Source organism: Glycine soja, chromosome 20 (genome assembly GCF_004193775.1).
Source record: "Glycine soja cultivar W05 chromosome 20, ASM419377v2, whole genome shotgun sequence".
NCBI classification, from domain to species: domain Eukaryota; kingdom Viridiplantae; phylum Streptophyta; class Magnoliopsida; order Fabales; family Fabaceae; genus Glycine; species Glycine soja.
In genome coordinates this window covers 44730860-44802948 of record NC_041021.1, presented here as the reverse complement: position 1 = coordinate 44802948, position 72089 = coordinate 44730860, and the positions used below count along the sequence as shown (strand labels likewise).

Genomic DNA, 72089 nt, shown 5'->3' with positions numbered 1-72089 from the left:
TGTGAAAACAAGTGGTTCCTTGAAACAGAAAATAAATGACGATCTTTAACATGGAGAGAAAATCAAACCAGTCATTGATTGTTGAAGAGATGCCCTGCCATGGCAGACACGCATGCAAAGAGTTGCTAGATGACAAGAACAAATACAAATAAAGAAGGACTCTACTCTAACTCTATTATGATTTATGATATGAATGTCCAAATGACATTGTAAGAGTAAAAGGAGTGATTTATTACTTTATAATGTGAGTATGAACTACCTAGGAGAAGAAAGAGCAAAGTTAAATTTCTTCTTTTTGATTAATGACAAAACTTGGATTAGTGGAGTGTGTTCGCCACTGTTGACTTTGGGATAGTAATGGACTTTGCAGTCACATTTGGGCAACTATATTATTCATATTTAAGTAATGACACACCGAGCCCATGGAGACACAACGGCAAAAATAATAAATATGACTTCTTTAGGTAAATTTATCCAGAATTACGTTTAAACCAAGACAAAATGAAATAAGATTTTCTATAAACTAATTTGTAAATGTTATTTCATTTAATTTTTACAAATTAATTTATACATAACCTAATTTAAGTTTATTTATTTATTTATTTTAAAAATAATAAAAAATAAAATAAATTTCTCCATTAATTTATTTATTTTATTTCATATAATTTTTTCTTGTCTTGGATCAAAGGTCATAAATGTTCTCTAACTAATTGAATAGATGGTACATGAATATATAAATACAACATAATTTTATATCATTATGATAATCCTATAAGTTTTATGAATACTTTTAAATAAGCTTATATTAATTTTGCAATCGAACAAATGTGTTTCAAAAGTAAAATCACAAATGACCATTTAACATCTATTCGGATGTACGAATTTCAAGTGAAAAAAAAAGAAAAAAAAAGGAAGGAAATACTATAAATAAAAGGTAGTTTATAAACAAAATAAACATAGAAATGCAATCTAAAAATTATAAATGTATGATTAAGACGAAAACTATGAAGTACAATAGACACAAAGTTGTTTGGGCTTTAACGAGTGATTTGAATTTATAACATTAAATATTTAAAAGAAAAAATTTGTCATACATAATAGTTTTAATCAATTAAAACATATTTGTCTTTGATTAATAATACTTGTAATCTATATAAATTTTTTTAAGGCCTTGAAAAACAGAAACTAATGGACACACTAAGTAAACTACTAATGGTATGGAATTATGGATGACAAGATGCCATTATTGAAACTAGTGCAAAAAAGATATTTTATATTTGAATTTGAAAGTTGTTTATATATGTAATTGAGTGTAACTTATTTGAAAAGATGTAATTATTATTAGAAATTAAAATAAAAAACGATAATAATTTATAACAGTTGATGGTAAAAATATAAAAAAAAATAATACATCAAATGAAATAATCATCATTGTTAATAGTTACATGATCATTTGAAAGTGAAAAAGGAAGAGAGAAAACATTTTTTTTCATAAGTGTATAAAAGTTTTAACAATCCAAGAGAAGTGAGAGAAGAGATATAAAATATAAAATTAAAAACAGTCAATCATACTAGAAAAACAAAAAAAAGTATTGTAAAAAAATATTATATGAATAGTATAATTTAAAGAAAAGAAAGAGAGAAAAAGAATGGTTTATATAAAATGAGCCGCTTGCAAAATTCTTCCCTGATTCCTTCTTTTTTTTTACAGCATGTGTGGGTCACAGTGAAATTCACATACTTCCAATGATTGGTATCATGAAAGAATATGTCTTCTAACAAGTGTCATCTGAATAAAAGAAAAGAAGCATATCTTGAGTCATGTCGCATTTAAGATCATCTCAGTTATCAGGGACGGGGCTAACAAATTCTGGGAGGCAGAACTGCCAGTAGAATAATTTATTCTTTGCTTGTATCGTTTCATAAAATAAATAGAATTATTTTCTTATCATACTTCATCCAATTAATCAAAGTTTTAATTAAATAAAATAAAAAAAACTCTATAAGTCTACATATATTAGTATAAATTTATCATATACAAAGGCACGTCAAAGATAGCTATCTTAAAATGTGTTGTTTATTTTATACATATACAAAATGTTGTCTTATTTTCATTCATAGACAATTTGTATTAATTCATTCATTTTAGTACAACTCAACTTAATTTATTCTCAAATCATTAGGGATGGGCTTAGTGGTTGAGAGTTTAAAAAATAATATATATATATATATATAAAAAAGATCATAAATTCAAATTTCAGTGCAACATTTATATAAAAAAATTGAATTTAATTCTCTCTAATCTCTACACGACAATGATAAATATCTTTGATCTCCCTCCTCCGACTCATCCCACTCACAAAAAAAGTTATAATCTTAAATATCTTACTGATACATTTGTATTTTTTAAATTTCAGTGTGCAACATTTATACAAAAAAAATTGAATTTATATTCTCTACAAGCAATCATAAATATCTTTGATCTCCCGCCTCCAACTAACCCCACTAGTAAAAAAATTTATAATCCTAAATATGCTATGGATACATCCATATTTAAAAAAAAATAATCTTTTTTCATTTTTCATTTTCTATGATATTATTCATCATATTATTGTTTCTCTCGTCATTTCCTTTTTTCAGATGATTCTCGTCATTTCTTATGATCTCTCTCTTAATAGGTTGTATACGTAGATATGAACAAATATTTTATCATATCCAAGGTGAGAACATCATAGTTACATAGGACAGATTGCTCAAGTAGCAACTTTATATTGCATTTGACGACAGCTTAATTGATTATGAGTCATAACCATTGGAGGCATCGTCCGCCCAAATTTATAATGAATGTTGCTTTTGTTTGTGACCATATATGCAGTATGTCATGTATTATGTGTCAGTATATCTATCCCTATTTCTTATAAATTACTTGTAGTGATCCACACGTAAGTCACCTTTAGGCCAAAAACTAAATAACTGATATGATAGGTGATGAGAAGGCGTTAATTAAAAACCTTTAATTTATTAATGACTTCAAAGTTATAAAAACAACTTATATCAATTCAAATAAAACCAAGTAAAATCACAGGCTATAGGCAAAATAAGAAATGTGTTACAAGGTATATATTCACAGCATTTATCCTCTTAATATGCACTTAACTAAAAAAAAGACCTCATATATTTTAGAAGGAGGTTTTGAGACGGTCAAACACACTCTTTTATTATAAGCTGGCATTTATTAAAAATTTAAAAGTTTTGAATGACGCGATGAAGTACTTGCCAAATTTATAAAGCATAGTATTAGTTTAATTCACTTTAATGATTATTGAATATAAAATGAAATGAATAATCTTACCTAAATTGTAAAATGGACCTAAATCAATGAACTGGAAAAAAAAACATTGATGGTGCAAGATAAAAAAAAAATTTGATTAAACTATGAAATTAAATTGAAAACTATTTATTGCATAGAAAACGCACAATGAAATAATGAAATTAGAAACAAATAGTATTGATTTAATTTTTGGTATTGCAATTTTTGCACCTGATGACCAGAAATTGTCTTTCTTCCTCTCCAAAACAGGCTTTCCCTTGGCCATGCCCAAATACTGCAACCATTTGGTAACAGCAGCAATACTGATACAGTAGTGAAGTGCAGTGCAGCAGCAGCAGCAGTAGTTGTAGTAGTGCTTTCCTTCTTCTCCTCTCTTCTTGCGGACTCAACCTAAATAACAAAAAACCATGGTCCCACACGTAATCACCACCAGAATTCTTCCCCTTACATATCAAAGTTTCTATACAATTTTTATTTTAAATTGTACTCCTATGGTCCTCTTAATTCTACTTTCTCGGATCATCCACTTGCTCTTAATTTTTTTGGGCTTGTATACTTGAAAGTGAGAAACTATATATCATTTGGTTTTTATTGAATCAATTTGTTCAAGATTCTTTGATTCGGATGCTGAATGAATCGATCCAAATAAATTTTTATTATATAATCTATATAAGACCTAAAAGATAAGAAATTATATTTTCATAGCTAAATGTTTTTGGACTATTTTTTTTTTTCTTGAGGCAAATAGTTAGCAACAAAAACAAAAATAACAATATGTTATTTAATTGTCCGTTTAATGTAAAAAATATACTACTATACTAGCAAATTTTATATCAGAATCAAAAGTAACCGTAAAGTGACATAATGTATGTTTGAATTGGTAATAAATTCAATTCATAATTATTATTTGATAAAAAAATATTTGATTTGTTTATTATATGCAAATTTGGTGAATTTAACTCATAAAAATTCAAATATAATTCATTGATTAATTTGAAGTTTGACTAGAAGTCAAGTAAAGTTTGATCAATAATTATTTTTATCAACAATCGAATTTGATATTATTTGAGTGATTTAACTTTAACTTGAACATATTAATTATTAATGTTCGATCACTTGGTTAATATAATTGTTATTTTAACTTTTCAATGCTATATTAATTATTTTTTTTACTTATATTTCTTACATATTAATATTTTCTTTTATTTATTTATTACTTTTTCTTGTTTTATGTAAAACAACCTAAATTGATTATTATTTTGAGATGAAGAAAGTATCTATCTTGAAAATGAAGTCATGATTGTAGATATCATTTTATTTAAAATCCTCATGATCAAAATTATTTTTTTACCAATAAATGGTTAGTTTAGATGTTTGTGGATTTGGTTCCTTAAGCATTCCACATCACACCAGATGTCACGAGTTAAAAAAAAAATTAATAATTTTGTTGTGTTAGATATTCCTTTTGTTCCATAATATATGATGTTTTAGGAAAAAATTATTCTAAAATATGTCATTTTATAAAATCAATACTATATTAAGTACTTTTTTTTAAGATACCCTTAATAAATACTTAGTGAAAGTAATATACAGGAAAAATAAATGAATCATTAATAAAAAAAATAATAAATTAAGAAGTTATCTAATATTTTTAAATTCAATAAATTAATTATATTTTTAATACTTAAAACATTCATATATTATAGAGGAGAGGGAGTACAATTTTAGTATTGTAAAATTGACTTTTGATTTGAATTAATAAGATAGGCGTTACATGGTTGCATTGGGATGAATATGAAGTGGAGACGTTAGAAATTGGGAAATTGAAACGTTGATCACGGAGGAATAGTGGTGGTGCAATCTGAGCCATGGATGGCAAGCACCAAGATTGACGGTGTACAAGTGGCGGTTGCTCATTGGTGAGGATGCTCAAAACACAATTCCTGCTGTGGGACCCACATTTTTGTAATTCTCCGTAGTTGAGTTGAGGACGCCTATTTCATCACCACCTCTCTCTTTCTTGTTTCTTATGAGAACTAGAGAGCCCTGCCCAACAGTAAATTATTATAATATGCATATGGTGCTGCAGCTGTGCTGATTTGGCATTTTCTGGTCTTGTTGCTTGCTTCCATTTCATGTTTACATAGAGGAGCAAGCTTAGCTACTTTCGGCAAATGAACTCAGAGACCCAAAGAAAGCGAGTGTTGTATGTTTTAGAACTGAGACAAATAGTATATATTTGTCATCTTGGTTGGTTGAGCATTCTTGTCAAATGAGGTATGTGTTTTCGAATGTTCTAATTCCTTTCAATCTTCTTCTAAACCAAAACCCCTTCTCCTCAAATTAAATTCATTTTCCTCTCACTTTTTTATTATAGGTAGGTGATTTATTTTGACACGCAGATTCAAACTGCATGCAATACACGCGCAAGATGTTTTAAAGACCACGCCAGAAAGAGAACAAAAGAAAAAGAAAAAGCCTTGTTTCAAAAAAAATTCCCAATTTTCAAGGAAAAGAGAAAGAGAGAAAAAATGGATTGTAGTAACGAGTTGGAAATGCAAGAACCGAGCATTGAGACGGATAAGCTTAGTTACGAAATCTTCTCCATTCTCGAAAGCAAGTTCCTCTTCGGCTACGACGATCCAAAGCTCTGGTTCCCCAAACAAATACCTACGAAGCCGGAATCTCAAACTCCGGCGGCTACCGCCGCCGTGAACGGCGTCTCCTCCGTCAAGAACCAGCGCGGCAAGATATGCATTCTTGCCATCGACGGCGGCGGCATGCGCGGGATTCTCGCCGGAAAAGCCCTCGCCTACCTGGAAGCCGCGCTTAAGAAGAAATCCGGCGACCAGAGCGCCACCATCGCCGACTACTTCGACGTGGCCGCCGGCGCCGGGGTCGGCGGCATCTTCACCGCGATGCTCTTCGCGACCAAGGACCACCACCGCCCGCTTTTCTCCGCCGACGATACGTGGCGGTTTCTCGCCGAGAAAGGAAACAAATTCTACCGCGCCGGCGGCGGCGCCAGCAACCGCGGGTTCCTGAAGAAAATATTGTCCGGCGGAGACTCCGGCTCGGTGTCGTCGGCGACGGCAGGTTTGGAGAAAGCGGTGAAGGAAGCGTTCACGGCGGAGAAGGGTGGGAGTTTGACTCTAAAGGACACTATAAAACCGGTTTTGATTCCGTGCTACGACTTATCGAGTACCGCGCCGTTTTTGTTCTCACGTGCGGACGCGTTGGAAACGGATAGCTTCGACTTCCGGTTGTGGGAGGTGTGTCGTGCGACCTCGGCCGGACCGGGTTTGTTCGAACCGGTCCAGATGCGGTCCGTGGACGGTCAGACGAAGTGCGTGGCCGTGGACGGAGGGTTAGCGATGAGTAACCCAACGGGCGCGGCAATCACGCACGTGCTGCATAACAAGCAAGAGTTTCCGTTCGTTCGAGGCGTGGAGGACCTTCTTGTTCTGTCCCTCGGAACGGGTCAACTATTGGAGGTGAGTTACGACTTTGACCGAGTCAAACGCTGGAAGGCCAAGGATTGGGCCCGGCCCATGGCCCTCATTTCCGGCGACGGCTCCTCCGACCTCGTCGACCAGGCCGTCGCCATGGCCTTTGGTCAGTGCCGCAGCACCAATTATGTCCGCATTCAGGTATTTTATTATTATTATTATTGTGGGTCTTGTTGTCATTAGTTATCAAATTAAAAGAAAATATTTATTGTGAACAGAAGAGTGAAATTTTTTTTAATTTCTTAACCTAGAACATTAGTTGACATTTAGTTATTAATATTATTTATTTTGGATGGGTCAATTTTGTGGTTAGTCAAATTGTCAGTTGTCACAATTATGGTTTGAATAAATGGTAAAAAGGAAACTGATAATGGCTTTCAATTTTATTCTTTCTCATTTGTGGTAACTGGTTGAGTTTGTGAAATTCATAAACGTTAAGGGGGTATTAAATGGAGTCAATTTCACACCAGCCGGAGGGTAAGGGGTGTGGGGTTTCTGTTGTGTGTTGTCTGGATGTAGCTAGCAAGTTGGATGAGTATGTATGGGGGTAGCAATAGCATAGCTGGATTTGGACTTGTTAGGGGGATATCCATTGATGGATGGGTGTTAATTAATGAAATGCTTTTTGTCGATTTTGTTTTGTGTATCAATGTTAAGGAAACCTTGCCATTCTTGATCAACTTAGTTTTCGTTATAGTTATACCATGGAAAATGGATACAAATGCTATTTGGCATTCTCAGTTGGATTGAATGAATGCCCATTTGTGACTCTTTCTTAATTAGAGCTGTGTCGTGTGTAGTATAGAAATACACCTCTTTTAATTTTTTAGGTATAACTAATAATAAAAGCCCATTCCATATCGGTTGGGATTGTGATCACCAAACGGGTTGGATTTAAATCGCGATTAATGCGTGTATCTCGTCTTTTAATTTCTTTCATTTTGTCCTTTTCATTTGAATTTATGATGCTGGCAGCTGGCTGGCATTGAAATCTTACTGACACCATTATAGAGCTGAGTGTAAGCAATATTTACTAGGGTATATTTTAGTTTTTACATTATTGTGACAGGCAAATGGGTCAAGTATGGGGCGATGTGGACCCAATGTGGATACAGATTCAAGTCCCGGCAATGTGAAGATGCTGATAGGAATAGCAGAGGAGATGTTGAAGCAGGAGAATGTAGAGTCTGTTCTGTTTGGAGGAAAGAGAATTGGGGAGCAGAGTAACTTCGAGAAACTTGACTGGTTTGCTGGAGAACTTGTTCAGGAGCATCAGAGGAGGAGCTGCAGAATAGCTCCCACTGTTGCTTTCAAGCAAGCTAACCCAAAAGCGACTTAGGCCATCCATGGCCAACAACAGTTCAAAGAATCAACCTAAAGAAAAAGGTAACCACTCTTTCAAAGAAAGCGTTTTCGGGGACCCCGCTGAATAAATTACCAAAGGGAAGGCATCTTAATTAAAATAATGATGGCAATAAAGTACTACTACTCAGGTGTTTTTGTTTTTACTGTTTAATTAATCATGCATGCCCTACATTACATTGCTCACAACTAATCCCATTTTCTAATAGCTTCATTTAATCAAATCACAAGCATTTATGTCGTCGATGTATGACAGTATAACATTCTTAAATTCTTTTTCCTGGTCAGGTATTTCGTTAGTTACTTGAAAGTATGTTTACCTACTGAACCCCTTCCTTTTTTTTGGGTTTATATTTATCTTTTTCTGTTCTCTGGGGAAACTTTGGTGATGGGGTGAAATGTTGAACATAGTATCGGTAAATTTAATTGGTGGGGGATGATCACTACTTGTGGATGTCTTGTAGTGAAATATCATACAGGTTCATCCTAACTACCCCAATTGAATTTCATTGACTAGCAAAGAATTGTTATCAAGAACAGGTGCTGAATTTGTCAGCTTCTGTGTATGCGTGGACGTGAATTTGTCAAAGTTGTCTCCTTATTAGCTCAGTATAGATTATCAAATCTTTTTGACAAGCAATTGTTGTTATATGTCGTATTGAAGGAAGATGAAAGAACATAGGTGATGTCGGGCCACCGACACTTATGTTAGTATTGGGAAAAGGGCATTGTGGTCAATTTATTTCAAAAGGGGAAAAGCAGGGTGGGAACTTGGAAGATGTTAAGAGGGTATTTGGATCATAAAGAATGAGATCATGGCGGGACACCCTTAAAAGTATTTCCGTAGTCCTGAAAAGGTGCCTCTTCATGTCATGATGCCAAGGGTGGCTGGTTGGTTTCATTTATAAAAAATTGGGGTAGTTGACTATTAAATTTGCTCTTCAGAGTAAATCAAATTATGTATTGAGATTCTTAACTACTAGTTAACTTGTAACTGCATGTGCAGAGGTCATTGAGGTAACTTGCTTGAAATTCTAGTATTCAGTAGTTGTAGGTCATACCCCTAATTAAGTAGGCTCCTTTTTCTGCGGTTTGTCGTATCTTGTTTCCTCATTCGATCCGTATATCTGGTTGCACATCTCTCTTATCTTTTTCCGACCTAAGATGGTAGTTTTCTAGGCCCTTGAATTAATTACTAGGCCCAATCAACTTTTTTGAATTTGTAGATTATTATTCGAACCACTTAATTTTCTGTGAGATTTCACAGAAACCAAATTTCCATACTTTAATTGAGTAAAATGCGGCTCTTTTTATAAGTATGTTTCTGGGGTATCATATGGGAAATTAACTTTATTACATACTATTGACTAAATAAAGAACATTTGGGCAGTCAGAGAGAAAGAAATTGGTTTGCTGGATTCGGGGAACTCTGACTATGAAGGGAACAAGAAATGGAGATTCCAAAGCATGAGTACTTGAGCGGGACTTTTTTTCTTAAAAAAAGAAAATAACTGAACAAAAGGTATTCACTATTAGATCACTGCTCACATGTCCCCTAGAAGAGAGAATGTTCAACACAGGCTCAAAAATCCAAACATATTCCTTTTTTCCTTTGAAACTCTCAAATGATTATGTTTGCCAACCCCAACAGCCAATGGGGTTCTAAGAAATTAAAATCTAAAGCATCTAATTATTTTCATTTTGACTAATTCTTGAAGTTTAAAGAATTTCATCTTGTCAATGGCAAAATTCTTGTTGTATCTCATGGGAATTGTATGTGAAAGATTTTGACGTCAGGTTTTATTTCTTGCAGTGAAAAACCGATATAGGAGGAAGCAGGAGCAAGGGAAAAAAAAACAAGAAAAGAAAAAGGCAGATAGTAGTAGTATAGCAGCTTTTCTTTTCAGGATAGACAAAGAAGGTTAGGGAGTCGAGTGAAAAGGACAAGTGGTGTAAAAAGGCTGGAAAATCTTTGTGGGATACTTTGCCCTCTAGTGGACAGACATTGTGGTGTCCACTCTACCTTTCTATTAGGGTAAGAAACGAAGAAAGAAAAGGCCAGTGTCTGAGTTGAAGCTTTTTAGGGTCAAACATGAATCAAGTGTGAATTTTTTATTTTTAAAATGAGAATTCAGGGTGGTAAATTGGATTACATTCTTCCATTCCATTCTACTTTCTTCTTCTTAAGGATATTTTGTAAATCTCTTTTTCATATTAAAAATGTTTTTATCGATGCTTCAAAGAAACTATGGAGGTGGTGGGCTACGTTGTTATTATAAATTATAAATATGTGGCCACACTTGTCTCTGACCAAAGATTGTTTTTTATTGTTCTTACTGTTTTTTGATTTCTTAGCATGGTTATGTTGAGTGTGTATCTTTTTTTAATGATCATCACTGTCGCCCGTGACGATGGATAGCCAATCATATTCTTAGCTTTGAACTATCGGATAAGAAATCAAAAGTAACAAAATTTTTATTAACATTAACATATTAAATGTTGTATTACTGACCCACTAGGGTCGATCTGTTGAAAGATTGAGATAAATACATGAGGTTATATGTTTAAATTTCAATAATCATCGTATACAAAATAAAAATAAAAATTATATCACTAAACGGTGGATTGATTGGCACATGATTCTATCTTAATAATAATCTCAAATTTTTAAATTTTGAGTATACAATTGTATTAAATATTTAATTTTTTTATTATTCATAATAATAATGTTATTCAACTTCGCAACAACTATTTCTCATATAGTAGTCTATTAAAAACATATGAAATGTTGTGACCAAGATCATATTAAATGTTGTGATCCTTTATAGAAGTTTTTATTTATTTTATCTTTTAAGATCTGGTTACAGAGTCTAAATATATTGATTAAAAGATTAATAGAAAAAAATTATCAAAATTATAATGTGGTGTATTGAAAACATTATTTCATAAAATTTATTTATTTTTTTATCTATATTTTATCTTGTAAGAATATAAATTAATTCCAAGGTCAATATGACCTTTTTTTATACTTTTTATGACATGTAAGGTTTTGATAAATGTATTTAGAAATGTAATTAATGTGTTGAATTTAAAAAAAAAAAAAAGAGATAATTTTCTAATATAATAGTATTATTTATCTCTTTAATTTATAACTCATTTACTCTTTTTATATATTACTTGAATAAAGTATTGATTCAAGTAAATTTTCTTCTCTAAAACGTCATATATAATTTGATAGGGAGGGAGTAATTTGTAATGAGTTCTGATTTGAAATTTGGAAAAGTGAAATGGCTATGTTGTTTTGTTTATATTGTTATTTTTATCAAGTGTCCTCGGGGCTCTTCTCTATGCATTGTGTGGCTTATGGAAGAGTGTTATTTTTATGGTCCTTGTGCATGCTCAACTCATGAGATCTTCGTCTTCATGCGCTACGGCTGGTTCTATTTACAAAACAGAGGGAAAATAAGAATAATTGTTATAATGAGCTCAAATCGACATTATAGCTTTAAGCACTAAGGTTTTGTTTGAACAATTTTTTTTATATCAAAAACTACTTACCGGAGGAGAGAAGAAAATCAGATATTCAACTTTTTTATAAACTAATGTCAATTCATGTAATATATGTTTCCTAATTATTTTGGAGAAGTTAAATGAGAAGAGTTTTGAAAATTTAATATTATAAAAGAATTGAAACTAAATATCTAAAATTATAAAATTATGAAATAGTTATTTTTTTATTAAAAAATAAACTTAATTAAGACTCACAATAAAATCAAATAAATTCCTACTAATTAAGTGCCTGATTGAGTAGTCAATGAAACAATTTGATTTGTATTAAAACGAGTTTTATAAAGCTAAGGCTGTGTTTCGTTTATTATTTGATGGCTTTTAGTGTGTTTGTCTTCCTGTGTCAATCCCCTCAAACGAACGTTCAGATAAAAGCAAAAAATTGTTATTTTTCAGAAAATGGTTTTTTATATATGCAACAATAGTCATCTCAAAATTTATATTTAATGATGTTTGAAAAGTAATTAGACATTTTTTAGTTCTTATAATTTAATGTTTTTTTATTTTTAGTTTTCACAAATTATATTTGTTTTATTTTTTATCTGTATAATATTTTAGATAATGTTTTTTTTTCATAATCTAAACGTTAATCTAAAATATTTTAAAGACTAAAAATAAAATAAATATAATTTACTGAAACTAAAATAAAAAATAATTTTACAAAAAGACAGACACAAAATACTAAACTATAAAAATTAAAAAAATATTTAACCCTTCTCATAATTGATAGTGTAGATTCCATTTACACTTACTAGATACAAATTAAACTCTCAATTTTGTTGTGTCTTTGAATCGACAGTGGGTTTCTAACAATCAAAACATTGTGAGGCAATAGGATTCAAAGCTGACAGATAAAAAAAAGGAAGTGAAAGCATAATAAGAAGATGATCTGGTGGCCATTACTTTTCTTTGCAATCCCTGTAATTGAGGGTAACGTACGTTTTAACTTTTAGGACTTGTTGTTGGACCCTTTGATTTGTTGACATTTCGGCTTTTGGATAGAAATTTTACTTTGTAGTGGACACATTCTGGAGGGTACAAATTTAGCAACGAGAGAAGTTCATTAACCTCAACGACGATTTGATAATGATCTATCAACGAGAGATTACAAAATATAATTGAACCCAATGCCATTTATAGATGTTGGATGATCCTATTTATTTAGTTAAACGATCAATCCTATATCCTTATTAAGTAAACGTAATTCAAAAGTCTAACAAAGAAATTGACAATAACGAGCACATCTATTTATTACTTAACCCATGCATGTCATTAATCACCCTTAGTCCTCTTCTCCAAGAGAATTATAGAAAAAATGAATATTCCAAAGACGAAACTATGTGTGAGTTAAATAAATAATATTCTACAAGTATCCTTTTTCTTAATTATGTAATCATGTATTTGTTATTTCATTATGTGACGATTCAAATTAATAATCTTTTTAATTAGTTATACAATAAAATAAATTTTATTTTCTTAATTACTTAATTAATATTTTGTTTTTTCAATCAATATTAAACATAACGAGATGTTTGTAAATAAATAATAAGAGAATCTTTTATATATCAACTAAACTAATTTTAAAAAAACTTCAAAATTTTAAGATTCTTCAAAATTTTAAATGCATGTATTTTTATATTTTAATTTATATATATATATATATATATATATATATATATATATATATATATATATATATATATATATTAAAAAGCATACATTACAAACGTATGACTTAATCCTATATTTATTCAAAAGTATTTTATTTAATGAAACGTCTCAATTAGTACAGATGTTATTTTTCAGGATAATAAATTAAACCTCTAAGATTTAATTTGGACGAATATATCAATCTGCCTAAGCTGCCGTAAAAGACTAAACCATGACCCATTGTTTCACATGCATGAGCAGACAAGAAATATGTTCTACTATTCCAGTGAAAAAAGTTAGGTTAATATATATAGTGTTTATACCAACTATTCAATTAATTGTTTTTGCAATTTCTGAGTAATCATGTATCAAAAATCTTACACCACTGTTTGATCCTTTCAGTCCTATCTTACAGAAAGATACTTTTCCCTTGATCATTTTCCCACCCATAATTAAATAGCCCTCTACTAATCAAACAAACATAAAGATAAATTGATTGATTCTTGTCAATTGTTGCTTTGTTGACATTTTTGTCTTGCTTTGATCACATTTAGCATCTCATAATAGGATGCTTTGCCCATCTTTTCCACTATTCAATATGTGAAAGATACCATATAATATATTCAGATAAAGCGGCTTATATGGTCTTTACTAATTTCAGATTAAGCCTACTAGGTTTAACGAAAAAGAGCCTCAAGAATATTGTTCATACATGATTAAAAAAATGTTACCATCTAATTAACCAATCGGTGGAACACTGTGAGTCACGAGGTTAGAAAAGAAAGTAGCTATATTGGAGGAAGTCCTAACTTAATTTCCTGTTTGGAAAGTGGAAAATTTCTTTTCTTTTGGGGGAGAAAGTGAGGGAAGGATATCCTATAAATTAAAGAGATAATGAAGTTAATATGGACCTAGAATTATAGGTGATAGCTATTAGCTAGTGGGAGGGCAATCTGTTCACGAATAAGTCATTTTTAAAGTCATTGTAGCTGGTGCTAAGTCATTGTTTTAAGAAAAATAATAGTGGGTAGTTCCCTTTTTGTCATGTTCTTTAGGGCTATTCATCTTTTCCGTGTATATGCCTATTGTCTAGATAACCTACTTATATCTTCATATATATTAATTTTGATGCTCTTTTGTTTGGTACTGCCTACAACCACAGGGCTAATTATCTTTAATTTGTCATTTGGGGTCACCCTTTCCCCTTACTTTGCATATATAAATTAAAGGAACTATAAGTAATATACTAATGATATTGATTAAAAAATTAAAAATTATAAGAGAACACAAAAAAATTATTAACAATACAATTTCAAGCATTTTAATAAAAATCATAAAGACACTGGTAAACATATATTTAAATTAAATATCATTATGGTCTTTATGGATGACAACTTCATAATGGGATCTTTCTTTTGTTATTCAAAATTATTGGCTTATCCTTCTTCCATTTGGGCATTTTTGCTATCTTCACACCCGTTATCATTATTAATGGGATTAGCACGCTCATAGGGCCACCATACACGACCTCCTACTAAACTCAATTAAATTAGATTATAATAACAGTGAAAATGATCACGATGATAATGACAAAAGGTGCCTCATTAGAGCTCTATCCTCCGCACAAAATAATTCCATTTAGTGTTCAAATAACAAACAATTTACATTACTAATTGCTCGGTCTCGCTTTTTTCTCTCTTCAGTCATCATATGTGAGCTGAAATATAATTAATGAAAAGGCAATCAATCATATATATGGCTGGCTCTAGCTTGTTGATATTGGATTTGAAGGGTTGCTAACTGAAAGTGATGACACAAAAAATAATTAAGAATAATGTGAGAGATTAAGTCCCTATTTAAGTGCCGTGCTTGCAAAAAACTTCTTATTGGGTTGATTAGAGAGTTCAACTTCAACATGAAGTGAAGTTCTGCACGCTGAATCTTTTAAGAATATATGATAAAGTGATGTTTCGCTTTCACAACACAATATAAAAGAATGAATTGGAATGATACGTGGACTTGGTACGGTGGTTTAATTTACCAGTAATAAAGTCACTGAAATTTGCAACAGACAAGGACCGAATTAACTAGGTATAAATATTGAAGGATGTGCACGATTCAATTGTGAATTTATTTGTTGGGAGGAAAAGCGTGTAGAATTAATCCATACCATGATTAATTATGCATTCAAACATTTGTTAAGTATTTCTCAATTGTCTTGCATACTTATGTGCTAATTAATTAAGATATGCATTTAATTTGAGTTTAAATCTAGACATCTGGTTGTCGTCTTAATATGCTTGGTAATTTGATAAGGAAAATTCCGATTTGTTATTAAACACACAATAAACTTAACACAAATACAGGTTTGTTTAATACTACAATAATATTAACATTTTTATCCGTAGTACGATAATATTCATATATACTAGTTATTTTACAAAATATAAAATCCAGAATTCTAAGATTTATTAGCAGAATAACAGATGTTAAATTCAAGTCGAGATCTAGATAACAACCCTTTATTTTGATTAATTACTCTTCTCGTGTATATTTTATGTTTACTATGTATGGCCTACAACCTTCATAAAACAACTAAACCTGAATTACGAAAGTACCTCAATATATATATATAAAAGAGATTCATTAGATGTTTAAATTTCTGAACTGTAAACCAAGAGTCAATATATTGGTCAAATAGAATATCCCTCCCTCTTTCTTTAGCCTTATACAATTTTGTTGGTAAAAATATAATGTACTACATTTTATGACAGAAAAAAAAATGCAGTGCAATATTATATTGCACTGCATAAAACATGCTACATAATTATTTTTTTTCTTAGACCGGTACGTAACCATATTAGATTATGACTAAATATGAATATCTTTTTTAGCGAAGAGTTAAATTGTTATTCATCACACTATAATCTCATTGGTTAAACTAAAAATCTTGTTGATGATGAATAGACCCATTTAATACCACTGATTTGCCATAAAAATTATCTGTCAATTTAACCATAACTAATTGTGTTTTTATCATAAACTCGATATAAAGATATGTCGCTCGATTGAAAAATATGAATGACCTAAAAATTCACTGCTCTCCGCACATGATAATATTCTAAGGTGATTTATTAACATATCCTTTTTATTGAATAATTTATTTTGGTCTTATATAATGGAAGAAACTAGAAAGGTTCCGTTAACCAAAATATTAAGAAAGGAATAGTTTAGTTGTATATAATTTCAATAAATAAATAAAAGCTGTCATTAGGCATATCTTATCAGATATTCCGATGCAGATCCTTCAGTTGTAACGACCGGATTAGTTAGAAAATAAACATTAATTGTAATGTGACATGTGATTAATTGTAATGAGAAATTTGATAAACTTCTAATATAAAACACACCATATGGTGAATATAACTATCTAAAACCGACCAGACATGGTTCTAACAAAAGTCAGTAACAATTAATATTAATATTATTAAAGATAAAACAATATTATCATAAAGAAAATATTATTTAAGGTAGGTTCCTATGTACTAGTGCTAGATGTTATAAAGTCAATTCGTGCAAATACGACATTTCACAAAAATATAAGCTGTCGTCTCAACGAGTCATCATTATGGATAGTAACAAAAACTACAATTTGAGAGCCATTATCTGACTGAAAGCAATTCGATGACATTTAATTTCTTCATTATGTATATTTCTTCTACTAAACATTATTGGTCGTTATCTTGAAGAGTTGAATGTGATAGAAAGAAAGTGACTGAAGTGTGTTGGATAGATTTTGAAATTTTTATTTTTTTTAGGATTGATTATGTTTTTAGTATTTATAATATATCCATTTTATATGGTTTTAGTTCTCATAAAAAAATATCGACTTTTATTTCTATAAAAGTTTGTTTTACAGTTAGTTTTTATTACTACAATTTACTGATAACAATCATATATTGGATTACAGACATAATGCTTATTAAATATCAATATAAATTAAAATGAATATTTTTTAATATAAGAAATATTTATATAAATTTTTTTATAATCTTATAAAGACTAAAAAATAATTCTATGAATTAAAATCGTAAAGAAAATTACAAGCATCAAAATATAAAGACTAAAAATAAAATAAAAAAAGTATATTATAGATCTAACAGACATATTTAAGATTTTTATAGGGTTTTTAGAAGTTATTCTTTCTAGTTTCTGATAAAAACATTACAAAACTATTTTTTTTTGTTTTTAATTATCAAATATAAACATATTTTAAGTTAAAATTGCCGTTTTATTGGGAAAAAAAAGGCACAAACAAACAAACTTGGTGATGAATTTCATATATCACTTAGCGAGAAAAGGATTCAATTATCATCTAATCTAATTAAAGGCAAACTAAGATACTTTAACAACCTGGACTATATTAGGTTGGCTGACTTTTTAGGATTGACAAAGTTTGAATAGTTAGTCATAGTCTTAATCAAGTTTTAACCCAAATGATTGTATTAATTATTTAATATTTGACTAAGACACTTGTATTAGATCAGAGATTCACACATAGCACATGGAGAGCAGGGGTCAGGACTAGGGAGTATCTCTCCTTTCCCCGTTGCTGCAATTCGGATGTTCTCCCATTTGTCTCCATTTCTAGCCTATTTGTTTTTCCTATTCCTATTCTTTATTTCCCACAATCTTTGTAACTAGGATCACAACATTGAAATAAGGATAAATTGATAGTGCTATTTTTTTCACTATTAAGTAATAAAATATGTTATATAGTAGTTGATCTTTAACTTTTTGTAGTTATTATTTTTAAAATCCTACTAAGAATACAATTATTTAATAATATAAAAACTTTTATTATGACAACGTATAAGTCTGTTAAACTCTTAAAATAATAACAACAACAACATTATCAATGATAAAGAAAATAACTGTATACATTTAATAAATTGAAGTCTCTTTTAATAAATTTAAATTTATATAAAGAATAATAATGAAAATAAGAAAATATTAAAAATACATTTATATGTGTAACAATATTGTTCTAATAGTGGTTCTTCATTTCTCATTTATTATTATTTAATTTAGACACTCCACAAAAGAAATGTTTATTTATATATAGTTAAAAATTAGAATAAATAAACATTTTCAATGTACAATTATATTATAATTAAAATTCATAATAAATAAATGTCTTTGAATATAAAAAATATATTTTAGATTTACAATGCATAACTCAAGTTGTGATCTTTTAAAAAATACCATTGAAATTTAATTTAGAGATAAAGGTAAAAAAGAGTAGATTGAAAACAATAGACAACTAAACAGAGCAAATACAAAGATAATGATAAAAGAAAAGAAGTTCACGATGATTGAGAGAAATTTTTTGATTAGTTACAGTATTAGTGTTAGAAGTGCACATCTAAATAAAAGAGAGAGAAAATATTAAGAATGTTTAATAGAGAAAGTGATGAGAATAAGAGACTTAAGAGTTTTATTCTTCAAGTTGTATATCCCAATTTATAATATACTAGATACTAGATTACAAATTACCTATAGAGAAAAAAAAAAGAAGACAATATACTACAAAATGAGGCTAGGAACTCTTTCCCAAAGGGCTAAAAAGTGAATAGAAGACATGCTAAATCGCATACTACTCCTGCAACAATCCAAAAGAATTCTCACAATCTTTTCAAATTACTCCTTTTATCTTTATCTTTATATTTGATAAAAGAAATCATTTCTTAATCGTCCATCTCTTTCAATCTACTTTTATCTTTGTCTCTAAATTGAATTCTAATAATTTTTTTAAAAAAACTTCAATAATTAAAAATAATTTTCTCTCAATTTATTTTTATTATGAATTCAAAATATAACTTATACATTCAAAGACATTTATTTATTATAAATTTTAATTATATAAAATTAAAAAGTATCACAATAGATATGCTGATATACTAATTTAAAAATAAATGACAAAAATTTGTACAATTTATTTTTTTAATTGATAAATTACAAAATGTTAAATAGAATCATGAATAAACTTTCTCATATAACATACAAAACAATTGATAAATAAGTGACTTTCTTAAATATATTGACAGATTTGATTCTTTAGTTGTACATATAAAAAAAAACTTCATTGAAGAGAAAATTCATTTTAGTGATTTCTAGGTGTCAAAAGATATCAGCGGTTCAAGTTTGGCTTGTTCGCTTATCTCCAACTCTTGACTTAGTCGATACAAAGTTATATATTTTAAAACCCACTTCCGTTAGTTACCAATTACCACTATTCATGTCCACATTTCAGACAACGTGAAAGAGTACGATTTTGTAAAATATTGTGTTGTGTGGTGCGCAGTTACAGTGGATTTCTTTTTGTTACATGCTAAATAAGTCTAAATATTGTATCCGAAGTGTATTTAACAATTTGAAGAACCTGTCACCGCTACTAACTTCGCTAGAAATTTATGTTGATTTATGCACATACAAACAAGAAAGGCATAATGCATAATGTGAACAGCCAGTTAAAGTTGCCAAAGCTTTCATTTATTGCAAAGCAGAGCAACACTTATTAAGACCAAAAACTGATACGTTTCTTACAATTTTTAATATCAGTTCACTTTAAGAATACATCTATCTCTGCTTTTGCAACAAGGTTTACTAGAAACAATGTTCACCCTCAGAATGAAAATAGAAGAAGAGAGGAAAAGAAAACATAGTTTAACTTAAATTAATACAAAACGATAGATTGCACCCGCAAAAATATCTGCCACAATGTTCACTTGGACTTGTCATCAAAGTGAATTAACCGTGTCAATTAAACACTAGCCATAAGGAATATTTTATCAAAGGCCAATTACTGATTTATGGACCCCCTTCCTCTTCAGAGGAGCGCTTCTTCTGGCCGTAGTATGGGCACCAAGGGTTCTTGCAAATCTGAGTTTACGGGAAACAGATTACACTGCGCATATTGTGCCATCAATTGGTCCACAAGAACCAAAGCTACCATTGCTTCTACCATAGGTACAGCTGCAAACATCAAATTTTGTCATGATAGAAAACCCTGCATAGACACATAATAAACAAATTCTCCTTTGTTTCTGACATTAGTTTTAGATGTCCTCAAGAAAAAGTTGTGTTACTCAGGTAACAAATTATCTTGCCATTCAAGTCATTGTTAACACTTAACAGTTCTAAAGGCTTGTCTTCTGAGAAACTTAGATGAATTATTAGATCAAACAATTTTGAAAAAAAAAATTGAACTGAGGGATAATTCAAACAGCACTCTAAAACAAGGCAGGGTTATTAACCTCTTGGGACAACACAAGGATCATGGCGACCACGGGCTATAAACTCTGTTTCTTTTTTATCTCGAGTCACAGTCTTTTGCTTCTTCTGCACAAGTGTAATACCATCTTCATATCAAATACATATGGTAGTGCAAAGTAATCGTAATGTGTAATTAAATATGCCATAAACCACCTGATCAGCTAAAAATGGGTGAACATATACATGCCTAAGAATGGGTGGAGGACAAACACCCAAGGTTCCCTCAATTGCCACCCCAAAACAAAAATCCTTTGTTTTTTGAAAAATAATGAATAACCATATATCCTCATATATACCTCTCAAATAGGGAAAAAGGAAATCAAAGAAGCAGCTTCAGCATGGTAGCAGTAATACTATTTCCTAAAGAGTCATACTAAGGTTTGATAAATGCATGGGACATTTATTTACCGTATTCTATGTATAGAGTTAAAGATTAAAGCATAAGTATAAGTCTAACCATCATCCGCTTCAAAAATATGGTGAGCAACCGCTATCTTTTTATGGATAGGGGCGAATTAGGAAGAAAGGTCAACAAAATGAACCAAATAATGCATTATAAGCATTTCCTACTGAAAACAGGCATATTCTGTTCTCAAGGTCTCCCACTTGTGAGGTTTGCAAAGTTTTATACTTAGTCTACCAAATGAAAAATTACACAGGGAAATAAGGAGATATATCATTCCATACGGGTCAATTTACATACATGGAAATATGTAATCATTGTTACACTGGTTGTTTCATTCTTTCATTTTTTATAACCTTAAAATTGAGGAAGTTATGGTTGATTTTTTATTTTTATTTTTTGGGGGATTTTTTTATGTTTAACTCCTTAGGTATAAATATTTTTCATAGCATAAATAATGTTTCTCCCATACAGGGAAAAATGTTAATACAATACTTCAAAGTTCAAACACATTACACTTAAAGGAGAAAAGATGTGAGTGTGTGTAAGAAGATTTTAAGATAGATAGAAGATGATTACAAATAGTTAGGAGGGATCCTTTTTAACATATAAAGAAAACAAACAGAAAAGAATGAAGAAAAACAACACTGCATGAATGTATATGCATGAGTAAATCAACATATATTGGCAACATTATCGGTTCTGGCATGAACATAAAAAGTCATATCGTAAATAAGTAGATAAAGAATCAAGATCACATTTGATGTTGCAATTCCCCAAAGCTAGTCAAATTATATGGTGTTATCATTGAGTAATTTTTTATTTTTTATTTTAATCAGCAAAAGTATAATAGTATTATATATGTAACAGTACAAGTTGTACTGGATGATTACAGAGAGACCAATTTAGGTAAGACTATGGTGACCTAATACATAGTTTACAACATGAATTAAGAAACCATAGTACCAGCCTTCTGCTAGTGTCACCATTACCCCCACTATAATTATTATCCCCCCCTCATCCCGTAAAAGCCTCCTTCATGTTGCTGGACCAGTGATTAAAAGGCATGTCAAAACCTTTAACCAGATTTTTAAACCAGGTCCAGCAGGGGAATATGGCATCCTTCAAGATCTTACTAGCATTAAACCTTTCTTCTTCAAAAACAATCTTATTCCTATGCTGCCAGATACTCCATGTCAAGGAAGTCCACCAGCATTGCCATTTTTGATAGCTAGTGTCTTTTCCATTTCGAAGCACTTGCTGGAGGAAGTGCATATGGGGGTTCTCTGGAAATGGGGCTGTGGTATTTGTCCACGATAATGATGCCCACCAAAGTGGCATGATCTTGCTGCAAGTAAAAAAGAGGTGTGCTGCATCCTCTTCCTTATTTTTGCAAAATGGGCATGTAAGATCATGAATTTCCACATGCCTCCTGCGCAAATTGGTTTTAGTGGGTAATCAGTCCCTGATAAGTCTCCACACAAAGAAGGCAGCTTTACTAGGGACCTTGACCTTCCACAGCTCCGTGAAAGCGCTATCCTGATTTTCATTAATTTGATCTGCCATGAGCAACCTGTACCCGTTCCTAGCCGTGTACATGCCCGAGACGTCCTCTTTCCAAATCCACTTATCTTGTCTTTCTGGATGAATGCTGGTACCTTGTAAATCTTCCAGAAACCTCACCGCCATATCCAGCTCACAGTCAAAAAGTTCGCGTCTCCATTTGAGATCCCACTCCCAACCTACATTTGATAAAGTACCCATATACTGAATAGATTGATTTTGCTGTTTCGAAATAGTGAAAAGTAGGGTTAAAGTAGGATTGATTTCGCGTCTCCATTTTGCTGTTTCGTTATCATTGAGTAATAAAACTGTTGAAATTAAGGGAGTAGGGTTGAGGTAGAAAAGTAGGAAAAGAATGACAAAACGTGCAGCTCAGTAGATGAACATTCGGCATGTGACAATGTTGCAGCTCCAGTGGAGGGAAACATCAGGGGAAAGGGTTCAAGGCAGATCCATTGGCCCAAAAACTAGCCAAGGCACCCATTTGGAAGGTGTACACTAGGCAGCATGGGAAACAACTGGAGTAACTGCCTGGTTTAGATAGAGGAGGAAAAGAGGGATAGAAGAGATCAGATAACACTCTTACGTATATAGATGTGATGTAACATGTTATTATTCACAATCTCTTCCCATTCGTCTACCTAAATCCTAAAATTTCAGCAGAAGTAATGAAATATAAGATAATGAAATACAAAAACCCCTCTTGACATATCTGAGTGGCTAGTATCTGTGTGTGCTGAGTGAATGAGATAGTGATGAAGACAGAAAGAGAAGAGATTAAGACTTACTCCAATTGTTGATGTTGGCTTGAAAGCTATTCTCATATTAATGATTTCCCCATTGGAAATTCCACCCTGATTGTCAATACAGATAATATAAGTAAAACAAATATAGAAATGTGACTGTCAGTGCATATCTAGAAAAAACTAATTAGTAATTATAGAACAGCACAAATACCTGTATCCCACCAGAGCGATTTGTTCTTGTTCTTGTGTTTCCATGTTCATCTATATAGAACTCATCATTGTGTTCACTCCCAGTCAAAAAGGTGCCTATAATGATTTCACTAAGCCATCAGAACACACCTCAGATATAATTGATCAAGAAAATAACATTGTTCAATTGATCCCTGTTTAGTCAGTCAAAAACATAGACAAAGGCACTCAGATGTATAAATAAGCAAGTTTTAGTACCTGCAAACCCACTACCAAACTGAAAGCCCTTGGTTGCAGGCAATGACATTGCAGCTTTAGCCAGCTCAGCTTCAAGTTTGTCAAATACTGGTGAACCGAGACCCTGAGAAATAACAATGTCAACTTTTCTATGTGGAAAAGTACATGAAAAATCTGAATAATACAAATAAAAATTATATGGTGTTAGAATGAGAACTGAGAAGTGCCTTACAAGATATCAGAAATGCAAGTAGATATATTAATGGAGATTCAAAATTGCAGAACAACAAGCATGGTTTCAAAGCAGAGTGTTCTTTTCTTCCCTTTTTCTTTCTCATGTTAATTATTTAAATATCAAATAACATGGTTAAAAGACCTCAAAGAGCAATCTAATATTGGACCAGCTTGTTTAAGTTTAAAAAAAATGCTTTTTTAAATAAAATAAACAGTTTTTTGCTTTTTTGATGTATTTGTCTCAATTGTTTTTCTAAGAAAAAACAGTTTTCTGCTTTTTTTAAGAAGCACAATTTTTATTTTTATCTTTAAATCACTTTTTTAAGTTTAAACCAACTGGCCCATTAATTGGCAGAGCCATAACTTAATTGTTCTAAAAGTAAATGTATGCTATACATGGAAGGGAAGCTATAAAACTCAAATGACTAAAGAGTACAGCTTGTCCAAGTCTAGTAATGGCCAAATTTCCACAGCTTTCTAGAGTTTCAACAAAATTTAGTGTCATGTGTATTTATTATATTAATTTGAGTATCATTACGCGCTATTACAGGTACGGGCATAGCTAAAAGTTATTGTTAGAAGAGAAAAAAAATGAGGCTCAAATATGTTTTTCTTGCCTGAAAATTAACTAATTTTGTTTTTGGCCCCAAAATTATTTTTTTCCCATTTGATCCCCCGATTTGTTTAAATATGTGTTTTTAATCTCTATGATTAGATTTACTCCATTTACTGATGATGATATGACAAACAGATCATTGACATGTGGCACAACCTGATTATGTCCCATCGTCACTTAAAAAAGCAAATTTAATGACATGGACTAAAATTAAAAACATGTATTTTAATAAAATTAAGTATCAAATAGGGAGAAAAAAAGGAACAAAATCCAAATTGACTAATTTTTTTAGGGACAAAAAACATATTAAGCCAAAAAAAAAATAAACAATAATGTTTAGGGGGACCAAACCAATACATTAAAATACATGTAAAAAGTATATTTTTTGGAAATTGGAGAGGGGATACACTTACCTTTCCCCTGATTACAGGAGATTTAATTTATTTTTTAAAATTTTGGTTTTTGAACTGTTTCCACTATAGTTGTATTTCTATTTAAAGCCATGTGATAGTTGAGTTTCCTAATAAAAGCCCTTGCAGTTGTTATCACTTTTATAATTTAATTTGAAACCTAAACTCTACTTGCTATCTTGCCCAATTATTTGTGCTTAATAGAGGCATATGGAAAGACTTACTCGTGGACAGTTCCTCACAATGCATGTCACAACACCACCAACAGAATCACCTCTCACTCGCACAGCATCAATTGCAGATATCATCTTCTCTGCATACTCCGGGTCTGGACATCGAACAATGTTACTCTCAATCTGGATAAATTCCAAAAAAAATGGTAAGAACATCAATAGAAAGTATTATCAATATAAGTTATAACAATAATTAGTCAATTTGAAACATTGCATTGTAAATGTCTGAACAGAACAGCATGATGACACCGGTTCAATAAAAGAAATAATAGGGTATTCACACATTATTAATAATTTAAATCAACATTAATTTACTTAGTTTCCTTTCAAGCATGAAACAAATTGGATATGGCACTGAATGAATTCCAGGCAAAGTTAGCAGCAAATAGACAATTATTTGGTAAATATACAAAAGTCTAGTGCAGATTAAATTCATTAAATATTCTAGTTAAATGCATTAGCCATGTTTCATGACAATGAACATTTGTCCATTTTATATGAATGTTGCACCCCTTTACTATCAATAACTCATCATCAGTTAAAAATAAATAGATTTTGGCATGTTTATTCATGCACTCATGTATTCTGTAATCTGTACAAATTGTAAGATCAAATTTAAGAGAACAATAAAGATGCATATGCACATTGGCCTGAAATTCAGCTTTGTGCCTGAATGCCCAGGGGAGAACGTTGGGCATGGGATGATAAAAGTATTCATTACTCATTTCCTTAGTAATGGTAAAAGTCATTTTTTTAGTAATATTCATTGGTAATGTTGAAGTTTCAATTATGGATTGCTATGAGATTTCTTTGGCAAAAATCACAAGGGTGAGAGTTGCATTTAGACAAATGTATTTGGAGAAATCAGTTTTAGTTTTAGAAATGAGGGTTAAAGGTATGTGAACTAAAACTTTTTTTTCTCAATTCAGTCAAACTTACTGGTGGTGGAGGGAGAGAAATTATGTGTCTGGTTTAAATCAAACAAGAAGTCAAGAACAAATGTAATTTAGTCATATTATTATTTAGGAATGCCAATCTCTTTTTCTAACAAGAAGAAAGTTGCAAGCGTAATTTGCAAAATGCATTCCATTGTCAATAAATGGGCTAGATCAAAAAATTTGTTAGTTAGTGATATCCAAAATCCATTAAAGGAAATATTAAAAAAATAAAACAGATAGTCATCTCCATGTTTAGAATACATGAAATTCACTTCAAACAGCTTTACAAAGGAACCCCTGTGCTGCCTGTACATACATAAATATGAATATTAACTTTAATACCTGATCAAGAGTCAGAGTGTCATGATCAATAAGGTCCTCTGGAAGAACAATCTTATGAACTTGAGAGACATAGGCCAGAATCTGAAAAATAAGAGGGAATGTTTCTTTCTTAGAGGCTTTGGACACCTTTATCATCTGTATTCCATACATAAATCAACCATTAAGAACTTTTATTTTATTCAGGGTCCAAATTTACTTGGAACTTTCATTTTAGCAGAAACTTCAGTGATAATTTAACTCGTGAAATCAAATCCCTTAAACTTTTACCTGAATCTACTCATCTCTCTAATAATCCAGATGGAAGGGATAGGGACTTTGGGTTCTTCTAGTGTTATTTTAAATCTTTTTAGTTTCTAGCTCAAAATCATGAAAGTTTCCTTCTTGAAAAATTCATTTGCATGACAAGATGTCCCTTTAAAGTCAAGTCTTTCACTTCAACAGCAGTATTAAATAGGATCAGCACACATGGCATATGCAGCTAATAGGCCTCACAAAGACATGTTATGTGCAATCTAATTTATAAATAGAATGCTGTTTATTTTTGAATTGGACGCGGAAATTCATATGAAAGGTTCTTGCTGATCATTGGGTGCATCCTCTAACTTTGGAGCAATTATATCATGATAGATATTAAAGGCTAAAACTTGTAGCAATCTGTGGTTTATACTTTATGCAGGTTTCCAATAGAACAATGTATTTAGTTAAGGAAGAAAGGTCACATCTCTTTGGTGCTCTGCTTTAGGCTATTTCAAGGAGCTCGCCAATTTGGATATACAGAGATAATGGATAGGTTTGATCATGTTTTCCTTTTTAAAGGTCCTTGCTGCTTGTCTATTCTGTTTAGGAGGATTCCTTATCCTCACCCTGGTTGTACTTTTCCTCTTTTCTCTTTCATAAAATTTCTCTTTATATCAAGAACAAGAAAATATGCACCCTTTACATATATTTTCAAAAGGTGAGAATTAATAAAAGAACAATAGAAGAGGGGCAAACATGTAGCATAAAAGAAAAAGAAAAAGGAGGGCAGAATGGGACTTTAGGAATTTTTTGTCTTTTTGTATCATTAGTTTAATACATTTTTTTCTAAAAGCAAACAAATGAACCAAAAACCAAGAAGCAAAAATATGAATATGTAAACAATTACAGTATATATGTGGATTTAGAAAAGCTAACACATTCCCAAAATAATACATCATTCTTGGCCAGTTATAACAACAACAAAAAAACACAAAGAAACTACTACAAAAAAGAATAATAACCTAAACTCATGAGACAAGTAACCCACCTCAGTTCCAGAAAATTCTTTAAGGATTTTCTTAGCAACAGCACCAGAAGCAACCCTTCCAATTGTTTCTCTTGCAGAAGATCTACCACCACCCTTAAACATAAGAAAATGAAGATGTATGAGCATAATACATATACGTATCACATTGAATAAAAATGTTAGACTCATTACACTAAAAACACTTAGTACCTGAACTGATCTGACACCATACTTCATGTCATAGGTAGCATCTGCATGGGAGGGCCTATAAGCTACTGCCATCTCGCTATAGTCCTGAAAAAGTTTCCCAGAGTACAATATTTTATCAGCATCCCTAAATTAAGATAATGGTTGCTTGTCATAAACAAGCTCTAGTATCAGATACTCACATGTCCTCTTTGATCAGTATTGGGTACAGATACATGAATTGGAGTTCCAGTAGTGATTCCTGCAATTAACAGATTATACTTCAAACCTTTTTTCTCAAGAAAGATATAATTTAACAGCTAATAATAGTCGGAAGAAATATTGACCTTCGGAAACTCCTGAAAATATTTTACATGTATCAGTCTCCTTTCTAGGAGTTGTAATTCGGCTCTGACCTGGCCTCCTATACATAAGAACTTATGCAGTTATTCTTTGAAGACAAGTTGCATCAGAAGCAAACATTACCGATCATTCATAAATGTCATATTCCCTTACTGGCAGTTTAGCACACATTTCAATAATTAAATCAAAACTATCCTATAAAGTATTTCTCTTCAACGTCCAAAGTGTTTTTCTCCCACAATACAAGTAGTTCAATGAAGATAAAGAGATGATTTCAGAGGCAAACACCTTCTGTCAAGATCCACTTGCATATCAGCTTCAGAGAGAGGAAGGCGAGGAGGACATCCATCAATAACACAACCAACACCTCCTCCATGTGATTCCCCATATGTTGTAACACGAAAGTGATTTCCATAGGTACTCCCAGCCGCCTGTATGCCTGTAATATGTCAACAGTGTCATTAAGTTAAAAACCGAGCTATCTCAATTCCATTAATTTAGAATTCTTGACATGTAATGTAACTGGCACAAGAACCAAGTATTTCCTTTAATTCACCGACATTGTGTTCATCATAGACTCCAATCCTACTTATTGAATTTGAAGTTATATAGAAAGTCGAAAAAAAGCTATTAACCGTGGTTTCTGAAAATTTTCAAAAGAAGATGCGGCAAACATGTTTTTCAGATTAAGCCTACATCAACCAGTGAGGTGGTTTCAGGAATATTAGCAATAGCAGCCGTGAGTCCGTACCTAAAGGAATGCAATGCAAACGACGGTGATGTAGGGAACGTGAAATCCAATTTCCACTTAATATGATATACGAAGTTTTTCTCAGAAATTCTTACACGAATTACATAATAACAATACAATGCATTCATTTACAACAAGTAACAATCGATAGAGAAAACCTAGATGTACCAGAACTAAGAAGAACAGCAAATTCAGCGAACGATTTGAGATATTTAGGGGACAAATTCGATTCAGCGAAGCAAAGAAATAAATAGATGAGATAAGCATGGAAAGACAACAAGGAGCAGAATCTAGTAGCTGATATTTCTCAAATTAATTACAAGTAATAGCATAAAAACAAACAATAATTCACACATATGCGATGAAGAAGAAACAGATAAAAATAAGGATTGATTGAAAATGAAAGAAGTAACAGAGAGAGGGAGAGGACTAACGAAGTCTCTTGGGAAGACGAGGACGGAGTGAGAGTCGGAGGTAGGCGGGGGAGAGGGATCGGAGATCGGAATTGAGAGAAGCGAAGGCGGAGAGAGCGTCGGCTGAGAATGGTTTGGTGGAAAGAGAAGACGCCATTGGAAGAGAAATGGGAGAATTAGATTGATTGAGGAACAAAAACACTCACAGTATCTATCAAGTTCGGTTGTTGAGTTGAGACTTGAGAGAGAAAAAGGAAAAAGGTTGGTTGGTGGCAATGAGTGTAAATTATGTACAATTTGGCTACCACCTACCACCTACCACCATTCTCTCTAGTCTTCCATATAATCAAAGATATTATCAAGTGACCTTCACCGGTACATATGGTATATTTCTACTTACTTCACCATTTCTAACTATTAATTTATTGCTTATTCTGGTTACTATAATGTAAAAAACTAGTTCATGTTTGATAAAGAATTTTTTCAGTAAAACAACTAATATTTAAAACATTAAAAACAGAATATAAATGATTAGTTTTTTAAAATCTCGGGTTGATACTTTTAATAATACATTTAAGAGATATGTTTGATTATTGCTTAATATTTTTATAAAATAGTTTGGTTTAAAAAAGTTAAAATAAATAAACATGATAAGAAAAAAGTGGATGTGAAATTAATATTCTGTGAGTTTCAAAATAACTTCCATATTAAAAAAAATGATATATAAACATCAAAAAATAATTTTATGTTTTGTTTAAACGTACTAAATTTACTGTAGTTATTTTATTACTAAAATGCAATTATGATCAAATGTCGGTAAATTCATTGTATCTATCTCTTCTATTTTCTTTTCTTTCAATTGTCATGCAAATTTCTTATTTCTCTTTATTTTTTTAGGTAATTGTCAATTTTCTTTTTAATTCTAATGCTTTTTATTTGACTTCTCTCTAATGGATAAGCATAATTTTGAAACCCAAATCCACTTGACCAATCTGACCCTAAATCCAATGTTTGATCCAATCATGTTACTCATTAAATTAGTCATGTAATTGATTAATTCATCTTGGTCTAGTATATTTTATGATTGAATTAGTGAGCGATTTAATTGAATTAGTGAATCAGTTTGATTTATAGTCATAAAGAATGATCTAATTTTTCTGGTTGGATCGGTTTGATCGAGACTCAATGCCCAGGACGATTCGGTTAAATTGAAAGATCGAAAATGCATTTGATCCGGTTGGACTCGGATTGACCCAAACATTTTTGGTCAAACCTATTGACTCGGTCAAGTTTTTTTTTCTTCAATTCTTATACCATGTTAACAATATATAACATGCTCTTATAATATTTGTATATCTCAATAACAATATATAATAAATAATTATTTCATATTGATCATGATATAATTTAATATTTATATGTTTTATACATCTTCAACAAACTGGTTTACGATTATTTAATAAATTCTGTATTTAGTTTTGAAAAATAAAAGTTTTCTTAGTAATTTAATGGTAATACCCAACAAAATAGTAATAACATAAGGTAATAAACGACTATATAATATTGTATAGTTTGATCGTGACAATAAATTTAATTTTGAAGCATAAAAATATGAATTGATCACATTATATTATGTATATTATAAATATTTTTAAAAAATTTAATATATATACCGAATCAATAAGTGACACATCGATTAGACTTCTAACTCACTGACTCAATGTCTCATCTAAGTCGATGACTGAACCAATCATGATAACACTGCTTTGGTTGACCAATTGAACCAAATTTAATTATTTTAGAAATGCAATCTATAATGAAAATACAAAAAATATGTTATACTTAAAAACCAAACCAATGACCTAAAATTTATTTTGTGAGCCAATTTATAACCAAACTATCATGATTAATCATTAAAGTTATCACATGATTAATACATATATTTATATTTTATGTTACTTATACAAAATTCATGTGATTCAACTAATAATCCATTAATCTAATGTCTTGATCGAGTCAACTATCGATCTAATTTTTAAAACTATTGGTAGCAATTTGTTATTGTATTCTTTTGTGTAAAATATAACTTTAGTCTTTATTTTTTTGGCGATCCACATTTTTTTAATTTAGAATAAAAATACATTAGGCTTTTATTTTTTTTTAAATCATAATTTTAGTTTTACTCTCTAAATTAAGACATTGACAATTAATTTTTTAATATTGACTTTCACATCACATTATAAGGGAACATTTGGTAGAAAAAAAGTTTGTCCATGTTTTTTAAAAGTCATGAGTTCTAAGAATCACAAATCTTGATAATCAAACAAAATGTATGATTATTGTTAGCTAAAGAGAATTGTACACACAATGGAGATTGAGCAGAGGTTCTCCCGTTAAATTGATTGTTCCCACTCACGTGAACATAATAAAATCTTACACCATTACACTACTAACCATTTGGGTTACCATTAATAAATTTTAGATAAATTTTATAGAAATTAAAGAATTACTATATTATATAATTTAATAAAGAATATCATGATATTATTACTTTCCAAAAAAACATGATATCATTATTGTAATATAAGAAAAAGTAAACTTGAAAAAATAAAATTCTTATCTCCCTATGATTTTTTTTGAAAAATTAATTAAAAAACATTTTCAGAAAACATCCTTTAATAAGAATGTTATTTTTTAAATAAACATATCAAACATGAAAAGTAAGTTTCCAAACTTATATTTCTCGAGAAACCAATTTTTTCTTACCAAACGTTTCCTAATGGACATTACATTATATTATTTTATTAAGTATTTTTTTAAATTTTATTTTTTTACTTTTTTACTAAATAAAACATTTTTAATCATTTTAAAATGAACAAATAATATAATGTCACATAACCGATGAAATTGTATCACATAACGTTAAAAGAATAACAATCAATATCTTAAATTGAATAGTCGGATTAAAATTACTAAATTTTTAAAACAAACGAAGCTATAAATATTTTTATTTTAAAATTATGGGACAAGAAATAAGCATATTGCCTTTTTCTTCCTTAACAAAAGGTAACATTTTTTTCTTTAGACTCAATGAAAATAAGTAAAAAAACCTTCAATCAATATTGTCTTTTAATTATGAATATTTGCGGTGTGGTTTAGTTCCATTTCAATATAACATTAAATCTAAATGAAAATAATCTTTTGGAGTTTGGTTTAATTTGGGTTTATTTTTTTTTAATAAATTTATTATTATAATAAAAATTAATATAATTATAGTATTTAATTTTTTATAACAATATCTGAAAATCAAACTAAACCGCAATATATATATATATATATATATATATATATATATATATATTTTTTAGATTTTTTGTTTTTACTGTTTTTTAGTTTTTGTTGGATATGTTTAGTAGATTAGAAAGGATTTGGTTCAATTTTAAGTACCCTACTTTTAGTTGTGATACGAGACAACAACGGACATTGTTTTTTTTTCTTATTAATTTCTTGTCATATTACATTTCAAAAGAAAAATCCCTGCCATGTTTTTTTAAGAACTCTGCCATATTTTATTGTTCTCTTTGTTTTGTTTTTCCATTTCATTTTCTTTCCATCTTTTCTTCCTCTTAATTCTCCGTCATTTTTCTAGTTTAATTTTGGTTTATTATACTTCTTAACATTCAACTTATTTTCTCATATTTGTCTACTCCGTTTTTTTTCTTTATATTTTTTGTCAACTCTCCTCATATTTTGGTGTTTAATCTGTTTTTTTTATACATTTTTTGTTTTCCTTAATTTCCTATCATTTTTAATGTAACTCATTTTGCTAAATGCATACTGCAAATTACTGACTTTCCAATGTAAGAAAACTATTTTCTTTATCCTTTTTTTTTACTATAATAATATTTGTAAAAAAAATCAATTTTCAACTTTCCATTCTCATTGACTCCTTACCTTGTTGGTATAATTCCTTTTGGCTATACTTTTTGCATAAGACTATCTCTCATAAGTAAGAAATAAGATTTTTTTATTTTTTTTTGGTTTGATTGGAGTGGAAACAGAGACCAGATGAAACAAATTATGTTGGACCCGGAAGAAAATGTTTTCCCCCTAATATTCATGAAACGGAATGGAATTTGCTTGTCCATGGTAAACAAACAGTGTATGTGTTAAAGTATCTATTAATTACACTTTTTAAAATTGAATACATTTTTTGGAACATAAAAAAATAAATATTATTTTATACTTGAAAAAGTAACATGTTAAAAAAATGACAGATAAGATGGTAAAAAATTAATAATTTTTCAAATATAAAAAAATTATGTTAAGAACAAAATAATGAAATAAAAAAATATTTTTTATTTAATAGATTTATTTCTTTCCGCTCTCTTCTCCACTTCTTTCCTTTTTATTTCTATTAATCCAAACAATATACCTATTTTTCATCCCACTTTTCTTTTATTTCCACCCTTCCTTTTCCTCTCCTCCCTATTTATTTTCTCTCAATTTCACTCTAAGTTATTCTACTTTGTACTATGCATTCATTAGAATAATATCCATTGTGCACATTGAGGGCATCTCCAATACTAGTTTTTTTTAAGTTATATTTTATGATTTCTACTATTTTTGGTGATCCTCCAAGTGTAATGTCATTCTTAAAAAATCCACACTCAATTTTACTCAAATGGTAAAGAATTCACACTTTCATATTTTTTATTTTCACTTAATCACGGTTCAAATAAAATTAATAATTCAAATTTTGAATTATTACATTTAATAATGCTAAATATTTAAAATTGATGAAAATTTATTCTATTAATTTTTTTATAATAATTTAATTTTAAAAAAATCAAAATACATAATAATATTAATATATAATTATAGGAAGTGCTAAAATTGAACCCATATTTATAAAAATTCTCAAGAGACGGTAAATTTTTGAAGTAGTTCTCCAAAGACATTTAGATTTGACAATTGATGAAAAATTTACTTTTGTTTTTTTATTGCAAACAGTAAATTTAGTCATTTGATCGGCAACGGTAACAAAAAATTTATGTCATTAAAATTGAATGAAAATTTGTATAAAATTAAAATACAATTTTTTTTTCAATCTCTCTCTATATATATAGTGAACCCCTTTCGCTCTGCTTTTTTATAAAATTAAAATACAATTTTTTTTTAATCTCCCTCCTAGAGTCTTTCATTTCGATTTGTATTTCTAATTGTTTTTTTTAGCATTTGATTTCAGTTGGTGTTTTTCTGATTGTTTTGATCTTGTACATTCTTCTTCTTCATTTTGCTTCTGATTATTTTCCCTCTCATTCGTACGTTGGTTCTGGTAGATAGGTTTGGAAATTATTTTTTAATTTGGAGATACTGTTTCTTATATAAGAAATTGGAATTTACAGTGAAAGAACAAGTTTGCCTCATAGATTCTCTTCAATGGGGGGTTTCTTGTAAGAAACGATTTCTTAGAGTTAAACACTTGGGAAGAAACTCCCATTGAAGATGGCCTGAATAATTAGTGATGAGATGTCCAACAATAATGGAGCAAACATGCTAAATTGTACAAATAATTTTATTGTACAAAAATTAAATCTAAAAATAGAAATTCATCACACTGAATAAAACACAATTTTTTTACAAAAAATAATCTAAATGAAATGTGGAGAAGGTAAAAGAATGGGTGGACATGGATGAGATCACAACCTTAACATAAGAGTGTACAAAGTGTAAGTGAGAGGAAAATTTAGAAATTCAAATCAAACATTTTTTAATTTCATTCATAAGAATCGTTGTCATGGAAGATTGGTACCAATTGTACAAGAGAAAAATAATAAGAATAGAGATGAATGAGCCGCTACGGGAGGAGAAGAACTTTATCTATAACTATTAATAATAAAAATTATTCTATTTGATGTACACATTTTTTTTAGATAGTTTTATTTTCTATCAATTTATTTTTAACAACTGTCCTACTACTTTTAGTTTGTTAATTTTTCTCCTCACTTTTTTTTTAACTTTTAAATCTTTTTTCTTTATTTTAAAAAAAAAATATATAGTAGTAAGAATGAGAAAGATAGATAAAAATGAGGATTTTTTTTTTCGCATTACAAAATTCATTATTATCTTCATTATCATCACCCTTATTGTTATTGTCGCCTTGATCATCATGAATGTTGCCCTCGATTAATTTCTTTAAGCTCACTGCAACATCATTAATAAACGAGACAAAAAGTGAATAAAAGATAGTTTGTACAAAGGCTAAAGGTTGGAGGTGTATTCCTCACTCTCTTATTTAGTTCTTTTGGCTATTAACAATATGCTTCGTGTGACAGGTGTGTTATTTTAAAAGAAAAATATATTTTTTTGCCAATAAATTATATTGGACAACTTATGAAAACAAGCTCAAAACATCTTATAAATTACTATAAGATATTTCTTAAGTTCCCACAAACACTGTCATAAACATCTATGATAAACTTAAGTATAAGGAATTCATTTGAATGGTCCATGTGTAGGCCATCGTTCTTAATCGTTAGATATATTAATAAAAAGTATAAAAAATAAGATTAAAGATAAAAAATTTCCTAATATTTTGGTTAGGAATTTGTAGTTCAGTCCCTTATAAAACTTTTTTTTTGTTAGTTTTATAAAGGAATATTAAAAAAAAAAAAGTTTTATAAAGGACTGAATTGCTAATTCCTAACCAAAATATTAGTAAGTATTCTATCTTTAATCCATATATATATATATGCCCTGGTAGAGAGATGCGAGCCAAGGTAGAAGACAAAGACCAACTTCTCCTCCCCTTACATTTCAAAATGTAATAATCAAAGAAAAGCAAAAGAAAGATTTCTTTTATATGAATTCAGAAAGTAGGAGAAAGGAGGAAAATGCATAGATTTGGATGATTGAGCTTTGGAAACTATTTTACAATTTTAAAAATTTCTCTTGAACACTGCACTGAACCGATTGTGTCCTCTTTTTCTTCCTTTTTAGCCAGTAAATATATTTTCTTTTATAACATCTTATAAATTTTGGTGATCCACTGGTGGACCATATATAGTGTTAGTCCACTGTATAATCTACCAAAAAACTCATAATACAAAGTTGTTCATAAACTCTTTTAAATTCTTTCAAGGGCCACCATTTCTCATCCTTTAACCTTTAATCTCAATTATTATTAAATAAATTCAACGATCCCAAAACAACTGGAAAAGAGGTTATCCAAAGACTTATCGGCAAAAATCTAGACGCATCGAGGTAAATATTTGTTAAATGTTTTTTTAATAGATATTTGTCAATGATTTTGAAAAACAGAACACTGCAATACATGCATTACATTTAGTATTTCTAAATTAATCCTCCTAATTTATCTTTGTAAAAATCTTTTTACTATCTTTTACAGTAAGTTTTAATTTTTTTTTATATTTTCAAGACAATAAATATATTTAATTTTCATCCAATACTTATCATAAAAAAATAGTAAAAGGATTTGTAACAGAATCAACATGCAACCTCTAAAGTCTAAAGAGGAAAGTTGATTAGATATTCAAGTCCAAGGTATATGAATGACAAGAGTAGTATTTGTTTTTTGGGGTACATATATAATAAAAGTACTGGAGTTTTTATTTTAAAAATACTAAAAAAAATTGTCAATATAAGACTAGAATGTCAGTAAATTATTTTTTGTTCAAATCTAAAGAATTATTATTGATTTTTAGAAACATTACAAATCAATATCACCTACATTTGATGAGATTTTTTTCTTCTCCTTTTGACTCTTGTGTACGTACATAAGATGGTATGAAGTGAGGAAGAGGTATCACTGTTGATGAAATAAAGTGAAAATGAAGGTCGATTGGAGTTGGTGGAGGGAGGCGATACTCATGAGAGACCAGTGATGACCAATTAGATGGAAGGAAGTTCTCCCTGACTACACGCATGCTTTATTATTACTATTTTTATTTTTATTTTTTGAAAATCTGTTTTAACAAAAACTTTTTAGTAGTAAAATTTGTATTATAAACAGGAATTCAAATAAAATAAAAACTTATTATACAAATAGGAGAAGTTCAAAGATAAACATATAATTATTTTACATTAGATAGTCATATTCGTATTGTTTTTTACATGAAAATTATTTGTTGATAAATAATTCAAGTTACTCAAAGATAAACAAAATTGTGGCAAATATATATGTATTTTTCTGAAAGATAGTGGAGATACCTTTGCATCCAAAAAAGTCTGAATTGGAATTGGAATCTAATCCATGCATGAAGCAGGATGTGGCAACTAATCAATGCATGAAGGGAAGATGTGAGTAACTCTCCCTCAATCTGCAACTAAAAGGAATCAAATGAAATACTTGTAAGCGTACAAGTGCCTCTGTTTAATTTCTTTGCTCATCTCCTTTTTTCCTTCCCCCCTGGAATTTGCTTTTCCATGCATGGTTTGTTCTTTGGTGTATTATAGCCACACGTCTCACAATGGCCACAATCACCATGCCCCACACAGCCTCAATCAACTCTCGAGTACACACAATCATACCCCACAAGACTGATGAGTGCAGTAACTCCATGTCTCAGATCTATCTAAGCGTCTGATTAGAGATTACCAAGCTGCCAACACTGCTGTGGTGATGGTGAAACTTTACATTTTTTCTATTTGCGTTTCAAATGCGGTTTTTTTTTTTAATTTGCATCTGATTAATTACAAGCTAGAAACCTGCTAACCAACAATTATCAATTAATTAATTATATGCGTAATTTATGTGCAGAACACTTTTCCTTGCGAAAATGAATACGTCTTTGCGTTTGTTTTCTTCCGAGCTCACATGTCCTGCGAGTGAATCCATGCAATACACGAATTCGTCATTAAGGGTTTCTTGTTTCATTAAGAAAGGTGGTGGTGTTCGAGTAAGTAATCGCAATGGAAGGAACGCGAAGGCGGTGGTTTGTTGCCAATTGATGCATAGCCACAAGGAGGAGGAGTCGAATGAAAGAAAGAGAAAGCTGCAGGAGCCTGTGCTTGTGCCTGTGAAGAAGGCAGATTTTGTGAGGACATTGTTGATTGACAACTATGACAGTTACACATACAATGTATACCAGGAACTATCTATTATTAATGGTGGTAAGTTCTCTCTCTTTCTTTCTCGTTTGAATGTGGTCCAGGATGTGTACAACTGGAAAAGGGAAAGCAAAAAATGTTGATTCTTTTTAAAGAATTTTTTTGGTTTGGTTTACCATTTTGCCAGTCCCTCCTGTGGTGATCCAAAATGATGATTGGACATGGGAAGAACTTTGCCATTACTTATACGAAGAAAATGCTTTTGATAACATTGTAATATCACCTGGACCCGGCTCTCCAGCATGCCCGGAAGATATAGGTGAGGATCTCAGAATGCCCTTGTGGATTGATAATTTCACTACATTTGCTTCATGCTTCAAATGATGCTACAGAAAAATAAGTGGCTGCTATTATAGGTTTAAATAAATATTTGTGTTAAAATGTCCCATATTAGTTAGGAATATGGCTAAAATACTCCTTTTAAGGACTGGACAATCCTTCTCCGGTGAGCCTGGATTTTGGGATTGAGTTAAGCTCACTCCATTGTAACATGGTATCAGAACCTATCCAATCTTGATGTGGGGCTACCCATAGATGTCCAATCATGCAAATTTTGCGCTCCAAATGTCTATTATTGGGCGTGAGGTGAGGGTGTTAATATGTCCTAGCCAACTAGGAATGTGATTAAAATACTAAGGTTTGGACAATCCTCATTCCTCGAGTTAGCTTTGTGGTTGAGTTTGATGTAAGTGGATATCTAGTCCTTGTTTTTGTTATATTCGAAGACCTCTTTCATTGTATGATTTATTCATGGTAAAACTACACGTGCAGCCACTGTGGGTTATGTGGCCCTATGGATATTTCACTTACAATTGTAAAATATTTTGGAACGCTGATATCCCTGGTAGCAATGTGGCTCGAGAAGTTGGTTAAAGAGTTACTCTGCTAACAGAGCATTCATGTAAGAGTCACACACGACAACCTCTGTTATTTCTTATGATCAAATTTGACCCCCATTCATAGTTACCCAGATGCAAAATATAAGAGATTTTAAGGGAAGATATGCTGATTTGGAAAAGTAAAAATATTGAAACATGGGATTGGGTAAATTGATCAATCAACATCATTAGGTTCTATCAAAACCTAAATTTTCATTAGATCCAATTAGAGAGAGTAAGGTTGTTTTTAATTGTTTATCCTAAAGTCCTGTTTGTTTAATCTTCCTCCTTTTAATTGCATCATCTACCATTTGATTCCATTTTCTCACCAGCACCTTGATTGGTCTTCTCTACTTGACCAAACCATCTTTCGCTAGTTTTTGTCATCTCTTCAAAAGGTGCTACTCCAACTTTCTTCTTTACACACATTTGTTCCAAATTTTATATTTCCATATATGTCCTCACATACTCCTTAACATTTTCATCTCTATTGCAATTGAAGGGGGGTATAACTGTATTAGTGAAACACCCCTCAAACCACAGTTTGTAAGTCTACCTATGCCTGTATTTGTTTTAAAAGGACACCTAATTTAATTTTCAGAATTTAATATTATTATTTAATTTGATATGTTATCCTGATCTTTATTTCATGAAGTGTGGAAGATTCTTTGCTTTAATTTTTTTGGAAACGATTCTGTATGGTCCAGGCATTTGTCTTCAGCTGTTGCTTAAGTGCTGGGATATTCCTATTCTGGGTGTTTGCCTAGGACACCAGGTATTTTCTTTTCTTTTCTGCAAGATTGTTGCCTCCCCCCTGTCTAATTTAACCGCTTTCTTTCTGCGCAAACGTTCAATGGACCATGCTTCCTTCATTTCTAGAACATTATGTAAACCTTTTAAGGTTTTCAACTTGTACTGTTAATACCATGCCCAAGTTTCAATATAGTGTGCGCCTCATTTCTTGAATTCCAGTTGCACCTCAGTGTTTGCCCTTTCTCTTGTTTCTTCCTTTCTTCTGGAGAAGATAAATTGGTTGTACTAATGTTACATTTAATACTATTCAATGTTTTTTGATGGAATGAGGATTGGACAGTTTGGAATGGAATAAGCATCTTGTTAATGTGATTTGTGTGTGGAAATGAGATGAAAATCTTATTCCATCCACAGATTTGTTATGCTAGAACTAGAATCAAGAAGGAAATGGAGAAAACAACACTTTGATGATCATACAATTGGGTTAAAATATATTAAGATGACACTCTTTTTATTTTGAAATAAATTGTAGTTTTACCCCATATATATTGATATATGGTACTCTAGGCAGTAAAGCAGTAAACAATGTACTAACTGTATTATGCTTGATGTTGGTCAATGATTTGATAATCTTATGTTTTCATGTCTTGGCTGCTATCAAGTATTATACCAAACTTAATCCTTTTGTAATTCACCCTTTTGGTTCATAATATCAGATATTATACTTCTGCCTTTCACAACTGTTGTTTACATTATGTTCTTGTTTAATTGGTTAATCTTTGATTTGATAGGCATTAGGTTATGTGCATGGAGCTCAAATTGTCCATGCATCTGAACCAATCCATGGTCGTTTGAGGTATGGTTAGACATTTCAAAACCATATCAGTTGTTTTTCCAGTACTTATTATGAAATTACAACATTCAAGAAAATAAATATACCTAAAACAAAAATATCATTTGAAGGTCTCGTATCCTTTCCTTTCCCCTTGTTTTAACTATCTCTTTGTACTTTACAGTGAAGTTGAGCACAACGGCTGTCAGCTTTTTCATGATATACCTTCTGGTAAAAATTATGGGTTCAAGGTTTGTTCTCCACTACATACTTGAAAGAACACAAATTCGATTCCTTTAAAATCATTTTTAGTAATATCGGTTGAAATTCTTATGAATGTTTGATTGATGTGTTTGGTTGAATTGTACATTCACAGTAACCTTCGCCATTTCCCAAAATCACCTATGTTCAATTCAATTTAATCAAAAGAGGGAGCCATTCCTAGCAATTCTAAAACATTTTCCATACTAAAAGCCCTTTATATAGATTTGCAGTCCATTTCTATAATTTGTATTTCAGAACACTTGGTTTAATAAGTAAATAACTAGTTGATATTATCTGAAAAGATTGATGCAGTGATGCAATCCTTTATCTAAATTTACAAAATGCAAAATGTGCTCTTGTAAATATGTTTGTTTATCTTTTTTCCCCTCTTATATTTCTTTTTTTCTTGTCAAAATTTAATTAAAAAGTATCTGATCTGCCATCCTAGTTATAATTGTTGTTTGTCACATGTTTGAGGTGGTTCGATATCATTCACTGGTTATAGATTCTGAATCACTTCCTGAAGAGCTCATTCCAATAGCATGGACCTCTTCCACTAGCACACTTCCATTTATTGGATCCAAAGATTTTGGCAAGTTCAATACTCATGAAGTTCAGCCAGATCAAAGCATTTTCATTGATCCTTTTTTAGCTAAAGTAGGAAGTGGAAGTTCAAACCAGTTTGATTATGGAAAAACTAGAAGTGCAAGAGTTCTTATGGGAATCAAGCATTCTACAAGACCACACTATGGTGTGCAGGTGTCAAGTGCATAAATGATCTGCCTATAATATTTCCTTTGTGTTTATATTTATTTATTAATTTGTTAAATATGTTCAACTCAACAATTTTGATCTTCAGTTTCATCCAGAAAGTGTTGCAACCTGCTACGGGAGTCAAATATTCAAGAATTTTAGAGAGATTACAGATGATTATTGGCTGAGATTTAGGTCATCATTCAAGGAAACACATGCACATTCTAATGGTAAACTGAAGAACTTTCTTATTAGAATTTACTCTCTGTTGTACATGCATGCAGCATCTTGTTTGATTACTTCACACTTTACTATTAGTTTTTCCACTTTTCCAGCAGCAGTGGGCTGTCTCAATATTTATTGTTGTCTACTGAAGTGCCCTTTCATTGTTGGGAACCAAAAATTCAGATTTTTGGGTTTGAATGAAATTTTCAAATTGAAAATATTTTTTTAATTAAAAAGGTATTGAGAGGAGAATATTTTTCTAGACAACGTAAATCATTATTTAGTGAGGAGTTAATAAGATTATTAAGGTGGAGAAAGAAATTAATATAATTGGTGAATTTTTAAATAAGGGTTATTTTAGAAAGTTTACATCATTTTTACTAATTTATCACAATTAATTTTAACAAACTTTCTTAATTTGTGTTAATGTTAAATGTTAAAAGTGACTTATTATAAGGAATTGGAGGGGGGGGGGGGTATTTGCCTGGATACTAATTTGGAAGTAATGTTTGCTTAATTATTAGGGATTCAACTTTCCATTTTCTGCTATTTTTTATTCTTTTGAGAAAGAAATTGTCTGATACCAATATTATGTTGTATCTTGTGTCCCAATCTTTGTTCCTGAACTAGAGTAAGATCCTTTTAACATTGTTTACAGGCTCTATTATTCTATTTTCAAATTCCATTGGCCTTCAAATATATATGTTAGCTCTCTATAATTTACCCAAGCAGTAAACTCTCTCTTTAGCATGCATGCAGATTTCAAGTGCTAATAGACTCTACAGAGAGGTTTGCAGAAGTATTAGTGCAGAGAATAATGCAGTGGATCAGTTAAAAAAAATAGTTCATGCAGATAGACATTTGGAATATAATAAAGCTGAGATGAAGCATTTAGAAATGTTCAACATGGTAAATACTCCTCATGCAACCACTGGTTCTAAATGTTTGAAGTTGAAATGGAGGAAATTTGGTCACTTGGCTGGTCAAGTTGGTGGAGCAAAAAGTATATTTTGTGGGTTGTTTGGGCATGAAGCTGAAAACACGTTTTGGTTGGATAGTTCCTCCACAGAGAAGGTATTCTATGCTTTCAAGTTTAGTAATATTTGATTGTTTATACATAAGCTGAAAACACCTTTTTTTTAATCTCAAACTCATTTGTGAACTGTCTTTATAATACACAATACATAGATCTTTTCTTGTTTGGATCTTTAAACTATAATAATCAAGCAGCATAGCATCTCTTCATATTGAAATAAAATGCTTCATCATATACTACTTATAATCCTATATTTATTGTTCTTTCCATCTTGATTAGGGAAGAGCACGCTTTTCATTTATGGGAGGAAAAGGCGGATCACTTTGGAAGCACTTAATGTTCAGATTGTCTCATCAAAGGTTTGAAATCAATCCTCTTGACTGTTAATTTTTTTTTCTTTCTTTTCTTCAATTCTCTTTTTTATGTATTAGATTCTTTTCTTTTTTAATTATGTTATTTTATGTGAGGTGTTGGTGAATTGGATTCTTCAAAATAATTGGTCTGCTTGGGTTCTGTTGTATGCTTGAGTTGTATTAGTTATCTTTATTGATGCATGAACATGATAAAAAATATTTTTATCACATCACTTAACTTTTTCCAGTGATGGGAGTTCAAAAGGAGGTGGTTATTTGTCAACTGAAGATTGTCAAGGTTCTGCTGAAACAATATTTTTGGAAGAAGGTTTTCTTGATTTTTTGAACAAGGTACATACAGACTGAAACCGTGTTGGCCTTATGATTTATTCTTGTATATCACACTCCTCAAAGGATATACCTTATTGTTAGACTTAACATATAAGAACATTCCTGGGCTTCTTCCTAATAATTAAAGCTTCTAGGAGAATTGGTCCTTGACATCAATGACATGATATTAGAACCTTTGTTATGAGTTTTATCCTTGTTATCCCCATTCTTAATAATTCAGTTGAATTAACACAAGGTAAAAATGGACCCATTCTTGTCTATGCTTCAAGCCTAAAAGGCTCCTGCATGAAAGGACTCTTCGGAGATATAAAATAATTATTGGGCTTCTACATAAAAGGTCAAATTTTTGAGAGACTTAATTCTTAATACTTGTTATATCTAGTTTCTATAGTTTGGAGGATATCTTATCCTTCCCAAGCTATGCTGCCCTCGTTTTTCTCATGATTTTTTTTAATCCAAAATGGTTTATCCTAAACAGGACATATACTAGTAGAACAAATATTCTGATACATTAAAAAAGATCCTTATTGCCCATTCTCTTGTGATTTAAACCAATATAATGCCATCTATCACTTTGAATGTTGTATGCTTTGATTAGAGATGAAGTTAAGAAATGAAAGAGGGTGGGGTAGGATTCAGGATAAAGTAAACAGGATTAAGAATTCGATTTTTTGTGTGTATTGAACCTCCATCATTTATATATTTTTCTTGGTGCATGTTTGAATTATTTCTTAATATACTTGGATCTTCCCAATCATGATAAACCTTATATTCATTTTTCTAACAACCATACTTAAATATATATTTTTTCTCCTGTTATTGTTTTCTCCTATTTAAAAATGTTGCCTTCATAATGTTGCAGGAGCTTCAATCATATCATTATGATAAAAATGAATGTGAAGGCTTGCCATTTGACTTTCATGGTGGATATGTCGGTTACATTGGGTAGGTGGGAAAGTCAAGCAATTATATGTCTACATTGAATCAACCTAAATGCTTAAGCCAACGTCAAATAATTACATTGTTTTCTAATTGTATCTTTATTTATGATGCTTTGACTTCTGCTTTGTGGGTATTATAACTACTTTTTCTCGTCCTCCCTTCTTTCTCTGATTTTATTAGTTAGTTTGAATCTTATTTCAAGTTAGATGATCATCACTAATTGTCATAGTATGACAAGCCTACATTTATTCTGTTTGAAATATTGAGGATCTTCATTTTGATATTTTGGATGTCACCCATCCCCTTGCTAAGTATGTTTAGTTGTATGATGTTGTTATATAAATTTTTTGGTATTGATTCTATAGATGAAAGATATCCAATAATATATTGATTTTGTATCTTAAGAATAATTTAGAGTATCTTAGATTATCTCTCAGAATTAGTTTTAATATTTCTTTATTATCTTTTAATTTCTTTCCTTGTTTAATAAGGACTATACTTTAGTATTAATATAAATAAGGGCAAGTGCTTTATGTTTTGTATCTCATGTAACATCATATCTTACTATTAGCACCCACTAGGTTTGGCTTAGTGGTGGGGAGTTGGGGTAGATGCATGAGGTCTCAGGTTCAATCCTCATTGCCGCTATTGTACACTAAAAAAAATTCTTAATATTAGTGTTAAAATATTTAGTCTTTATTCTCTAAATTTCTTCAATATCTAAAACCCTATAATTTCAACAGAGTATTAGAGTGGTATCATCTTTCGTAACTTGCCTTGTCACTATTCTGTTGCCTCATCAACATTCAACTAGAATCACTGGCCCGCCAGGGTTTTATGTCCTAGATGCATTCAGGCCACACTGGTTTTTTGCTTCACGAGCTGATTTTGTGGGAGTGAGTTGGACCCTAAGCCCAAATTCTAAGACCTCATTATCTTGTGATCTGTTTTTATTTATTTATTAATACAAATTGAGGTTAGTGTTTTATGTTGTCTATCAATTATCTATTCTCTAAATTTCCTCCTTCAATGAAACTATACTAGACAAATAATTGGTTTCTTGTGTTGCAGGTATGACCTCAAAGTTGAATGTGGTGTCAAATCTAACCGTCACAAATCTAAAACTCCAGATGCATGTTTTTTCTTTGCTGATAATCTTGTAGCTATTGACCACAAAAATGATGATGTTTATATATTGGCTATACATGAAGAAAGTTCAAGTATTACACAGTGGTTGGATGACACACAGGAGAAACTTCTGAGCTTAAATGGCTCTGTGAGAGTGGCTTTGGAAATACAGAACTCTCATCCTTTAACTTTTTACTCATGTAAGGCTGGTTTGGCCGCTGAAAAATCTAGAGAGCAGTACATTGAGGATGTTAAGAAGTGTCTGAACTACATTAAAGATGGAGAAAGCTATGAGTTATGCCTCACAACTCAGATAAGGAAACCTATTGAGGAATTGAATTCTCTTGGACTTTATCTGCATTTGAGAGAAAGGAATCCGGCACCTTATGCTGCTTGGCTTAATTTTTCAAAGGAGAATCTGAGTATTTGCTGTTCTTCTCCTGAGAGGTTCCTGCAGTTGGATAGGAAGAATATACTAGAAGCTAAGCCCATCAAGGGTACGATAGCTCGTGGTGCTACCAAAGAGGAAGATGAGCTACTCAAATTAAAATTACAGTTCAGGTGACCTATATTTATTATTTTATTTATACACATCACTATTTTAACAAATGTTTCTACCACATTAGTTTAAATTTTAGCATTATTTCTCTAAGGATTTATTTTCGCTTCTATCATGTGATGCATTGAATTTCAAGTATATTTAATGCTTTAATAATTTGAAAACTATTACGACTCATTAAAATGTGTGATACTCCTATTTGGTTGCAAATATAGTTGTGAAAAGTTTATTATGAATCTGTTATCTAAACTTTAGATGCTCCGGAGAATTTAAGATCAAATTTACAATGCGCTTTTCTAACTCAAAATTGATACAAATATTCAATACCCAGAATTGTAACGTGTTAGAGCAAAGCACTCTAACTTGCTTTCAGTGGGGTGAATCTGTTGTGAACTAACTTGCTTTCTCTTTCAGCGAAAAGGATCAGGCTGAAAACTTGATGATTGTTGACCTTCTAAGGAATGACCTTGGCCGTGTCTGTGATCCTGGATCTGTTCATGTGCCACGTCTCATGGATGTGGAGTCATATGCAACTGTTCACACAATGGTGAGTACAATTCGTGGGAAGAAGCGGTCAGATGTCAGTGCTATAAACTGTGTCAAAGCTGCATTTCCTGGTGGTTCAATGACAGGTGCACCTAAGTTGAGATCAATGGAACTTCTTGATTCTATTGAAAGTTGTTCTCGAGGTATCTACTCCGGCTGTATTGGTTTTTTCTCGTATAATCAAAGATTTGATCTAAATATTGTCATAAGAACAGTCATTATACATGAGGGTGAAGCTTCAATAGGAGCTGGAGGGGCAATTGTTGCTCTGTCAAACCCCGAAGATGAGTACGAAGAGATGGTCTTGAAGTTTTGCTTAGAGCTCATATGCCAAAGAAATAGTTTTTTCCTTTCATAGAATAGTAAGGAATGTTGTAGTATATCAAGGCTTAATAGTTTTAGGGTTAGAAGTCAATTGGTTTTCTTTTCACACAGGAGGGTTCCTTTTCAATTTTTAGAAGCATAGATGAATTGTATTAGTAATATTAATGCATAGATGAGCATGGCCACAATTTAGGCTTGCTGGGTTGTACTTCTCTGCTTCAGGTTTTTCTATAATGTGATTCGAGTTGCATGAATTCCCGGTGTTCTTATTGTATTCATTCATTTCCTTGTGATATTTGTGACCTTTTTGTTCAATGATATTCTTTCTGCTATTATGTTGTTGCACTATCGAGGTATCTATTTGTTTAGACGGTCTGTGTGTATTTGTTTAGACTGGAGTATTAAAGTTACTATGCAGGTATGAGTCTAAATAAGAGATTTTTTTTTAAGCACAAGAGCTATCCATTGTCACCCCTATTATTAACCATTTTTCTAATATTGTATTTTTAAAATTTTACACAGTACAACTTAGAGTATTTTTGTTGCTTGTTAAGTTTTCAATATTAATGTCTGTACGAAAAAATCACCCACTGTGCTCTTACAGTAATCTTGTATAAATTACAAGTATTCGATTAAAATTTGAATTCCTAACTAACTTATTAAACAACTGGAATATGCATCTCCGTTACAAAAATATCATGATACCATTCAAAATCCGTATCTCAGCTTTTGTTTCCATTAAACATCATGGTCAACAAATTTCGTATAGATTATTATAAACCATCACATCAACGAACTATTATAGATTCTATGTATTTGACAAGCCTATTATATACAGGTTATTTATATTGTACACATGATTCTTCATTGTCATATCATTTTATTGGCCGTCGTTAAGTATTTTTTTTTAGTAATCATCGCCAACATTTCACTAATATATATATATATATATATATATATATATATATATATATATATATATATATATTATTGCATCATAAATTCGATTATATTTTTTTCTCTTTCCAGATGTCTCATAGTAATGAGTATTCATGAAACATTATTCATTTTTTTTAAAAGTAATTTATGAGTATTTATTAATTAACCTAGTTCTAAATGAATTTCATTTTTTTTTGGGAGAGTGAATGGATTTCATTTTATAAAATTAATTTAGTAATATACAATTTAAAATTGAAATTACTTGTGTAAAAATTTCTATCCTAAGAACACATTTATAATATAAATTCAAAACTCAATTTAGTGCAACAATTATTTTCTTAAATTTTTTAATTTTACGTTCATTCAAAGGTAAAATTAGGTTTGATTACCTAAGATGTTTTTCTTTCCTTAAAAATCATATTGGATGCAAACACTGTGATCTTCATATAATGAAGTAGAAAAATAAATAAAAAATAACAAAAGCTTATGAAAAGTATGAATGCAAATATATTGGAATGAAGTGCATATGCATCTAAAAGACGATCTATTATTAAAAGATAAACATATGCTGCAGATGACAACTAAGAGTGAAGTGACACTTGCCTATTAGTGCTCCCTTGTGCATCCGATCGACGTCTCTTCCTAAAACAAGACAAATAACAAATAGCAGAGAGCCAGAGACACCAAAAAGACAAAAAAAAAAAAAAAAAGAAGGAAAATATAAAAAGTCATCTTGTCTCTGTAGTCGCCATCCAATTATTAAGATAGTATTTTTATTATTGAGAAGTTTTTTTAATATAATAATTTTACAATTTTTTACGATTATAAAAGAAATAAGAAGAGAATAGACAAAAATATAAAATAAGATAAATGATTTGATAAAGAGAAAAAAAAAGTAAGTTATAAAAAATTATTATATGAACCTCCCCAGTCCCCACAAAACAAGTGTGTTTATTTGATATGATATATTTCTCTAACCAATTTCTTCTCTTTTCGAATACCCATCTAATTATCTTTTTTTAATAAACAACTCGATCAATTAATCTTAAAAGGTTGGTTTAACAACTTGTTATTTCCATCAGCAATTACATGAGTATATAATGGTTTATCGTGTAATGCACGTAATATTCCTTCTCAAAGGAGGAAATGTTGTTTAGTATATATCCATTTTAGGATGTAAGGAAGTGGAAGAAAGAGAGAGAAAGAAAAAAAAAGGAAAAACTGATAAGTATAATAAGTAATATGATAAGAAAGAAAGAATAATATAAGAAAAAAGTGAAGTGAAAAAGAAGATGAAAGAGAAATTAAGTATATAACAAAATTAAGGTCGTTTGAATGGAGAGAAATTAAGTTTTTTTTTAAGAATTTTGGATTGAAAATCTTAATTTTTCATATTTGATATTTGTTTTTAAAAAATAAGATTCATCACTCATGAGAAATAATGAATTTTTTTTAACAAGTTTTTCACGAAAACTTTCATATGGGAAATGTAGGAATTTTATTTTTTTCAAGTTTAATTTTTCTTTTATCACAGTAAAAATATCATATTGTTCTTATTAATGTGATAAATAATTAAAATAATTGATAAAAATATTATGTATTTTTTCAATTTTTAGAAAAATTATCTAAATTTTTTCGATAAATAACTAAATAGATTTTACTCGTTTCTAGGAAATATGATTGTTAGGTATTACAAAGTTTTGGCCTTCTTCAACTTAGAGAGTATAATTTCATTCTTTTTTAAATTTTTTTTAAAGATAATGTAAATGAATTTTATCTGAAATATAAAATTATAAAGTGCATGTATTATATATGAAGCGTGTGTTTGTTTGCACGTCAAAATAGCACAGAAGCGTTTTAATTTGATGTAGAATGTAGATCAATAAGCTTGACGTAGATCAATGATGTCAAACGCTAGCTAAACCAAATAAACAAATAAATATTTATGACTTGACATAAACAAAGTCTCTCTCTCTATTGCAGTAAATAAATATCCTATTTGGTTTGAGAAAATACTTTTTTTTTCTACAAGTAATCCTAAAAGTATCATCATTCATTTTTCTTAGAAAGGATTATTAAAAATACTGAAAACGCTTCTTAGAAGATAAAAAAACAAAGTATTTCTCAAACCATAAGATGACAACACCTTCCCCCGTATGTACATTTAAAGATAATTAGTTTTTTTAATTAATTGGGACTGCTATTTTTAAAATAAAAAAAATATAATAACAGGAACCTTATGAACAATAATAAAAACGAATAATGTTGTGTGCTAAAATTGCAATATTTGGCTCCCAATTCCCATTGCCACGCACTGTGTGGGATGAATTGTTGCAGTTAACCTGAGTTTGTAAATCTCTTGGTGGTTATGTCTATTTGATCAATCTGTTTGCTTGAAAAAAGAAAAGGAAAGAATCTGGAAGAGTCTTATTCTACCATTTAGCTAGCAACATAATAATGATACTTCCTACGTAACAAGACAGGGGGCCAGATACTACAGTTTGCAAAAATATAGCAACGAAGAATCTTACAAAATTTTCTATATCTGGTGAGTTTTTAGCGTCATACATGATGCAAATATATTTTCTACTTCAAGAATTTACAGAAACCTTTTTTTCTGCACAATCATCATACCCATTTAAAACTTAAAAGGACAACAACACCACGATGCTTCGGCAAACTAAACTGCTTTCCCTTTAGTGATAAGAATAAAGACTTCATGAAGAAAAAACTTACATGAAATTAAATTTAAAACTAAAACACAACATACTTTGTTGTGCATCATTCTTGTCCATATATAAATGAACTTCAACGTGAAACTGAAATCTCTCTCTTAATTAAAACTAGAAGGTAAGAAATTAAAATGTGAACAAAAAAATTACTCATTCTTGTCCACACTTTGTTGTGCATCATTCATTTGAATGGTTGAACCTGACATGGGGCATGATCGATGATATAAAAAAATATGAACAAAAAAATTACAAATTCTTAAGGCCAGGTAGCTAGGAAAACTTATTAAACTGAGAAGAATCATAGAGAAAGGAAGATGTAAAGTGAAATTCATTATTATTCATCCTTGGACATAAGAAAAAAGCAAATGATATTCCCATGGCGAAAGTGAGACAGGAATAGTATAGAATCTACTTTCTCAGACTTGAAGAGTACACCCCAGCAGAGGCATCAAACACTGAGGAAGCGGGCCTAGCCAGCACCTTACATCATATGATTACTCTAATAATTTTATTCTCTGTCTCTCTATCTCCATCTCTTTCTTTCTCCAATATAAGTGCAGTTTATTTTGCAGTTCCTACCTTAATTAATTGCCCAAGCTTTTCTAATTGGTTAAGGAAATTAAGGTTAATGTTAACTAATTAGTGTTCTAAGATACTTATAATTAACAAAGATCCTTTTACATATTACTGGTATGAATTGTTCACATGAGAAAGGAAAATGCCAATTAAAAGTTAATTATACGAAATGAAATTATACTTTATTTTTAAACATTTAGAAAGAAAATATTGGGTTGATTGCAATGGTTATAGTAGTAATAAAAAAAGATTGCAATTAAGTGCAGTGAAATGTTGTTGAGGGGGAAGAAGAAGAGAAAAACACAAAATCCCAGAATTGATTTCCCCAGGAGGGTGTTAGGCTGTGGGTGGTCCTACATGCAATAGCCTGACCAATGATGTCCTTTTGTAAGCTTTTGACCTGCTTTGACCGTATACCATATTCCCTACAAGCCAATTGAAAGCAGAGAGAGATAGAGATAGAGAGAGAGAGAGAGAGAGAGAGAGAGAGTGGTCCATTCCTTTTTGTTGTATGAGATTCCCCAGTGGCTATATTAATGATAATCCTTCAGCTGCTACAATCATGCTTTTACTTTTCCCAGGATCCTTCCCTTTTTTACTTTCTTCAAGCCCTGGCCAGACATGCGTGTGTGTATTCACAGACCACCTACCTTAGCTCAAAGAGTGAAATTCAGTTTCTTCATTAGTGTGAAATGAATCATATATGTTCATCACTGAGCCAAACCTCAATACTATAATGTCTCACTCTTATACGTGCACTTCCAGCTGAGGCCCATAACTATACCTACACCACTGGATATATGGTCCATTACACATTACACAGATAAGGCTAAGCAACTAGAATAATAGTTATATTAGTACCTTTCATTTACCTCTCTTCAGCTAACTATTTTATCCATACACACCCTTACAGATTTTGTGGCTAGCATCAACAGTTTGATTGGTCTTCATTCCCATATCTTAATTAGACTCAATCCCCATATATAATTAAATAATTGTGATTATTTTTAGTTAAAATAGCTAACACCCTCTTCTTTAATCCAGATTCTACAAGCATATGAAGGATATGATATACGTAGTCTTCTCATAACTCCAAGGGTTCATTGAATTGGTGACCAATGTTTGAGCCGGTAAAAAGTATCCAAGAACAGAATAATAATAAATAAATTACTGTTGCAAAACAATAATTATGCAAATGACCAATTAATGGTAGAGGTGTTTTCGATCTAACTGTGTAAGTGTGTATGAAAGCATGAGCTAGCTACAACTCCAAAGGGTTGTTCATCAATTGATAACCAATGTTTGAGCGGCGTTAATTAAAATAAACAAATAAATAGATTACTGCTGCAAAACAATATTGATCATGCAAATCAAATGACCAATTAACCGTGAAATGTGTTCGTTAATTCTTACACTATGCTAGTGGTAAGCATATTAAATATGTTATGACATAATGTTCCTTCAGTTTAGCCTGTAGTTACTTAATCATAGGTCATTTTAGTGAAATTTCCATGAGAAATAAGTGTAAATGAAAGTTTATTATGTCAATCAAAGCACTAATTTCATGTAGGACTAATTGCGTATCCATTAAATATACTTACAAGTCATAAACGGGCATTAATTTAGGAAACTATTAATTAAGGAGTTTACCCTGAAAGAGAAGAAAAAATTAAGAAATTGTTATTCACAGGAGAATGAGCATATTATGATAGAATATTGCTTACTTTTAAGCCATTATTAATCTTATTAAGGAGTCATATTTCAAATGAAAATGTCATGAGAATTACCTTTAAAATATGTAATAATTTATATTGGTGCATGATATATGCAATTAATTAATAATGTTCAGAACAAAATAATAAAAAGAAATTGTTTTCTTCCAGGCTAACAATGATTAACCTAAAAAAAAAACTAACAGAGATTATGTAGCTAGCAAATTACATCGGTATATAAATAAAATATTTAATGACTAACGATCGAGTCTAAAAATAAAATACTAACCATCACTAAATGCCTGTATATATAAACTGTATACTATATGACACAGTATTGCTTCTTTTTAGGCTATTGTTGCTATAATCAGAGGTCATATGAAATGTCCATGAGACAGACAAGCATGGTAACAAGAAGGGTGAGCTAGTAATTTTCTTTTATCACTTCATGATAATTGTCAGGAATAGTTCTAATTTACGGTAACTTGGGGTTTCTTGCTGTTTTCCCATGCCCTCGTTTCAAGTGTAGTGAAATGATTATCAAATTGAAGCTAAACAAACAAACAAACAAAAAAAATCCACACCCACATGTGAGCCCCCAGCTGGTAAATAAAGGAATATGTTCCCCCAGTGAACTCTCTGCAGATCACATAAAGAACCCTAGAAAAAAATGCCTTCCATTCAAGACTTTTGCAATGATGAAAAAGGAAGATAAAAAAAAAACAGATGTACCTTTGTTCAGTCTTGAGGAAGCACAATCTGTGCCTTTGAAAATGACAATGCCGTGCTTTGTTGAATAATTGGCCTATATATATATATACATATATATATATATATATATATATATATATACACACACACACAGAGACTGTAGATGACCTCCAATAGTCGGTACAATTCATAATTAATACTATAACAAACTGAAGAAATTTTAAAAGAATTATCAAACAAAAATAATCAAGTCTTATATTCATACATACATACATATACATGGGGTTAATTACGGAAATTGTTAAAATTTTAAAAAAAATTATCATAATAAATATTTTTAAAAAAATTACAAAAATGAGCAAATCATATTTTGATATTCGATTTCACAATAAAAAATCATATATCAAAATAAGATTTCACTTTTCATTTGTTTAAAATATTTTTTTCTAAAAATTAAAATTATATGTTAAAATATGATTTTAGTTTTTTTCTAATGAGATGGTATGTTAAAATATGATTTCTGAAATAATTAAAAAAATATGTTGAAATCGTATTTTAACATGATTGATTTCAATTCTTAATAATAAAAAAATTAAAAAAACTACAATCGTATGTGCATATATAATTTCAGTATAATAATTTTTTGAAAACCAAAATGATCTAAACATGAGTTTTCATAGTGAAATCATATTTCAAAGCACAATTTATTTATTTTCGTAATTTTTTACAAATATATCTATTATGATAATTCTTTTAAAAAACCTACACCATTATAGTGCAAGAGCCTACTTACATACTCTTTAATTTACTCACATATATAAATTAAAATTCGATCATGATCATCTCCATGAATGTACATGGAATATGCTTGGCTCCTCATACGCCATTCACAAAGATCATTGATGCTCAATGAACTATGCAAATGGCATACAGGGAGCCAGGCACATACACATATGTATGCATGATGTGACACAATTAAAAAAGTAATTAACTAAGCATGAGTGTAATTAGACATACATGTACAACATCAAGTTTTTTTTCTCTCTCTATATATTCTAATTAGCTACAACTAATCCTAAGGATATATAAGTTATCAATGATGCATGACTATATGATGTGTACTTTTTAAACAATGTATATATAAAAGTGATGAGTGCAAGGAATAATAGACCTAGCTACTATATGGTTAACATGAAAAAGATGATGGATGATCAAACCTAGATGTATAGATAGATAGTCCTTGATGGGGACGAAGATGAAGGTGGAGATAGGTAGAGGGGGGGAAAGGAGAGAAAGGGACAAAAGAAAGAATTGCTAAGAGGTAGAAGGGGATGGAGAGTAAGAGTGAAGGAGGAGATGGAGGTAGTATATATTGAGTTGAGGGTGGGGGAAGCACAGGCTTCAGGGAGATCTATAGAGAATGGAACTTAGTCATAATCAAATGGGTTTGAAAGCCCCACACAAACCCTACTGAATTGGCATAAAACAAGCAAACCAGTGGGCTAAGCGTAGGGGGATTAAGGTCTGGCTAATAATAGTGGGGTTTGTGTGAGGGAAAGGAGGAAGATGTGGGGTTGTGGTTGCACCCTGAAGCCAAGGTTCCCCCCAATAAATATAGACACCAACACAAGGTAAGGGTAAGGGTAAGAGAGAGAAATATGAATTGAATTGGGTTAGTAACCACGCAATTTCCTAAGCTAGCCTTATGTTGTTTGAAATCTCCTTTTCTGGGTCATAAAGCTAAGTGTGCTTTTGCTCTTCTCTGAAGCTCATTTTGTCTGGGAGTGCTTGGAGGACATGGATTCCTCATCACTCAACTTTCTTTAAATAAAAATAAAGCTAAAGAAAGATAAAGGAGGGGAAGTATTACCAAAATGTGCCTTCTTTTTCTTTTCCCCCCCATCACCTCTTTCTTTATCTACTTTATTTATTTATTTATTTTCCTTTGCTTTATATGCAATCATATTTTATTACCAATTGATTATACTACTACTTCCTTCCAGGGACAGCTTTGCACTAACCCTTTTTTGTTAATTTACATTTTAGAATGGAATAATCCAATCCTGACCTTGTCACCAAATTCCACCACTCAGATTTTTAGCTACTCATATTAGTGCCTTTAATTGCGTGTTTTCTTTTCCTTTTTTGCTCTAACATGCTACGTTTGTTTATACATGTGTTTTATTAGGGGGAGTTGTTGGGAATATAGCTTGGAAAACTTCAACTTTTGAATTAATTCTTGATTTCCTTTTCCTTCATTAAATTATAAAAACCTATATAAATATTCAATTATTAATTGGCTTATTTTATATTTTATATTTAATAAAAATATATCTCAATGATCACATGAATCTCAACTTAATTAGTAATTTTATATTTGAGCTGAACATACATGCAACTACGTTAAAATATTTAAAGAAAAAACTTGTTGTTCAATATAGTTTTACTTGACTTGAACATTACTGTGATCTTTATTAAAAAAAATATTACAGCTAAATATGAGAAAGAAAACAAATATAAAAACTTTCCTTTCAAAAACAACAAATATAGAAGCTTCAAGTAATTAGATATGTAAAAAGCCGAAAAAGAAATTGTGTGTTTGCACATTTTTATAAAAAAAAAAAATTGACCGAAATATTGATGGCTATAATCAATAATAAATATTATCTACAAATGCCGATTTTAAGACAATTATTTTGCTTTAGTTAGTTAGACATTGTAGAATATTGATGTTTGAGGAAAATTGAAATGAAAAGTTAGGTTATGACTTAAGAAAATGGGGGACACAAAGGACTTTATGATTTGATTTATAGATCGATTATATATTTTGTCCATTGTAATTTTGCTACTGCTTTATAAAAGCAATAATGTGTATGTATAACGTTGATGGACACATTCTACAATTTTTGACAAATTATCTCTTTGACTGACTTTTGTTCTGGAAAAGTAAAACATTCAACCCATGAGCGCAATCATATCACCCTGCTCAGAATACGGGAAATTTATAAATAAATAAAAATCAATGAAAAATCATGGCATGATGTTAGACCCTACCCTAATTTTTAGTAGTGGCACTGCACTGTTAATAACAACAAAAATTACGGCAAAAAGCATATAAAGTCACGCAATATCAATGAAATGATAAAACGTTACAAGTACAGATAGAAATGAAATAGTAAAATGTTTGTTCTTATATTTTTACATTTACAAAAAAATTATTAATATTTTGTGAAATATTATATCCAATTCATCCACCATACATGCATTTTACTCTAAATATAATTGTCTACACAATATTTTTCATATCAATGCTATAAATATGTTTTACGTGATTAATTTGAAAGAAAGAAAATAAATATTAATAAAATATAAGGTTAAATTATAAAGTTTATCTTATTATAATTGTTCATATTTTTTTTATAAAGGATAATAAAGATGACCCAATGATTGATCACAAATAGTTAAGGTTAAATTGTTCAGATAATATCTGATGGAGTTCGATTGACAAAAATAATTTTTTGTATGTGAAATTTTTTAATTACAATTAATTTGTATTAATTAAAATTTAAATACCACTGGAGTCCGCTTTATGATGAAGTTTGAATAATATACACATAAGGTCCTAATTTCTAACATTGTTTCTGTCATTGCAAAATTAAAAAATGCATTAGAAGGTTATTTTTATTTTCCCCCATCATGCATGAAGATTGTTGGGGAAAAAAAAAAAGCCTTTTCACAGCCTTGCCATGTGAAACAGAAAACTATATATAAAAAATAGACGTGTATGTCTTTAACACCAACACTATGTGTATGTAGGACTATGAATTGTTATAACCTAATCTTTTTGCGCCCCCAATGCTGAGCCCTTCCTGTGATAGATTTTTTTTTTCTTTCTTTGAACGATATCTTACAAGGCATAAATATGAGATTAACCATCCGTTAAAAATAGACGTTGGGTAAAGTCTTCTTTTAAAATGAACAACTCTATGATTCAAACTTTTAGCATTGAATTTAATCTATATATATACTTTTTTTAGGAGGATAATTTATATATACTAAATCGGTGAAAAATATGACATCCTATACAAATTTACTTTATCAATGTTATATCAAGAACAAGAGATTCAACAACAACAAAAAAAAAAAGTGTAGGTCATCTAAACTCAAACTTTTGTTCTTGGTGTATATCTAATTAAACACTAACTTTGTTGACTTTTATAATAAATTATTCTAAAAGTTATATAAAAAATATTTTTTATTGATAGATTATATAAAAAATATTTATATTAATAGTGCATTCCTGTTAAATTCTAAAAATAAATAATATATGAGTTTAATAGACATTCACTAAAATTATAAAATTATTTTATATTATCTTCCTATCACAAATTATTATTGTCATGACTAATAAGATAACTATTTTAAAAATTAAAAAATTTATGGTATTGTTAGATTTTTTTCATAATATATATAGAGACATTGACTTTTGACATTAATGATTTATTATGCTATCATTTTATTACAAATTTTTATATATAATTACTACCTTTAAAATTATATTAATGATGGTTTTCAATTGATTAATAGTATAATATTTTTTCTCTATTGACGGAACATGTTTATATTAAACTTTTAGGCTATGTTTGATTTGCTAAAAAATATGATATTAAACATGATAAATATTTTTGTTTCACGTTTGATTTGAATTTGAGATAACACATATTAAACACATCTGGATATGACAAAAGCTCAACTTTTATTAACTAGAAAATCATGAGACAACTTTTGTCTTAGGTATAAAGTATTTAAAAAACACGCATATCTTGTCGTCTATTAGCTAGTTGTAACAACCTTATTATGTCGTGTATTTTTTAATTTGATCACATTATTTACTAGTTAGCTTACTTGTATATATTTTGTATTTTGAATTTACATAATATATAACAATAATGTAAATTATATTGAGAAGGATATTTTAATAAATTTTATACTATTTTGATCAAACAATGTACATGATAAAAAGTTGCTCAAGTATTTGTATGTGTTGTTCCCTCTATCCTGCATAATGTGTATCAAGTTCACCCTTATATATTGATTAATAGATGACATGATAATTATTATTTTTTGTTTAGACCACAGGTATAATTTATTGAAGGTGATGTTTGAACTGAGTAGAATCATTAAGATTATGTTTGATAAAATTAGTTAAAAAATTAGTTAAAAGCGGTAAAATTATCTAAAAGCTGAAAAATTATTTTTATTTGACAACTGAAAGTTAGAAATTGAAAATTGAAAAACTAACTTATTAAATAATAAATATGTAGTAAAACTAGTTGTTAAAGTAGTTGAAAAGTGTAAAATAATAAAAAATATTAAAATCATAATTTATTAAAAAGGATAACTAAAAATTTAGATAAATCTATTGAGGATAAAAATGATAAAAAATATACAAATCTAAAAGATAAAAGTTGTCATTTTAAAAACACCAAAAATTATTAAGATTTTTTTTTACCGAACAATCAAGTAAACTTTGTAACTAATAAAAAAATTAAAAACTAACTCAAATATTTTGTGAAACATAATCTAATTACATATTATTTTATTTACACAGTTGCAACCGAATTCATAATAAATATAATTTTTAATTAAAACAATTACAAAAATCAATAATTTTGACATACGTGACAAATACATTCATTCAATTTCATTGCAATAAACTATATTTAGGTTTCTTGTAATAATATTTTTTTTTATTGATTACACTTTTCTTCCACGAGACACAATCATATTAAGATGAATATAATTATTATGAATGAAAAAAAAAATACTTAACACAATTGTATATATCCAAACCTCAAACTCAAAATTACTTATTAATAAAATTGAAATAACTTTATATTGGTTGATCCATGCATTTAATTTAGTATGAATTTTAATCTACCTTATCCAACTCATTGGACATAAAAACTATTCCTTTTGTTTCCCTTTTTCTCTTTGTTTCTTTCTTTTGTTTTTTGTTTGGAAATGTGGGATTGATTATCTTTTTGAGTGAAATTTCTAAAGAGGGTTGCACGAATTAGTTTAAATAATAATAATAATAAAAGTGTTACTGAAATAGCAAGCTAAGCTACATAGCAGAGGGTGTCCTGTGGCCAAAATTACCCTGTGTGATTGATCAACGAATGGTCGATATCTTTAAGAGAATCTTTGCCTGTCAAAATATGGCCACCAATAGAATGTTAGGGTTGACAACGAAAACAACAGGTGTCAGGTTCATCTTCCATTTTCAACCTTTTTGTTTACTTCTCACACTTTACACAGCTAGCTGTGAATAATTAGTTTCGTTGTAAAGAAATTAGAACAGAAGAACGTGATGATAAGAGATCTTCAATTTTGTTTCTGCTTAAGATTTGGATTTGAATTTAGCTGTCCCAAAATATAAACAAGACGGGTTTTTATTTATTTAATTTATTTTAAAAAAAATAAGGGATGTGACATTTTATGACATTAGATTGAGAATCCCAAACTAGTTATATCTGCTTTCCTTTTCTTCCGTCTCTTTCTTTGTATATATTCGCTGTCTTTCAACTGCATTGCTACATAACTTGATATCACTTTCAAATTCACACCTTTCATACAGATACAAATTGTTGCAATTATTTGTGAACTTGTAAAGTTTTGAACAATACAAACAAATCTGATGTGATTTTTTCTTAGTAAGGGGGCAGGAAAATATATGTTACTAAATCATTTTTAATTAGTTGGGCGGTAGTATGATACCTTTATTTTCAACACAAGAATAATTAAGTATTAGATTCTGTAGTCTAATGTTGAAGTTTCTGGTCAAAAAGGTAATAGCTTTAAGGACACTTTAAATAATTAAATGTAGAGTCATATTATTTTAATATTAAAAATTAACATTTCAAAGATCACATGAGCAGTAGTACAGTGAGAGTGTGAGACACACGCACGGACTATAACAGGAAGCGTATAAGCAAACCCTCAGATACGTACGTGGCCTATAGAAAATCAAGTGAGAAAAAAAAAAGTGAAAAACAGGAAACAAAAGGAGATTTGCATAAAGCAAAATAATGTGAAAGATAGAAAAGTAATGAAAAAGTTAATTCTTTTCTTTCTTGGAAAATTAATTTAATAAATGGAGGAATGAAAGTCACCTCTACCTTCCTCAACGGTTTGGGAGACAAACTTTTTGAAGGAAATAAAAGGCGATTTATTTTTTAAAAACCTATTTTCCATCTTTACCCCCATCTTTTATACTTTTTTTTTGTTTATAAATAAATATGCTTATTTCTTACAAAAGTTTTGCAATGTATCTGTCAAGCCTAAAGATAACTTTTTCACGTTCGATCTCTTGCTTTCTCCTTTCTTTGAAACATGTTGACACTCATAAGTTAGATTTTGTTTCTTAAGAAAATTACTTTATATATATAAATGCACTAGAGGTGCTGAAATAATTACAAAAAAGTTTGAAGGCAGCCACCATGGCTATATAGTATTAACGATAAAAGTGGGAAATGCATGTATATGACCCACCCCGTTACAAATCTTCAGTTTAAAGCGATTTGATGGATGTAGTAAATGAGTTACTGATCAATTCTTTTAATGCTTTGTAATTGGTTATATATAAACTATCGGGAGACAAATAACCAACTAACTTTCTCTCCAAAATGTTTATACATACATAATTAATTACTCACTACATGCACGAGTAATTTAACTAACTCAATTATAAAAATAAAATAAAATTGGACTTTTTTTTTATCAAGTTACATTTCATTTGCCTTATTATTTGGTGAATATTCTAAAATGACAAATAATGTAATTAAAATACTATATTTTATTGTGTATAATTTTCCGTTTATGAACTAATTTTTAGAATTAAATTATTTGAGACTTAAATATTAAGAGGATATTATAGTATGTCATATAGCTATTGTCTTTGTGACGATTAAATCATGGTCACTTGATATCAGATAATTATTGAATTATTTAGAGATGTTTAATTCTTGATGTAAAATAATATATTAAGGATTTTACATTGACTAGTATTGTCAGCAAAATAATTTATATAAGTGAGACAACTCTTATTGTATGAGTTAATTTTTAGGATTAAGTTATACTTAAATCCTAAATTCTAAAATTATTTACCTTTTCTTCAAATGAAGAATATATATATATATCATCAAAGCTTATCCTAATTAATTTTATTGGACCTATATCAAACTACCTGTTATTAAGTCATTATTAAACCACCACAGGTCCGATGTTGTGGAGAGATATAGTTGAGATCTCATATTGAGTAAAGCTCATTCAGAAAGTTTTTCATTATGCTCTCTGAAGGAGAATTCGATGAGTTGAAAACCCCATCAGAAAAATAAATTGGTGTTAAATGTTGCTTACAGCCGAGAACATCATGTATGCAATGTTAAATATCTTATTTTACATTGCTCCTAATTCAAGTTACTCTCAAGCTTTCTAAATTTGCTAACCATTTTTGGGTCACTTTTTGAATGCTAAGTTTATTTCTTAATATCTTTCGAGTTGGACAAATGTTTAAAGGGTACCAATTCGACTCCCTTTTTTTAAAACTAAACTCGTCATTTTATTGATATCAATGCTTAACCTTTTGGGTGGAGTACACTTAACATTGTTAGAGCATTTGAGCTGCCAGTGAAGCTAAAATAAAAATTCTTTTAGCAGTGACACTATCAGATGTATTAAGCGGAAATCGAATTCTTCTATACAAACTTGTGTCACTAATTGAGTTATTCCAACTGATTTATTTTTTTTACTTAATATGCCCTGCATAAAATATGCATCGCGCTTATAATGTTCTTTGCTACATTTTCAATCATGAAGCTTTATAAGAGATGGTTCCATGGTTGGTTGTCTTATCCTTCGAAGGTGCACGTAATCTAGTCAGATTATGTTAAATTCAAAGTTTTATTTCTTTCAAAAAGGGCCTGACTAATTTTGATGGGGTCTTGCTGATGAAAAATATTCTGCCAACTAACTTGTCCTACAGGAAAACAATTATGAAGAAGGAACATGTTCTAGTCTTAATTAAAATTATTGTGTGTGTTTTAGTTATATAATTATTGTGTGTTTTAATTGATTTTTTAAAATATATTTTTACAATATTTCAAAATATATTAGAATACACCTACTTATCAAAAACCCAATTTCAGCTAAACATTCATAGATACACTTAATACTTATAAAACGCAGTGATACTCTTGTACGATTAAGGGTGCATTTTTCTTACAGCTTCTTTTGAAAAAAATAATTCTTTTTAAAAATAATCACTATTTTAGTAGAAATTAATATATTTATTAAATATAACATATTTATTGAATTCGATAAATGAAATGACTCTATATTATATTAAAATGTAACTTTTTAACTGGATTTATATATATATATATATATATATATATATATATATATATATATATTAAAAAATATTATTTAACAAAAGTAGTTATATCAAAATTTAATGCGTACTTGTGCGCGTGTGTGTGTATATATATTTCATGATTTCTATTTGACTGATTTAAATTTGATTGAAACTTTTAATTTTTATATTTCGATTGTGAAAAAACTAAAGCACAAAATTATAATTATAAATTGAATTCCAATTTTCATTAGAGTGGTGGTAACGCAAGTATTAAGATAATATTTAATTAATTTTATTAATACAATATCTAGAGAAATAGACAATTTATTAAGTAAATTATACTCACGTATTTTTTGCAAATTGTATTTAATACCTCTCAGTTAACAGTACAGTCGTTAACGGCATTATAGCAAAGGGTAGTACTAAATAGGCCTAAGTGGTCGAAATGAAAGATTGAATTTTGCAAAAATGTAGTTTTTTGTTATATTTTTTTTATTCATGTATTGTAATTTAGGTTTAAATCGGTATTTCTCAATGAAGAAAAAATTGTAATGATTTTTACACTCTGCAATTGAGTGGTAGGAGGGTTTGTGCCCTTTACCATATATTATTTTTCGCGTGAAATGATTATCGAAAGAAATGATGAGAACACACTTTATACCGAATGTAATGATTTAATCTCATAACACATTTATGTGTCTAAAGTAATGAAATAGTGAAGGAATCGTACTTGCACACCCCTGCACCTCTTGTGCTCTTGGAAGACTATTTCAAAAGCTACCCTTGAATTTGATTGCGTGGTGGGCTAGGGTTTCCGCGACCATTTGTCATTTGATTTCTTTTTGGAAAGATAAGTGATTGTCCTTGCTCCTTTGAATCACCTTATTGGTCCTATTCTCATGGAAGAGGGGGATTCAAGGGTCAATGATGTTTACCATAATTACATTAGGAATTTTAACAATCTGAAAAGGCCTGTCACATTGTAGAGCATTTGTTTTCTCCTGTTCCCATCCCAAATATATGGTAGTTGATCTTAAAGGAGTTATATATAGAGTGTTTAACATAATTCAAACTAATATTTAAAGTTTATAAAATAATCCCTTATTATATTAATTAGTGTATGATGTAATTGAATAAATTATTTTATTTCTTAAATATATTATTAAGAGTTTGATCGTTTTTTTTGGATGTGCGTATGAAAAAATTATTTATTAAGATAAATAAATCTTAATATTTCAAGTGATTAGTTCTTGATTCCCATTTGAGGATATCACTGACTCGGATCACCCAAAAACAAAAAACAATTGCTTATTTTAAGAACCTTTTAAATTAAACTATATTAAATACGCACCAAATCTTCGAACAAAAAGGTTTTGTTGCTAATAGCTAGCCTGTTCAAATTAAGTTCAGATATTATTTTAGGACCCAACAAGGCACTGGAAAAATAAATGTCCTATCGAAGAGGCTTTTCTCTTTTTAGACATACTTTTCTATAATTTATTTTTGGTGGATATATATTTTTCTATAATTATTTTCATAATTATCAAAATGAATTGAGCTAGCTATTCTTAAAATTTAAATTTAAATTTAACTATAAGGTGCTTACGTTAATTTTAACTTTGAAGAAAATATGAATTTATTTTACTTGGTTTCTTCTTTTACAAGTATTTACAGGGAAAAAAAATCCAAACAAGTTAGCTATGTTTGGTGATCAGTAGTAGGGTTTCAAACTCTCTCCAACTGGTTCTGGAACCAAGAAAATAACAAAGCTTCAGCTTACTACCTTCGGGATTAATTATTATGTTAATTTCAAGTGCATTTTTGTTTTATGAGGTGGAATATAACGAGGGAGTAAGTGAATATTCGTATGGTTGTTAGAATTGGAGTGCCCTGTGGGACTTTTTTTCAGTTGTAAGGTCGATCTGTTAACAATAGTAAGAATTTAATCAGAGATATACGATTGGTCCAATATTAAAAAAAAGAAAGATAAAATTATCACAAATTTAAATTAATAATAATAATAATTAACATTTAATAATAAAAAAATTAAAAATTTAACAAACTCTACTAGGTTATCTTGTTCTCTAGTCAAATCTTACAACACGCACTCCTCTCCTTTCCATATGTATATAGCTATTTTGGATTAACATTCATAATCAACTTTATGTGTGTAGAAATAACATGTTTAGTTCAACTTCTTTAATTCATTCCATTCCATATCTAAAGTACTTTGGTTGGGGTTTCGTACCAGACTCTGACTCGTTGCGATTGCTGTTGGTAAGTAGTACTTTGTTTCGAAAGTTTTAATGAAAATAAAAAATACAGACTAAGTATGATGTATCTTTATAATTATTTTTATCTCATAACTATTTTTTAATTTTGAATCAAATAATATAAAGATATATAAATACTACGCGATATTTAGAGTTTCAATATTAACCACGGGAAAAATTAATATTTGGGAAAAAATCTCAACAATTATCCATTAGTTGAGACACTGTTCTCCATCAACTACATGTCATAGATGATTTGTTGGTCCAAAAAGGCATCACCCCATCACCCATCAGTCATCACCCATCAATACAACAAAGCCAAATTACAAGTCATTACTTAACTTGCAAATTAAGAAGCAAAACTTTTATAGGACGTGAAATAAAGCATCATGATATGCGCTAAATGATATTGATTAATTTAATTAATTTTACGTGACAAATATTAATATTCACCGACTCTTGAGTATAAGATATCTCTCATAATGTCACTTCAGCTTAAGATATGCATATGAATGATAAAAGAAGGGGCAAATTGTTCCTTTTGATTGTTTTTCTCCTTTATGGGGCATAGTGCTTAGTGCTTAGTCAGTTTTTTGCCCCCGCCATGTTGTATGGCTATTCAACACTGAGTCTTGTAACTGAACCCCTATAAAAATTAGTAAACAACTAACGTCCCCACCCCTACTACTCTACAATATTCCTTTTCCCACATATTAATAATTGTTTATATTATTGTAAAAGATTTTCCTCTTTTATTTTTTAATCTTTAATTACTTGTTTCGAAATAAATTAATAAACTCATAATACATTTTATTACTGGATTAAATATTCACATATCATTTAAAATAAAAATATATTAAAGTTAGAAATATTTTATCTCACTCTTTAAATACTTTTAAATTTTGCATTCCATAATTGTAATTCACTTTAACTATTATTCATTATTTTTACTATCTTAAAAATTAAAAAATACAACTTTGCAATAGGTAATGTTAATCAATACAATATGACTTTTTTATGAGTTTTTTTTTTTTTGGTATACAATAATCATGTTGAGGTTTGAATCCATGATCTTATGTGTATTACATTAACTCTATATCATTAGACTGATCCCAGTAGGTAATTAGGTATAACAATAAGTTCTTTAATGCCTTAATTTTTTAATGCTATCCAAAATGAACAAAAATGGGCAATCAATGAAAATATTTTTTTTAATCTAGAGAGATTTTAATTCTCGTTAGACGACAAAAAGTCACTTTACTTAAATTTAATTAATTTAATTTATATCTACTTAATTTTTTTTACATATACAAATTTAATATGATTTGATCTCGTTAATTAATATGATGTGGTATTAGGGTAAATTCACATTAGATGTATGCGTAAAATGTTTTGCCTTCACAATACATATAAATTAAACTAAAAAAAACAATTATATTTGGACTTCACATTTTTTTAAAAATAAAAACATGAAAATCTTAATATAAAATGTAATTGTTGTTATTGAACTGATATTAAATTATTTTAAAATGTAGCTAACAACAACTTTTTAAAACTTTATAGATAACAATAAGGGTTAAATATTGTGGTGGTAAGCAAGTACTTCCTTATAAAGAGGTGTGAACCTGGGATATGACAATTGTCGGGAGCAATTCGCAATGAATATTTCTCTTTTGAAAAAAAAAGTCAGACAACTCAATCAATAATAAGAAAAATTAAAGGATTTTTTGTTTTAAAAAAATCATGTATACACATTATATCGATTGCTGATTACTCATTATTTATTGAAATTCCTTAAATTTTTCTTTAAAGTAAATAATCATTTTAACTCTTAGTCTTGACTGTGGTTAATGAGTTATTCTTACAGTACTTTAAATGAAAATTTATTAATCAAAGAATATTAGCCCTGGCTAGAAATAAAAGGCCAACGATTATAAAGAAAAAAAAAAGGTTGGACTGCGTGAAAAAAAGAATGGTAGAGAATGTGTATGCGTGTGAAAGATAATTGGAGGATGGAGTAAAAACTTTGTTTGTTATAGCTGATATGTGTTAAGGAGAAATATGTCAAAGAAAAAAGGTAGATATATACAACGGTTTTTGGTGACAATAGTTAATAGAAATGAATGGTTCTATATAACTCAAGATATAACAAAATGTCTTTGCGGTTTATTATTTGTAAAGACAGTTTACACTTTAGACTATTTTTATATACATAATACTATCTCATTTTAAGATAATTTTCAATTGGTTGGAAAAAAAATTTCGGTAGTAAGATAATAAATTGATAATACTCACATTGTCACACACCGATTTTTCAAAAGGAAAAAATAATAAAAAAGTAATAAAATTTGGGCATAGACCTTTTGCACTTTGAATTAGGGGTGTAAGTGACATAAGTTGAGTTGAATTTGATATATTTTTCAACCTAATTCAATTAAATAATTGGATTGGTGGATTGTTTTTATTTTTTTATTTTGTCAATCAAATCCAATATAATCTAACTTTAATTTTATTGGTTATTAAAAAATGTCACCTTTTTAAAGTCTTGAAAAAAATTAAAGAATTTTTTAAATTAAAAAATAATAAGGATATTTTTCTATTCATAAAATATATTGTATCTCATGTGATAAACAAAAAAGAAAATAAATCATAAATATATAATTACAACATCTTTTATAAAAAAACACATTACCTTAAAATAAATAAATAAAATAAACTCCAAAATAATGTATTATCTTAAAATAAAAAATATTTTTATTGAGAATGAAATGTGTTTAATTTAAGTTTTTTATATTTTTAATTTAATTATATACGGATTTGATTGATTGAGTTGAGTTTTGATGGCCTATCATCCAATCTACTCTTAATTGAGTTCATTATAATAAAATTAAATTAATTCAATGAGTCAATCTAATACACAAAAATTTAATTAGATTAAATTAAATTAAGCGGGTTTGGGATTGGATTCCATTCACTTGCATCCCTCTACTTTGAATGTATGCCTTAAATTGTGTTTTAGGACCAATTAAACAATTGATCTACTTAGTGATTGAAGGTTTAAAACACACACACACAAAAGCAAGCTACATTTGACAAAGAATATCCAACAAAAAAATCTTTGAAAAAGAATAGCTAAACATGTTCAATGAATATGTTAGGCTATAGTATCTGACAAAATCTGACTTCAAAAGTGCTAGCTAGTAGCGAGCACGTTTTGTATCCTACATATTATTGGTTATAGATTTGGCTTTTAAATTAATTTAATTGCAATATTATGGGTGACCGTAAAAAGCCACCGAAGCACATAAACCAAAACTGATTACCAAGACATTTTAAAAAAGAACAGTCGCATTAGCCTTAGAAGCATTGAACGGGTAGACACAGCAGAGCTTTGAAGGATTATATATATATATATATATATATATATATGCATTCAAAGCTATGAAGTAACTATAGTATACTATAGACTATAGAGCTGGTACTATATATTTAAATTTTTGTAAGCTGATCCACAGCTGTCTCTTGTGTGTCAAGTAATTCTTTTAATAGTTACGGAATCACTAACTTACATACTATAAGGGGATAGAAAGAAGAAGCAGCTAGCATTCTACATGTTTCTTGTACATGTAAGAACATCAGAAAAGTTAAATTCCACGGACAATATATTATTGGTAGCAGATGCCAGAGGGGAGAACATGGCACTGGGGACAATAAGGAGGAGGAGGAACAAGACAAACTAATTAGGTTTATAAAATTTATATATATTTGTGTGTATCTGAAATATATACTTAGTAGGTCTTGCTAACTAGGGTCTAAGCATATTGATTAAAGAATTAAAAAAAAATATTTACTATATAAATCATAAAAGTATGAAAAAAATTATAAATAATATAATTTTTAACTTTTCAATAAAAAAGCATTTTCGTTTTAAATTTTTTAACAAATGTGCTCCTGAGGACATGGGTTATCATCTGCGATAATTAATTAGTACTAGTACTAATAATTAACTAATGCGTGTGCTGATCTGCATGTTTCAGTGAAAAAGTACAAATTAATATTAAATGTTAAACACTTGCAACTAATTAACACCCATTTGCCCATTTGAAATGCACCAATTAAAAGGCTAACAAAAATCTGTGTGAGTGTGTGTGAAGAACGAGAGATGAGTCAAAACAGGAGGACTAGTTAGTTGGGTGTGAGAATTAATGGAGTGGTTCTAGAAAAAGCTGGTGCATAAGCTAAGCTAGGCCCGGATTTGGGTATGTAGAAATTGGCAAAGGATTAAGAAGGGAAAGAGAAAAGCAGGGATTAAAAATGGTTAGAGATGGGAAGCTGCTTTATCGTGTAGAGTGTTGGAAGCAACAAGTGTGGGAATCCTGGTGTCAGATTTTATTGGACCCTCCTCTTTCTTCCCCCCTTGGTTTTGTGCACTCATCAGTACTGCCTCTGGCTGCAGTTGCAGTCTTGTGTGTTGTTATATATGCTTCTTCTGCCTCACTAGCTAGCTACCCTCTCTCTTCCTGTTTGTATGCAAGTGTCTCTCACGGTTAGATTCAACTCCATCACACTTCATTAATATTCCTTCCTTCAAATTGTGCAACCCCTTTAAATTTCATCATCATCATTTTATTATATACTACTATACACTAGTACTTAATTAAGAAGACGTAACATATGTCTTCTTTTTACTTAATTAATTCAATTTTGCTTTAATTTTTTGTAATCTAGCTAGCTATATTCAGTTTGGATTGGGCACCTTATAAGTTATAACTTCACACACATATAATAGTATATATATAAGGTTAATTATTTTATTGTAAAGACAAGTTTGAATTGAAGTTGATTATTTATCGGGAGTGTGTAACTATATAGTGTCATTTTAGCATATATATGACCCCCCCTCCTTTTTATGTTAAAGGAAACTTTCTCTGCTTCTATAAGCTAATGCCTCGAATAGCACGTAAACTCTTTCAAGAACACAGCTATTGAATTGGTATTGGTTTTGGTATGTGGATGGTGAGAGTACTGCAGACAAGCATGTGCTGTGCAGCTAGCACTCTCTCAAGCAGGCATGTAGAGAGAGAGAGAGAGAGTGCAATAATGTGCTTACTAGCTAGAAGGGTTTGTTTTGTTTTGTTGGTGATTAGTTCTTGGATTTAACACAAGCAAACACGCATGTTATAGTTATACTATATTGTTTGTTCCCTTCCCATAACGGCAATGGAAAAAGGATTTTATATATATATATATATATATATATATATATATATATATATATATATATAATCCTTTTTCCATTCTTTTGCTCCCCTTTTAAGGAGAAAGGAAATGTTGGTTTGGTAACATTATTATTATTCCGCCGTTTATTTTTTTCTTTTTTCAGCTGCATCAATACAAAACATTCAAACACACTTTGATAAAATATCTCTCTGATGTGGTTCATACTAATAGGTTTTTGTCATGTGTGATACATGTGAGAATGTTTCACAACATTTTATTTTATTTGTTTATTCGTAATTTTGGAAGTTCTAATGTGGTGGTACCCGGGGTCTTCAGACTTTGGCTGACAAATTATTTAAGATCTATATGTATATCCTTCAAGAATTTAAAGAGAAATTCTTATATTATATATATACTCTTATGATCACATGACATATTTTAAGATTATTTTGATTAATTTACATTGACCTTCACTTAACATTACTTCACTGGACACAAGAAAATTCAAACTTACGACAAGTCTAATCTTGCTTTACACAAACTAATCCTGGCAAGTATTAATGTATTATTGTAGGTTATTAATGAAATACCTTTGTTCCTGATTTTCTATTGATTGTGACTTATTCTACTATGAGAAAGTTAGAGACTATAGGAGTACGAAAAAAGCTACGTGAGTTTGAAGCTTGACAAAGACTTTGATAGCCTATGAGGTGTGATCTTTTTTGTTTGTGTTGATTCATCTCATGTTTTTTGAAAAATGATTAATGAGTGATTATACAAGCTCTGCATC

The 72089-nt window shown here is 30.0% G+C and overlaps 3 protein-coding genes and 2 long non-coding RNA genes across 11 annotated transcripts; 3 read left to right on the top strand and 2 right to left on the bottom strand.

The window, feature by feature from the left end:
• Positions 1-5356: 5356 nt before the first annotated feature.
• On the top strand, positions 5357-10509 carry LOC114402881 (patatin-like protein 6). The gene is made up of 4 exons (XM_028365564.1): positions 5357-5608; positions 5709-6981; positions 7910-8226; positions 10016-10509. Exons 2-3 carry the CDS (start codon positions 5863-5865, stop codon positions 8177-8179), a joined length of 1389 nt encoding a protein of 462 aa, XP_028221365.1. The 5' UTR covers positions 5357-5608; positions 5709-5862; the 3' UTR covers positions 8180-8226; positions 10016-10509.
• Positions 10510-19938: 9429 nt separating this feature from the next.
• LOC114401330 (chorismate synthase, chloroplastic-like) lies at positions 19939-29990 on the bottom strand. 4 transcript variants are annotated; one of them, XM_028363829.1, is made up of 13 exons: positions 29664-29988; positions 28767-28917; positions 28463-28539; positions 28319-28377; positions 28140-28223; positions 27951-28043; positions 26666-26800; positions 25377-25508; positions 23914-24016; positions 23678-23772; positions 23509-23574; positions 20736-20820; positions 19939-20454 (listed from the first exon to the last, which is right to left on the bottom strand). In XM_028363829.1, the coding sequence occupies exons 1-13, from the start codon at positions 29797-29799 to the stop codon at positions 20309-20311; spliced, it is 1362 nt and encodes a 453-aa protein (XP_028219630.1). In that variant the 5' UTR covers positions 29800-29988; the 3' UTR covers positions 19939-20308. The 4 variants fall into 4 exon arrangements, with proteins under 4 accessions (XP_028219630.1, XP_028219631.1, XP_028219632.1 ...); XM_028363830.1 differs by having other exon boundaries at positions 26666-26746; positions 29664-29986; XM_028363831.1 differs by lacking the exons at positions 19939-20454; positions 20736-20820 and adding an exon at positions 21553-22899 and having other exon boundaries at positions 29664-29990.
• A 7839-nt stretch (positions 29991-37829) lies between these two features.
• LOC114401181 (aminodeoxychorismate synthase, chloroplastic-like) lies at positions 37830-48050 on the top strand. 4 transcript variants are annotated; one of them, XM_028363629.1, is made up of 15 exons: positions 37830-37964; positions 38121-38289; positions 38425-38777; positions 38902-39033; positions 40360-40427; positions 41197-41261; positions 41422-41488; positions 41979-42260; positions 42361-42484; positions 43228-43553; positions 43795-43874; positions 44117-44219; positions 45082-45164; positions 46233-46850; positions 47263-48050. In XM_028363629.1, exons 3-15 carry the CDS (start codon positions 38444-38446, stop codon positions 47750-47752), a joined length of 2772 nt encoding a protein of 923 aa, XP_028219430.1. In that variant the 5' UTR covers positions 37830-37964; positions 38121-38289; positions 38425-38443; the 3' UTR covers positions 47753-48050. The 4 variants fall into 4 exon arrangements, with proteins under 4 accessions (XP_028219430.1, XP_028219431.1, XP_028219429.1 ...); XM_028363630.1 differs by having other exon boundaries at positions 37830-38015; positions 38163-38289; XM_028363628.1 differs by having other exon boundaries at positions 37830-38015; positions 38121-38283.
• Positions 48051-51065: 3015 nt separating this feature from the next.
• On the bottom strand, positions 51066-54677 carry LOC114402372. Its single transcript, XR_003664421.1, has 2 exons — positions 54410-54677; positions 51066-53616 (listed from the first exon to the last, which is right to left on the bottom strand). It is a non-coding gene; the product is annotated as an uncharacterized LOC114402372 (long non-coding RNA).
• A 15507-nt stretch (positions 54678-70184) lies between these two features.
• LOC114401356 lies at positions 70185-71266 on the top strand. The gene is made up of 2 exons (XR_003664256.1): positions 70185-70625; positions 70998-71266. It is a non-coding gene; the product is annotated as an uncharacterized LOC114401356 (long non-coding RNA).
• The last annotated feature ends 823 nt before the right edge of the window (positions 71267-72089 follow it).

Excerpts from the sequence above, each read along its gene's own strand:
- LOC114402881 (XM_028365564.1), top strand. The coding sequence starts at position 5,863 with ATGGATTGTAGTAACGAGTTGGAAATGCAAGAACCGAGCATTGAGACG. Across the intron at positions 6,982-7,909 it reads CCAATTATGTCCGCATTCAG|GCAAATGGGTCAAGTATGGG; the intron begins GTATTTTATTAT and ends TTATTGTGACAG.
- LOC114401181 (XM_028363629.1), top strand. The coding sequence starts at position 38,444 with ATGAATACGTCTTTGCGTTTGTTTTCTTCCGAGCTCACATGTCCTGCG. Across the intron at positions 41,262-41,421 it reads CCAATCCATGGTCGTTTGAG|TGAAGTTGAGCACAACGGCT; the intron begins GTATGGTTAGAC and ends TGTACTTTACAG. Across the intron at positions 44,220-45,081 it reads TTCTTGATTTTTTGAACAAG|GAGCTTCAATCATATCATTA; the intron begins GTACATACAGAC and ends ATAATGTTGCAG.
- LOC114401330 (XM_028363829.1), bottom strand. The coding sequence starts at position 29,799 with ATGGCGTCTTCTCTTTCCACCAAACCATTCTCAGCCGACGCTCTCTCC. Across the intron at positions 28,540-28,766 it reads CAAGTGGATCTTGACAGAAG|GAGGCCAGGTCAGAGCCGAA; the intron begins GTGTTTGCCTCT and ends TCTTATGTATAG. Across the intron at positions 28,378-28,462 it reads ATTTTCAGGAGTTTCCGAAG|GAATCACTACTGGAACTCCA; the intron begins GTCAATATTTCT and ends TGTTAATTGCAG.